This window comes from Lissotriton vulgaris, chromosome 9, assembly GCF_964263255.1.
Source record: "Lissotriton vulgaris chromosome 9, aLisVul1.2, whole genome shotgun sequence".
NCBI lineage: Eukaryota > Metazoa > Chordata > Amphibia > Caudata > Salamandridae > Lissotriton > Lissotriton vulgaris.
Genome location: NC_141697.1, coordinates 237,552,510 through 237,624,598, shown reverse-complemented (window position 1 = coordinate 237,624,598; position 72,089 = coordinate 237,552,510).

Below are 72,089 nucleotides of genomic sequence, written 5' to 3'. Positions count from 1 at the left end.
ACAGATACAAGAGGCGAGGTAACACCACCATTTTAATAAGAGACGCTCTGCCCGCCATAGACAATGGTAAAGACATCCATCTCGTGACGCTATCCGCCAAGTTAGTTATAGCGACACCGTAATTAAGCCGTAGCGTCTCCTCCTTGAGCAAAGACACAACAATACCCAGATATCGCAGTTCCGAGTCACACCACTCTAGGGGGTAGTCAAGCGGGAAACGGTGGACCGCCGCAGTAAGAGGAAAGAATTGGGATTTCTGCCAATTGATATGAACCCCAGATATGCCGCCAAAGACAACAAACTCCCGTAACAACGCATTAAGATTCGACTGCGGGTCTTTCACGTACAGGGTAACATCATCAGCGTACAGGGAGATGCCAATCTGCCGCTGAAGGCAGTTAAACGCGCTCCGTTGATGCAATTGCCGAATTCTACATGCGAGAGGCTCTATAGCAATGGCGAACAATAGGGGGGATAGTGGACACCCCTGTCTAGTCCCTCTCGTGATTGGGAAAGGGGAGGACAACACGCCATTTACAACCACTCTGGCCATAGGGTCAGTGTAGAGTAGTTTAACCCATGAGATAAATATTCTGGGAAAGCCCATCCTGCACAGGACGTCAATTAAGTAACCCCATTCCACCGAGTCGAAAGCTTTAGTCGCGTCTAGAAAAATCGCAGCCACCGGGAGCTCCGGGGAGATGGTCGGAATCAAGGAGAATAATGTACGAAGATTATGGGAGGTCGCCCGTCCAGGCACAAAACCTGACTGGTCAGGCAATACTATGATGGGCATAAGTTCAGAGAGACGCACCGCCAGTACTTTGGCCAGTATTTTAACATCACAGTTGAGCAATGAAAGAGGCCTATAGGAGCCTACATCAAGGGGATCCTTGCCGGGTTTGAGCAAAGAGGTGATAGCAACTTCCCTCATAGACCCTGGTAGGCGCCCCACTTCAAGGGAGTCTTCGAAAACCTCCAGCAGAACCGGAGCCATAATATCCACGTAGCATTTATAAAATTCGGCGGGGAGACCATCCAGGCCCGTAGCCTTGCCATTATTAAGAGACATGATGGCACTCCTGACCTCGTCGACCTCAAGGGGCCTACCCAGAAAAGCCCTATGATCATCCGAAAGCCAGCAGAGCGACAACTCATCTAAAAACCCCCCATATCTCACATCTCCGGAGTGCTGGGAGGTGTATAAGTGTGTGTAGTGTTGCAGAAATGTGTCCCGGATAGTCGCCGTGTCCGTGCATCGAGTGCCATCAGCCAAGACCAGTTCCAATACATCCGAGCTATGCCTCTGATGTCTCGTAAGTGCAGCCAGGACCTTCCCCGGTCTCTCCCCTTCGCAATATCGTCTAGCCACCCAGTATTTGCCCCTATGCTTCGCTTCCCTGGCCGCTTCCTCCTCGTACTCAGAGAGTTTACTTCTAAACTGATGCATGAGATCAGAGTCAGGGCCGGCAAGTAGGCTACGCTCAAGGCGTCGTAGGTCGGCTTCCAAATCAGCAAGCGTTCGAACAATGGTCCTGAGTACCCCACAACTCTTGGAGATGGTGACCCCTCGAATCGTAACTTTGAATGCCTCCCATATTACCTCTACACTATCCACAGACCCCCTATTTCTCGGAAAGAAGGCCTCTATCTCCTCACCCAGCTCCGCCTTAAAGATGGGGTCCAGGAGGGCCGAAGGGAAGAGCCTCCAAGGCGGGCGCGGTCGGTGCAGTCCAGGCACCGATACCACAACCCGAACCGGACAGTGGTCAGAGAAAGTCCTGGGGAGGTGTGTCACCCCGTGCAATCCAGCCACCAGTCCCCTGGAAAGGAATATATAATCCAGCCTCGCCCAGGTATGAGCCTGTGTCGTGAAATGCGTGCCCTCCTTAACAGCGGGATGTACATAGCGCCAGCTGTCCACCAGCCCTGCCTCCTCAACAATGCCCCGCATGACATCCCTGGCCTGTACATTGTACTGATGACTCCCCTCCGACCTGTCCTCAAGAGCCACCATTGCCAGATTAAAATCCCCCCCCCACACAATATGAGAAGCATCCACAGCAAGTACATGACCCCACAGTGCAAGAAAGAAAGCAGGAGTATCAACATTCGGTGCATAGCAATTCACAAAAAGTACAGTGATCTGCCCAATCCTCCCCCACAACAGCACATATCTCCCGTCAGAGTCTAAGTGCGATCCCAATTCCTGGAAGGCAAGAGATTTTTTAACCAAAATTGCAACCCCCCTCGCATAAGAGGAGTATGACGAGAATTTCCGCACAGTGGCCCATCTCCCACCAAACGAACATGCCGGCGAGCGGCGCAAATGTGTTTCCTGCAGAAGTGCCACCTGAATGGCATGTCGGTCCAGATACTGCAACACATTACGACATTTCCTGGCATCATTTAGCCCACGTACATTCCAAGAAAGAATCGATATCTTATCCAAAACTTCGGCCGACATCACTCATTAGGAATACATGCCAAGGAGCCCCGCAATCCAGCAACAGGTACACCACACAAGCCCGAATAGGAAGCTGTAGTCGCCACACCCACACTCCACCTAGTAACACGAAAAACACAGTCATCCATGCCGTCTTCAAACTTCAAACCCAACCCCCCCCACCCAGAACCGGGCAGAGCATAACCGTGCAACAGGCACGCAGCACCACACAAGAACATCACAATCACAACACATCCAGCAAGCGAACGCGAAAGTACCAAAGTGTCCCCACCCCCCACCGCCCACCTGACCAAACCCAACCCGTCAGGACCCTCTACCACCCCCCCTCCCCACACCCCAGGCATCCATCCATCCGTCCAAGACAGCAGTCGCACAACAAAGTAAAATATGAACATAGTAGGGGAATTCCCGTTGGGGGTGCCTACCAGAGGTGCACTTCACCACCCCCACACACCATGCCGCCACTCCAGCCAAGTAGGCAAAGATACAAGGCAGGCACAGTGCTAGGGTGGGTGCCCGGAGCAATGAATAGAAAAGAAAAAACCAGCCATCGCCACCCCAACAGCCACACCGTACAGCCCCCCGGAGCTGTCCGGAGGTCCGCCCGTCCACATACAAGAGCAACCGCAACGGAAAGTCAGCAAACAGCTGCAAGTGTGGCATTAGCAATACAAGGCGTTTAACACAGACATCATGCCCTCAAAAAAAAAACCTGGTCAGGAGTCCTCCGCCTCATCCGCCGATTGGCGATCATTCTGTCCCTGTCCATCCTGGCGGTCAGCAGCCGCCCGCTCCCTCCTCAGCCGCTTCACAAAGTCTTCCGCCTGTTGCGGATTTGTGAAAAAAGTCTGTTTCGCCTGATGAGTGATCCTCAGTTTTGCAGGGTAGAGCAAGGCGTAGTCCACCTGGAGGTCCCGAAGCTTCTTCTTGACCGCCAAGAATTTCCGCCGTTGTTCCTGCACCATCGGAGTGAAGTCCGGGTATATGGTGAAGTTTACACCCTCGAAGGAGAGTGAGCGGGAAGTGCGAGCCGCTTGAAGAGCCACATCCCGGTCCCGATAGTTCAGGAGGCGAGCAATGATAGGGCGCGGGGCCGCACCCGGTGCCGGGCGCGGTCCAAGCGAGCGGTGTGCCCGTTCCACAATAAACTGGGTAGAAAAGGCTTCCGCCCCGACTGCTCCAACCAAAAGCCTCTCCACATACGTTTCCATCTTTCCAACATTCGTCGTCTCCGGCACACCTACTACGCGAATGTTGTTGCGCCGACTTCTCGCCTCCAACTCCTCGTTCTTGGCAGCTATCACTCGTAGGATATTGTCCATCCTCGCCAACTGAGTGGTATGAGTGGCCGAGGTGTCGTCGTGATCCGAGATTCGCTGCTCCGCCGCAGTCAGGCGCTCCTCATGGACATCAAGTTTCTGTACCACCGCGTCCATGCGGGAGGAAAGTTTGTCCACTTTGTCCACTATGGTGGCGAAGCCCTGCCGCATCTCCTGCATCATCTGCTGGAAATCAGGGGTGGCCGGTTGCGAGACAGCGTCAGTGGCCGGCGGAGGAGGAGATCGTGAGGTCCCAGCCTCTTGCGCCATGCGGGCGCCCCTTCTGGAAGCTGCCGAGTCAAAGGAGAGCTTGGGTTGCTTATTATCAGGTTTGCCCATGGCGTCACACACACCACAGGCACCGATGGCGTGAATAGGGAGGCGAAAGGATCGACCCTTGAAAGTAAGTCCACGGTCAATTCAGCAATGCACACAGCAAAGGAAGCTGAACAAGCAATGTTAACAGTAGGCGGCACACCTCCGCACAGAACCACCAGCCCCCTTGCGTAGATAACAGCAAAGCAAAGTCCTGGATTAGGGCGCAGTAGTACTAAATCCACGCAGTGGCACCAGCACCCCTCGAGAAGCACAGCATACTGCCGCCGCCGGGCAGGTAGGTCATACTGTTGGCAGGCAAAGGGAGTCCGAGAGGACACAGTAATGGCCCACCACAGCTCAGCACAGAACCGTTAGAAAGGCAGTGCACAGGAATCAGCCTCCAAATGTTTCCCCAGGGAGCAGAGCAGCTCAAGAATAGCGCGGCACACACAGACACAGCAGGGGGGGTACCAGAGGCGAGGGCAGTTAGACGGGCCCACCAGATCAAGCACGGTGATCTCCAGTGGTCAGCAACTGCTGAGAGGATAATGGCGCCAATCAGGGGAAAAAACGGCCCTCCAGCAGCGCGACCAACCAGCACCTCCACAAGCCGCCACAGTCACAGTCGAGCCCCAGAAGTATCCAGCAGGGGATAGGTGGCCAGGTGATTACGGTAGACGGGGGCACGAGCAGGCATGTATGCCCCGCCACTCCCTACCGTGCAATGTCCGGATCCAAAAACCGGAGGCAGATCGGCTCCCCTGCCGCAGCTCCGCAACAGCAGATCAGCGTGATTCCCACGGCGCTGCACAGACCCAGTCGCCGGGCACCGGAGGCAGATCGGCTCCCCCCGCCGCCGCTCCCGAGCAGCAGATCAGAGTGATCCCCACGGTGCTGCGCAGTCCCAGTCGCCGGGTCCAGGCGGGAACCCCGGAGAGTCCCCGAGGGGGGAGGGGATGTGGCCTCCACCCCACGAGTGAGGCAGCGGTGTAGAGTGAGCTGAGCAGCCGGGCCGCAGAGCGCCGGCCCTCCAGGACGTCCAGCGGTGAATCTTCCGAGCCCCGTATCAGTGGGCAGGAACCTCCGACCAACGCGGAAAACGGATCGAGTGTGGTCCACGGTCCGACAGGCAGGATGCAGGGGTCAGAGTAGCGAATGGTGGCTTCTAACAAGGATGAGTGACCGGATTAAGGCTCCGGGCTGCAGGAGCCTCACGGCAGTGCGGCCATGCTGCAGTGCGCCCTCTAGCGCCCCCCAACTCAGTCCAAATTCTTCAGTGTAGGCCACCACCCTGCATCCTCGGTATCCGGACACTTCCTCCGATGCGGCCATCCATCACCCTTCCGGTCTGGTCTGGTCTGGTCTGGTTCCATCATCCAAAAATAATAAACTAAAATAAAAACATGAAAGTAAAAAACTAAAACAAGAAAGGAAGTGGAAGGGGGAGGGACCCACGCACAACCACAACTCAGCAATCCTAGGAACAAGAGAACAAGTATCATTATTCTTGCAAAATAAAATTTTCCATTTAAAAAGCACCCCGGGTGCCTTTCATTATTGAAAAGAAAATATCCTAATTAATTAAAAACATTCAAAATTTAACTTTTAATAACATTTCGCAGGGCCTAACATACCCTAATCCTCTCTAACCCAGCCCCTCCCTTCAGAGCAGGAGCCAGGCTACAGTGTGAAGCTACTTGAATCAGTGCCAGATGATGAGCTCACAGCAGGAGCAGGGCACTGCAAGCCTCCCATTTCCCTGGTCAGAGAAGCCCGCCCAGGCCCACTACGACTAACTAACTCCAAGGGAAGAGCCAGGTCACCCCGCCCTTAAATAAACAAGCCGTTCGCGGAAGAAAATTGGATTGTAGCCAATCATAACGAACAGGGACGTGATCGGAACCTGCAGAATGAAGGAAAAAAAACTCGTCTGCACAAACCAGCTGGTCTGCCAAGGTCGACAAACAAATTCCTTTGCCTGTTCTCAGGCCTGATTGTGCTAACCAACGAAAGCTAGCATTTAAAAAAAAAAAAAAAAAAAAAAAAGACTTTTGTCTAAGTAATTCAGCTAAAGGCAAGACATTTAAAATATGGGCACTTATTTAGAAAGTGGCAACTAAGTTTTGCACACAAGATTATACATTCTAAATTTGAAAAAAAAAAACGAATTAACATGGTCCATTGTCAGCTGCTGAAAGACAAATAATTTGTAAAACAACATAAAATGCAGATACATTTCAACATTGTATTTAATTTAACCAGGGGCATTATATCATTTTACATTACAGTGTAATTTAACATGCAAGCCATTCAAGCCAGCCTAATAAAAGGGCCACATTCATACACTAAGAAACAGCCAATTATTTTCTAACTGAGTTGGTGAACTTAATAAAAAAGGTTTTGCTGACACATTTATAAAAGAATACATTTTAATTTACATTTGGGAAAATAATAATGTTACATTTTAACATTTTTTTTTTTTTTCAAAGGCACATGGTTGCCTTTCACTAATTAAAAGCACATGTTACCATGCACTGTCGGGCAAGATTGATTATTCTCAACCTGTGATCATTGCAACCAGCACATTCCTATCTAGATGGAAACCCCTCAAAGAAATAATTAATGAAAACAGCCCGTAGCATGCATTCTAACGAGCCATCTTTTTAACATTTCACTCATTTTCTCTCTCCGTGCAAACCCTTTATCTCAATCCGACTGGTTGATTTATAACCACATCAGTTCCAAGGCAAACCCACACAAATTCGTAGACGCATTTCAAAAAGAATGTGAAATGAACAGAACCCTTCGCAAAGCACAAGATGTTACCTTTCCGTCAAGAAATTGACAAAGCACATAGGCAGACCAAGGAATCAAAAAAAAAGTCAAAATCAAACCATCAAATAATCCACTGACATTTATAGTCAGGTCAGATAACCATGCATGTTGACAGCATGTAAAAAATAAAGACTGCCATCTCAACTCAAGATATTAACCCTTTGGTAGCTCAAGCACAATCATTCCCCAATGTCCATGGATACATGGGAAAGTCATGAGCACATTTCTTCACGTTTACGAATGACACGTACACATATTTTCAAAACGTTATCCCCAAGCACCCGAGAGAGAGATCCAGCTCTCTCCTGCCTAACGTAATGATAACATGCCCTGTCCAAGCCATGACCACATGGCGCTATTCACAAGCCATATTTACAAGACAAGCTTTTCACAAACAATATATCCAAGGCGCAATGCACAAGGAACACATCAGATCAACATAAGAACATGCACCTCACAAGCCACATTAAAATGGCGCTATTCACAAGTCATATTTACAAGGAGCTATATACAAAGAACTCCACAGATCATATTACAATGAACACATTTCACATTGCACAGCATAAGCAGATGCAGCAAGCAATTCAATGGGCAATTTAAAAGCATTTTTATTTTACACACATTTATACAATTGGACCATCACAAAGATGTAACTGGCTTCCTCATGTAATGCCATCCTTCAACCCTGACAGTTTAAACACCAAGATGAAAACCATTCCTTCCACCCTGAATAAGCCAAATGCCATGATGTAATGCAATCTCCTCACGCTGCAACTGTTCAAGCCCATAGGTCTAACAGGCTGCATAAACTGCAACATTACGCCAGATGGAACCGGCGTTCAGGGCACTCCCTCAGAAAACATGGGAAACTCTCTAAGCACATGGCCAGGACACACAGGATAGGTAAACAGTTCGTGACGCCAGATGTAATGGCTGGATTTTCTGAGTAGGTGGGATCAGCCCCTAGGGGCCCCTCCAACCCAGCCAGAACGTACTCACCTTCCCTCCTCAGGACTAACTATCCAGGCACCTGGTACCTACCTGAGGATGGGGAACTCGCAATATACAAGCTCATATTATTAAAAACACCACTAAATCTATAGGGGTACTAAGAATACTCACTGATTACTAGGGATATCCATACCCTACACCACACTTATTCACATCAGTTGGTCTCGCGGCCACCCTGACCCAGACCGTTCTACCCTAGGGCAGATATGACACACAATCCGGTGCGTCTACACACGGGCCTGCAGAACCCAATGCTCCCTTTTCCAAAGTGTTTGCAATCCTGCAAAACTACACACTAGTTCGACCTCCTAGTGCTCTCATTTATTCAAGCCACAATCTAGTGGGTATACACACTGATCTCCTACTCAGTGCTCTCATTAACGCCGCATATCAACGACGACCACATTCCTATGAACACCTATATATATATATATATAGTGGGAAGTCTCTTCACTAAGGGTCTGCTACTACAATATTAGGAGTTAGCCAATTAATCTCATATATCTCCTACTCTTGACATCATAGGTCCACTCACTCCCTATTTATGTGATCACCACTTACCTGATTGGGATTACTCATCCATTCACGTACCTAGTAACTACCTAGGAGATACATTTACCTTCAGTGAACAAGAATAGTAGATACACACTAGTTTGTTATAAACTGGGGGGTTATTTTATTACAACAATATAAACATTTACACAGATCTGACAAAGACTATAGGTAGAACACTCCGCTGAAAGAGAAAAGATTAAACATAACAGGAACACTCCGCTGAAAGAGAAAGGATTTAAACATACAATAGCCTAGGGAATAAGGACAAGATTAAGATGCAAGTGTAAAGTAAACTAATGTGATGAAAACAATATCACCTGATTAGTGTGAAGTCTTGTTCTAGCTGTCATCTGGGTTCCTCTCTCGTCTGTGCCTTGGCTCATCTCAGACTCTCTCTCTCTCCTGCACTCTTGGGTACACCTCTGCGCTGATCACTCTGTCTCTGGACTCCTCTCCCCCACACGAACTGTCTCCACCTTCCATCTTCAATCTTAATGGTTCCTGCCGCTCTGATCACCGTTCATTCCACTAGCTTATTCACTCTGTCTCTGCGCCAATGTCCAATTAACTCCATCTGCTCCCATAGGTTAGTCCACGATCTCTCCTCCGTCTCTTCTAAAAGGCATTACTTCAGACTCCAGCTATTCACACCTCCTCCTGATAAGCAACTGCTTCTGACTGCTTCCTTCAGTTCCAGCTCACTATTCAACTCAGCTCTTCTCCAGCTTGAACCCTCTCTCTCTGCCAACTCCACTCCACTGCTTTCCACTCCTCCACCTTAACACGACCCTCTGGCTTCGCCACCTTCACTCGACTCCCTCTCTGCTTGACTCCCTCTGCTCGACTCACTGGCTCCGCCTCTGCACTTCACTGATATAGAATGCTGTTTCCTCATGGAAAGTTCCAGCCAGCAGCTTCCTCCCACCAATCCCATGCACCAGGCTCCTTGCGCTAGACGCTCCCACAGTGACCAGTCTGCTTGTTTCGTCTAGAGACCTGAGCCCGGGAACAATTCCTGATTAGATTCAGCTCTGGCTGGTTCTCTCCGGTCCGCTTAGGGCGAACAACAGTTATAACTATAAACTTTGCCTTTGCCCTGAAAAGCCTCTCAGCTTCATCAAGATGGAGTCCCTCTAGCTCTAGGCCTGTAGGCCTGAAAGGGGTGAAATGCTCCTTAGCTCGGTCAGAATACCTACATAAACCATACCAATGTGTCTAATATGTCAAAGCCAATAGGCAATAGACAGGTTAAAGTCAAGAATAAAGGCATATCAAGCAGCTATCCTCTTCTAGGTCTGGAAAAAGGGCTTAAAAGGGCCAACACAGGCTAAGAATACCTATACTAGATGCAAGCAAGATTAATGATCTATATCACTGCTAAATAAAGCCAAAAACTCTGCCATTACAGGCGCGACCCCCAGGGGGGTCGTGGAATCCTTGCAAGGGGGTCACAGATTCTGTCAGAGTGCAGTTCCTGGCTTGGGCTGATTGAGGATGCTCACGGTGGAGGCCTAATTCACACTGAGGTGTGAAAAACATCAAAGCCTCATTAACAAGTAAAAGGTCTTTTAAAGACCTGTCAAGTACTCAGGTGTGGCTGTGTGTGTGTGTCCCTGAAGCCATTTCGAGCTGGGGGAGGAGGGGAAGTGGGGGGGGGGTGCGGAGGGGGTCTGGGGGAGCAGGCTATAGTGTAGTCCTTTGAGGTCAATGGATATTGCGCGCCTGGAGCTGTGGGTCCCGTGACACGTCCCCCAGAAGGAAGAAGACAGAGAGATACTGACCCCCCTCCCCCCCCATGAGAGAGGCACAGAAAAGGTGGGTGGATGAATGATGAGTGGATGGATGGATGTAAGGATGAAGGATGGATGGATGTGTGAAAAGGTGGGTGGATGAATGATGAATGGATGGATGAAAGGGTGGATGGATGGATGAAAAGATGGATGGATGAAAGGGTGGATGGATGGAAGGATGAAAGGGTAGATGGATGAAGGATGTATGGATGGATAAAAGGTTGCATGGATGAATGATGGATGGATGGATGTGTGAAAAGATGGGTATATGAATGATGGGTGAATGGATGGATGAAAGGGTGGATGGATGAAGGATGGATGTATGGATAGAAGGATGAAAGGGTGGATGGGCGAAGGATAGATGCATGAAGGATAGATGTATGGATGTAAGGATGAAAGGGTGGACGGATGAAGGATGGATGGATGGATGGATGAAAGAGTGGATGGATGGAAGGATGAAAGGGTGGACGGATGAAAGATGGATGGATGGATAAAAGGTTGCATGGATACATGATGCATGGATGGATGTGTGAAAAGGTGGGGGGATGAATGATGGGTGGATGGATGGATGAAAGGGTGGGTGGATGGATGAAGGATGGATGCATGGATGGGAGGATGAAAGGGTGGATGGATGTATGGATGGATAAAAGGTTGCATGGATGAATGATGGATGGATGTGTGTAAAGGTGGGTGGATGAATGATGGGTGGATGGATGGAAGGGTGGATGAGTAAAGGATGGATGTATGGATGGAAAGATGAAAGGGTGAATGGATGAAGGATGATGGAAGGATGAAAGGATGGATGGATGTGTGAAAGTGTGGATGGATGAATGATGGATGGATGTGATGAGGTCTAACAGGCGCATTTATGGTTGTCAAAAGATGATGATGAGGAGTACCAGTTTCTAGAAACTTTTGTCGGAAGGGGGTCCTTACCCCTAAAAAGGTTTTACAAGGGGGTCTCTGCATCAAAAAGTTTGAAGACCTCTGGTGTAGTGTGTCCTGGGTTTATAATCTGTTCATTTGTAAATAAGTCTCTTCCTGTTCATTTAGGCCCTGGTTTACAGTCTCTAGGATATGGATCCAACGGCACTCTTTGAAATTGAGTGAGGAGTCCATATTACCCCCTCTCTGATGTAGTTGTATTTTTTCTACTACCCACCACTCAAGCTGTTCATGTGTGTGGCTAAAGCTATTGTAATGTTCCACTAATGGTGCACCTTGTACCTTATATCTGAGTCTGCTCTGATGCGGTAGAAACCAGTTTTTTTACTTTTTGGGTAGTTTGACCAATATACATCATCTGGCAAGGACATCTGATGGCATAAATTACATTTTGGCTGTTACAGTTCGTAAATTTGTCAAGGGCATAGGTCTTTACCCTATGGGTGAAGGAGTTTCCAGTTTTAGTGTATTTACAGACCTTACAGTTTCCACATCTTTGATGCCCTGTTATAGGTGGTAAACCAAGCTGTGTTCTGATATCTATTGGTCTGGGGGTCTCTAGATAGTAGGAGACCACATGATCTTTGATATTCTTTGCTCTTTTGAAAGAGCACATGGGAGCTTGTGGCATGCCGATCTCAGGTCCTACTAGGTTCCAGTATTTCTTTATCACTTTATTTATTTTGTGGCTCCTTGTGGTGAAGGTAGTTACACAGACTAATCTGTTTATTTCTTTAGTTTTGTCCTGTACTTCTAGTATTGTCTCCCGTGGTCTATACCAGGCTCTTTTTCGCGCCCTCTTGAGAAGGCCTTTGGAATAGCCTCTGTCTCGTAACTTTAGAATGCTCATAGCTGCCTACCACCCTAAAGTTATTTCTATGCACTACATTACATGAGTATGAAATAGCTAGGTTGCCTCTAGTGTTTCTTAGGGCCCGGTGAACTGCATTCCTATTTGCAATGGATCAGCTGTGGCTATCAGACTTGAGCCGGGAGACAGTGTTCTCTTAGAAGGGAAACACATGATGGATCAACTCCTGGCATAAAATGGATTCTCTAAAAGTCTTAATTTTAATGGTTAATTTAATGAGTTTATATATGATTGACCATTGACTTTTGGCCTACATTGCAAAGTCTAGTGGGACGTTCCAAAGTCCGAGATGCAACCGGCTTAAACCAGCAAGATGAAAATACTTCAACTTGGACTTCATGTTTACCTTACATGTCTACTGGCAAACCTTGAAACGCAGATATTGGGTAGTTTTTCGCAGATTTGCGTCACCTGATATTATGACTAATTATTGTTTAGCTATAATGACACTTTCACAAATTCTGCGAAAGAAAATAACATGCTGAATGTGGACCAAAAGCAGACAGGCTAACTTACTGTTTGAAAAAGTGGAGTCTGACTTTGTGAGCTCACGACAAAACCAAGTAAAAAGGCAAACAGATGATCAGTCAGCGATTGTTCCATCTTGGTTAGAATTGATTCTAAGAAACAAAGGTACATAGGATCTGCTCTTTACATGAGTTTAAATTCAGTCAGGATTCGTTTTTGGATTTTGGTTAAGTTTGTTGGTTGTTTTGCAGCTGTTTCTTGTAGGAATACATTAAGGACTTCAAGTAAGTTTTGGTTTGAGGTGGTATGTTGCACAGGTGCTGGTGACTGGGCATGATTAACTGATGTGTATAGAGTAGAATTTCTTAATTTTTTCAAATGAATTTGGTCTCATGATATATTTTCTTTTGCAGCTATACCCCTGAAGAAGAGACCAAGGTCTCGAAATGCATTGGGTGTGAAGTTAATAATGTACATTGTGATATTGGTTGTAACATATGAAAGTGTTTAAATGTTATTGAAAAGTATTTTGGATGCAAAATTCTTGAAATAATTTTGTGGAAACATAAAAGTTTATTTTGAATGAACAAATGAGAAAATGAATTGAACGTTTTTTTTGCCAGAAATAATCCATGTGTTGATGCGTGTTGTTGTCCCAGTCGCCCTTGTGGGGCTGGGCCTCTAAGGTTCATTTTACGCAATAGCCAATCAAACAGTCCAAAGGTTTAAGGAAGGGAAGGTGATTCCTCCACCCCAGTTAAACAAGTCATACCTTTGTTGTGAGGCAGCAGGCTAGCAGGTTTGTGGTGGCTGTAAACAAAAAGGAATGCTTAGAAAGGGGAATAGCATACCCCTTAGTGTAAGAGTTCTACCTCTGTTTGGGTTGTCATATGTTTCAAATGCTGCACCAAGCTGAGGAGATGCTTTGTGTCTGGCGAGGCTCAAAAAAATCTGGCAAGTGCAGTCCAGATGACATCAGTTCAGTATCGGAAAACAAAGAGTCTAGCTCAATATTGTGTAGGGGTGGAAGACAGCAAGTGTAGTTGCCTCTTAGAAGTTCAGTACGACCATGTGAAACGTAGATCCTTAGCACAGTGAACACTTCTATAGGTAGTGTAAGAGTGTATTTTGCCTGGCAATGCATCTAGGGTACTGAATTATCAATATTGTAACTTGGACAAGAGGTTAAAGAGTATATTATCTGAGTCTAGAATAGACGGTGCTAAACCGTAGAAATACAGCTCAAGAGGTGTGAATGCACCGAAGTCGTTGATCATTCTGATACCTTCTGAGCGATACGGAGCATGATCTCATATATTTGGCAGAGACACCCACAGATTGTTATAGTTGGAGCCACTATTGTGGGTCACTAATCTTAAGACCCGTTTGTAGTATCCTGCATTTACACTGTAAGGTGTTTTTACCTCCCTTGCTCAGCCAGCGCCTGTGCTCTGACTCATTACAATGTTGGAGTCAGATGACGCCTCGGAATGTTGGGACTGAGAGAGGCAGAGTGACAGTTGGTCATGAGCAGAGCAGCTGACAGGCTGCTCCTGGTGGGGTTCTGATTTACCACTTATCTACATGATGTCCTGAACCTTATGTTGTATATTTATCTTTCCTCTATTTCCATGCTCTACCATAGTTCTTACCTGTGTCACTCATTCCAGAATGTAGATGGCTCTGCCTCCTCCTAGTGTTCTAGGTGGTGACAGTTTGTGCCTGGCCAGCTTGTGTTGAGGTTGCTCTACGCCTTTCTCTTGCAATAAACCTCTTGTGGTACACCTGTGGTCTCCAGCTATTTATTACAATTTTGGCGACGTTTATTTGCTGGCCAGTACCTGTGAAGACCTCATCTTGATGCCTGATTCATTCACGATTCTGTACCAGAAAGTGAGTTACAGCGGCGGAGCACCCTCGACAAGAAACGAACCTGCGGCGTGCTGGTTTCATCAATTTCTCCTTGGTCCGCTTCAATTTCGAAGACAGACGTCCATCTGTGGAAATTGTGAGTAATTTTTGAGATTGGATTGCATCGAGGAGCGGAGCTCGAGCGCAACCAGCGCTGACGTCATTGCCGGCTGATCGGCGAGGAAGCGCGAGCTTCATTGTTGCCTAGGAGACGTCTCTATCTCGCTCTGACAACCCTGTTGTCTACCGTTACCTGGGAGACGCCTCCTTGCTTTATTTTCTCGACGCGCACTTCCTTGTGCGTTCCAAGCCTCGTTTTGGTGCAATTCTAGCCTCGTTTTCAGCGGCGGCCATTTCTAACCTCAAGTGTTTGCTCTCCAAGCCTCGACTTCAATCGGCGGCCATTTTGAGTCATCCTAACGCGGATCCAACGCGGATTTTCTCGTTTCAAATCTAAAACTCTTGCCTATTCCTGTCGCAGCGCTCAGACATTGTTTTGGAGATTTTTTGAATGTAAAGAGGTATGTTACTATTATAATTTTAAACTTAACCTGTTGTGCTAAATTTTTGTTTTCTTCACTTTTGACTCTGCCAACTTGGTAAATATGGCACAACAATTTATGGTTACTTTACCCCCTCAATTCTTACCCGAGCCTGGGGTTCCAGACATACCTTGGGAGGACTGGTACATAATGTTTGACAATTACCTGGAAGCGCTGGATGGACAGGAATTTTCTGCAAAAAGGAAAAAGGCTATCCTTTTGAGTACTCTGGGCAAGGAAGGGCAGAGGGTTTTTAGATTTCTACCGATCACACTTGGAGCTAGTGGACAAGACATTGATGAATTTAAAGAAGCGGTTGATCGTTTGGAGATCAGATTCGCAAAGGAGGAGAATCGGATTATGAACCGCTATAAATTCTATACACAACGCCAAAAAGACTCAGAAACAATAGATGATTTCGTGGCCAGACTTAGGGAGCTGTCTATAAAGTGCAAGTTCGGTTCTATGAACGATGAGCTCATAAGAGACCAATTGGTAGTCCAGTGCTCAAGTAAAAAAATCCAAGAGAGGCTATGGGCTGCTAAGAACCCGACCTTGAAAGATGCTATCGATCTGGCCAAAGTGATTGAGGAGTCTAGTAAATGCATGAAGGTCCTGGATTCACACAAACCTTCTCCTCATCAAGAAGTCTCTGTTGTTACTGACAAAGGTGGTGTTGCGGAGTGTGAACACTGCTCTGGAGACAATGTTGCTGTAGTGAAAAACAGACCCAGACCTTCTGCCAAGAAAACCTCAGTGAGCAAAGTCTGCAACAGGTGTGGCAGTAGTAGTCACTCTTCCGACGCAAGGTTTTGCTTTGCCTCAAACAAAGAGTGTTTGAAGTGCGGGAAAGTTGGACACTTCTCCAAAATGTGCAAGGCCAAAGCCAGACAGAGAGTGAATATTGTTGATGACTACGTTGATGATTCTGGAGTTGAGCCCGATAGACTCCTGGTCATTGATGATGTGGATGTCATCTGTGATGATCCAAGACAAACCAGACCCAAAGCCATTTTCATGATTGACTCCCACGAGGTTTTGTTGATGGTTGACACTGGTTCTCGTCATACCATTATACCTAAGTCTACCTTTGATGCCTTTTGGGAGGGGGTGAATTTACGTCCAAGTGATATTTCCCCTAAGGGTTTCAATGGCCAGAAAATTGAAATCCTTGGTTTCTTTGAATCTGAGATTACCTTTGAGAAGAGGTCTATCTTTGGGAAGGTTTATGTTTCTATTGATGGCCCTCCCATCTTAGGGTGGGTACATCAATATGACCTCTACATCGTTATCAATCCTAGGGCAAAGAATCAAATAATGGTGGTAGATGATGACTCTATTGAGTTTATTCTTTCTGAATTTGGGTCTGTCTTCAGGGAGGAGTTGGGTGAGCTTCGGGGGTATGCCCATCTTATAAAACTGAAGAAAGATAGTTTGCCTGTGCAACATCGTGTAAGGAGGATTCCCATTTCTATCCGCAATGAAGTGAAACTCCTAATTGAAGAGATGCTCCAATCCGGGGTAATTGAACCCACAGAAGCATCAGCATGGGTTTCGCCCGTCGTGATTTCTAAAAAATCAGACGGAAAATTGAGATTCTGTGTGGACCTCAGGTCCTTAAACAAGTGTGTCGTTGCAGACACCTTTCCCTTACCCAACATTACGGAGATGGTCTCCACTCTTCAGGGGGCGAGATACTTCTCCAAACTCGACCTGAAGAGTGCCTACCATCAGGTTAAGCTCCATGAGTCCTCGAAGCATCTTACGGCCTTTATCACCCCGAAGGGGATTTTCCAATTTACCCGTCTCCCCTTTGGGTTGATTTCGGCGGCGAGTGTCTTCCAAAGGTTGGTCAGCGAAATTTTCAAGGGGCTCAAAAACGTGGTGTTTTTCAAGATGACATCTTGGTCTTTGGTGACTCTGTGGCAGACCATAACCTCGTTCTTAGGAATGTCTTACACAGAATCTGGGACACTGGCCTTACATTACGTAAGGAGAAGTGTTCTTTTCTTGTGGAGAACATTGAGTACTTGGGACATGAAATCTCTGTCAATGGAGTCAGACCAAAGAAGAATCTTCTTGATGCGATACGCCTAGCTCCTTGCCCGTCTGACAAGGACCAGTTGCGGTCATTCATGGGCTTAATCGAATACTACTCCAAGTTTGTGGAGAAATTCTCAGAGAAGACCTTGCCTTTGAGGGCTTTGTTGAAGAAGGGTTGCAAATTTTCCTGGGGTCCTGAATTGGAAGCGTATTTCAATGGGATCAAGGAAGCCATCTGCAATGCTAAGGTGCTGGCACCATTTGATACTGCAAAATCCTCAACTCTCTTGGTAGATGCCAGTGCCCATGGTCTTGGTGCAGTTTTGCTTCAGTCTCACAAGGACGGTGACAGGCCGGTTGCTTTTGCCTCACGTACTCTTTCCAAATGTGAACAGAATTATTCTGTTATCGAGAAAGAGGCTTTGGCTGCTGCGTGGGGTGCCCATCACTTTCGACCTTATCTATGGGGCATTCGATTCAATCTTAAGACTGACCACAAACCCCTCATACGCATTCTTTCTCCCGGGGGTGGGGCATTTGGTTCCCCAAGGTTGGCAAGGTTGGCCTCCAAACTCCAGGAATATCATTTTGACATTTCCCACATCTCTGGGTGGAGAAATTTCCAGGCCGACTGCCTGTCTAGGTTGGCTGTTCCGCCTGGTGCTGATGTTGGATTCAGTCTAGAGGGTCTCGATGAGAATGTTGCCTGGATTGATGATGTTCTTCTGCTAACTGAAGGCTACTTTTCTCGCTCTGAGTGGGTCGAAGCTATGTCCAGGGACAACGTCTTACAGGAAGTCATCCAGTTGATACGGTTGGGTTCCCGCAGGGAGAGTTGTCTCCATGTTTCTGTTCGCCCCTTCCTTAAGGTCATTGATGATCTGTCTGTTTGCAATGACAATGTTGTTATGCGTGGCGACAAATTTGTGCCTCCTGTTGACTTGAGACCCAAACTCATTTCTTTAGCCCATGAGGGTCATCTTGGCCAAACCCTGACGCAACAGCGTCTCAAGTTGAATTTCTGGTGGCCCGGTATGGACTCCATGGTTTCTTCCTGGGTTGAGGACTGTTATACTTGCAAGGTGGGTGAGAAGAGACTTAAGGTTTTTGCGGGATCTGAGATGGGTGTGCTGCAGTTCCCTGAAATTCCGTGGCACACTATCTGTCTGGACTTCATAGGTCCCATGGCTGAGCTACCTCTTTCCCAGAGGTTTGCTGTCGTAATCGTGGATTGCCATTCAAAATGGTTGTCTGTGGAGTTTCTTAAGGATATCACCACGTCCACTACTATTAAACATCTTAGTTCCGTGTTTTTTAGGGAAGGTTTTCCTAGCGTTCTTATAACTGACAATGGTACACAGTTGGTCTCGCATGAGATGCAAGCCTTTTTGTCTGATTATGGCATTTCTCACCATAGGACTTCCCTCTACAACCCCCAGGGGAATGGTCTTTGTGAACGCCTTAATAGGTTGGTGAAAGGTACCGTTCAAATGGCCCTCTCCAGTGGTTCGTCTGTCTCTTCCCTTGTTAGTGAAATGGTCTATGCGTATTGCACCACTCTTCACGGTTCTCATCTCAAATCCCCTTTTGAGATGATGAGGGGTAGGGTTCCCAGCACCAAACTCATTCCATCTTGGCTCAAGGACTTGGTCTGTCAGTCCCTCTTGGGTGATGTGTCCAGAGTGCTACCTAAGTCTCTTTGTAAGAGTCCTGTGGCCTTACCTGTTAAGAGTGTCTCTAGTAAGAGTTCTGTGAGTCTGTCCTCTAAGGGCCTTTCATGCAAGCCTGTTGTTAGTGGTAAGTCTTCTGCTAAAGTTGTCTCCTGTAATCTCGCAAAAGGTGACCTGGTCAAGGTAAAGTCTGGTCGTGTTTCAGGTGGTTTGTCAAAATTCCGTGGTCCTTTTCTTGTAAAAATGGTCTACCCTCACTATGTTGTCCTCTCAAATGGGGAAAAATGGAATGTAAGGAGGGTTGCCCTCTATCAGAAAGCTGGTGTCTGTCCTAGTCCTGCTTCCTCTCCCTCCGTGCCTGCCCGGGATCTCTCCTCTTCAGGGTTCATGTTTATTCCCTCTCAGGTTCCGGATCCGGCTCTTGCTGTGCCTGCCCCTGTAGATGCCTTGGTGAGGGGCGATGGTGGAGGGGATGCTCCTGACCCTGTTGTTGCTGTTCCCAACCCTATTGCTGATTCCAGTTCCTCTTTACCTGCCCCCAGACCTCAGAGGTGCCATAGACCCCCTTCTTATTTGAATGATTTCTGTTGCGATTAGGTTTTTTTTTAGAGGGGTGACGTGTGTCCCTTTCAATGCCTAATTTCATTTATCCCAACTGATGTTTGCAATGCCTATTTACTGATGTTTGCAATGCCTATTTTATTCACCTCAACTGTTGTTTGCAACTTTATCATCATTTTTGCTAATCCTCTTAGGTCTTGAGTTAAGTTTTCTTTCCATGACTTTCCCACCTTTTTGTCTTAAGTTTCCTTTTATCTTATGTTTTATTCTACGAGAGGAGATGTGTTGTATATTTATCTTTCCTCTATTTCCATGCTCTACCATAGTTCTTACCTGTGTCACTCATTCCAGAATGTACATGGCTCTGCCTCCTCCTAGTGTTCTAGGTGGTGACAGTTTGTGCCTGGCCAGCTTGTGTTGAGGTTGCTCTACGCCTTTCTCTTGCAATAAACCTCTTGTGGTACACTTGTGGTCTCCAGCTATTTACTACACCTTACTACTTGTTAACTACTTGAATAAAGCATTTTGAATTACTACCTTCTGCATGGACCTTCTACACTAGACCGTTGTTGTTATTTTTGCCAGTGAAAGCGACTGAGTTCTTGAGATTGCGGTTCGATTTTTTGGCTTTCCAATGACTGTCCATGTTATGTCATGCTCTTGGTAGCCTGACTGTAAAAAATGTGTTGTCATCCTTGTCATGGAGCATTAACACCTTACAATACACCTATGTTCCATGATACAGGTTTACATTTTTTGTGTGATCATCCCAATTTACCATTGTGTGCAATGGCATGTAATAAGATAGATCACCCCTTTCTATTGCAATTTGTGTGTTGGTGTAGTTCTCATGGTGTCGGACCTAGATTACGATGAGTGCCATGTTCTTTGAATCCACAGATGACATAAGAACCGCATGGAGCATGTCCAGTGACTCAGGGGAGGGACCAAAGAATTGATTGTGAGTGAGTAGTGGTCAATGTTTGTGCAGGATGGATAAATACATTCCAGAGTATGTGCCATGATACATTGGAAATAGTAGGAGTAACATACGTAACATAACATGCCTACTAAACAATACACAAAGGAGTATGCAAAAGCTGTGGTAAGAGCTTGACTTTCCTTCTGTCTAGCCGTTAGCATCTGTAAATCAATATACAGAATCACATTCTTTCATTTGAGATGGTGTTGCACCAGTGACAACTACTTAGAGAGTTACATATACTTCGGTTATGAATCAAAATCTGAACAGAAGGTGATGTTTTGAGTGATATGGCAGTTGCTGGCAGTTACCAACAGGATAGATTTCATGGTGTAGGTGATCAGGAGGTTGTGAACCAACATGTGGCCCATCATCGCAACAGAACACAGCCTTGTCTTTTGGATAGGATTTTTTTTCCATTGTCCATCTACATAGAAAGTGCCATCACTGCATTTCCCACCATCCATCTGCACAGGAAGTGGCATCACTCGATTTTCCATCATCCCTTTGCACAGGAAATGACATCACTGGTTTCTCGATAAAGTGTTTTTAAAGGGAAACAACCTTTACAACAACATCTGAACCATGCATGCTTTAAAACGTAGGCTTTACAACTCATGATTCTTTGCCACACAGACTTTTACAATGAATCTGCCTTTACCATGCATGCCTTTTATATCGAAAATGTAACAATTTTGTAGGCAAAGTTTCGGGGTGATCCGGCAAGCTGGGGCCGAGACAAAGTGGGCAGGGGGCATAAAAAATGTGTTTCCTATGTTAATTTCCATTGAGATTTTAGACACAACTACAGGCCGAACTACTGGACAGAATTACACCAAATTTGGCATAAAGCTAGATTTTGGTCCAGAAAGAGAGCTTTATGTGAGTTAGAGTAAATCCAATAAGTAGTTTTTAAAATATGAAAGAAAATATATTTTGTATATCTAGAGCTACGGAACTTTTATTAATCCAACAGATCTCATGCTGAGATCTGATTGGGTGCCAACTCTTCAACCAGGAAATGTTGGCAGCCTTTTTGGGACTCGGGCCCAAGCAAAAAATACAAAAATAGAAAAGAAAGATAAGAGAAATACATGTAAAATGTGCCCGTGGCTCACAGTACAATAAACATATGCCCATATGCAGTTATAGGCTCATCCAATTGAAAGCATGGGAAGTGAAGTGAATACAAAAGTGTCTTGATGTAACAATGATAGCATCCATTCCAAGTGCATTTCCAGAATTTTCAAAACAAATATGTACAAATATATCATTTGATCACATTCTTGAAATGTAAGTAAAGAAACATATTTTGTCAATCTCCATTGAAGGAATATAAAAGGAGAGGAGGGAAAATTTTGAACCAAATGGTAGGACTGAACATCACAGTGCCAGATCTCTCATTCCCTCTTGAATAAAAAAAACCAAAGTTTTAAACGCTCTACTAGACTGCATATTACTCTCACCCAATGTGAAAAAACTCACACGTATAGAAAACATGATATATAACCTCCATTAAAGTTCGCTGCTTCTGGAAACATACAAGGTGTTAGAAGTTTCCTAATGTTAAATCAACTCAATTAACAAAGAGTGTTACTTTGACTTACGAAAACACGCAGAGGGAGAGTAATCTAAAAGGTATCATAATCCAAAGGAGAAGGCCACACAGTTCTAGAACAATTCTCATGGAGATCCAAAATCCAAAATATAAGATTGTAAGCCGAGTGAGACTACACGGTCACATCAAGACTTAAATCAGATCTAGACCAGGAAAGGTTGTTTTAACACATCAGCCAATGTGAAAATGCAGTTCCTCATCCCGATTGTGGCGTCCCGGGGACATGCTCCCAAGCAGAATAATATTTTCCGGTTCCAAAAGTTTGAGCCTCTTCTCCCTGTCTCCTCGTGCACTTTTCTTGAACCTGTCAATTCCCAATAATAATAACAAATGAACATTCAGATTATGCTCTCTTAGCAGGGCTTGGCCACTGGCTAGCGCACATCAAGATTTTCTATAGCTCTGCAATGCTCCACAATTCTCTTTTTCACCGATCAGATCATACTGCCAACATACATGTGAACGAAATGGCATTGTACAACATAAACACAATGATCACTTCCACACGTGATTAACTTGTTAATGCTGCATGTCTCACCTGTGGGCAGTGTGTATGCTTTGTGATTGCTGCTCCCTTTAAGGGCCTTGCACTTACCACAATTGTAAAACCATTGCTGTTTGTGTAACCACCCTCCCCTGCTTTCACATGTTTTATTGTAGCTGTGTACTAGACTGTCCCGCAGAGATTCGAATGTGCGATATGTGACCAAAGGATGGGGCGTATTTTGTTCCCTGTAAAAGGATCAGCTCTAACCAATGCTCTAACCAATGCTAGTTCCTATTGAGAATCATTTTGACTACAGTGGATTCACTATTGTAGGTAGTGATAAGTCTGACTGTATGAAGGTCCTGCTCCTCTCTCTTTCTCTTGACAAGTAAGCTCTATCGCCTCACTAGTACAGCCTTGTCCATCGTTGTTCTAGGAACTTGGTGGGGGTAACCTCTAGGTCCAGATGTACAAAGCTATCCATTTGTATTTCTTAAATATCAATTCCATAGGAATCGCAAATTAAGAAATACAAATAGGAAATGCCAATGCATTCCCACCTATGGGCAAAATAAGAAATTCTTTCCATTTCCTAAATTGTGATTCCCTAATAGGGAATTTCAATTTAAGAAATACAAAGCCAAGGGTCTGGAGGAACCCCAAATATTCTAGTGCACATGTAAGTGCACATATGCCCTAGTGACATATGTGCGCTTCATATCAAATTAAGAAATGCATTTTTTTAATTTGTACATGGTTATCATTGACTTCAAGTTGATGGTAATTGCCTTGCCCAATTGCCTGATTTGCCTTTAAAAAATGCAATGTACATGTGCTTTAGGAATTGCACATAGGGATTACCTATTTGTGATTCCTAAAGAAGATGTACAAAGCATTCTACCAAGTAGAAATCACAAATTGTGACCTTTTTTGGCCCTTTGTATATCTGAAAAGGCCATTTAGCATTTTTAGCAGTCTGAATCAGCAAATTGGCCCCTTAAGAAATGCCGAATGGCTTTCTACATCTGAGCAATTTCCATCAGGGGATGCTCCACTTCATCTTCTGTGGTTGGTGACTATTAGCGTGGAGAATACTGTTCCCCGCAATGCTCTTCTGATATAGGCTGGTTTGTATCCTCCCATTGGCTATCTTGATGGAAACATCAAGAAAGTGCATCTCTGTGCAGTGGGGGGAGGGGTCAAAACAAATGTGTTTCCTATGTTTATTCCCATAAAGATTTTAGACACAACTGCATCCCAAACTGCAGAACAAAAGTACACCAAATTTGGCAGAAAGCTAAATTGTGATCCAAAAAACCTGCTGCTTATGATTTGGTGTAAAGCTGTTCAATAGTTTTTGAGATATGAAGGCAAAAACAAATTTGTATATCTAGATCATGCTTAGATCTGATTGGCTGCCAATACTTCAACCAGGAAGACTTGGCAACATTTTGGGACTCAGACTCAGCCGAGCTCCTACTCACTCTAGAACAGCTGGTGCAGAGTTCCCTTTGCACACATGATTTACATGCCGCAAGCGAAATGGCGCACTCAAACTCAGTTCCACTATGGCTAAGGGAGCTCTGTTAATGATTATGGAGAAATTCATGTTCCATCATCTACATAGTATCTAACTGAACCTAAAAATTTCCCACCACTCACATTGGTAATCGTTTCGCAAGACAACAGCCATCTCGTTTTCTAAATTGTATCACACTTCCTTACAACTGATGTCCCCTGGTGTGGGAAGGGCAGAGCTTCATAGGTACGGAAACAAGGTATCTCTATCGCGGATAAAGCTTGGTAGTGATACTACTGTAGTACGCAGACTAAACGTTTGTCCAGTAACCACAGTCATAAACTGCTGCATTACAAGTACCTCCCGCCAACTACGTTCTTCCAGCCAAGCCCTCGCCACTGTACCTCGCATCAACAAGACCACCATGGGAGGCAGATCCTTCTCATACCTGGCTGCTAAAACATGGAACTCACTCCCCGCTTACCTTCGCCTTACCCAGAACCACCTAGCATTTAGAAAGCAACTTAAAACGTGGATATTTGACAAGTAATCCTCCTCCCCTTTCTAAGCGCCTTGAAACCCTCTGGGTATGTAGTGCGCTATATAAATTCTCTGACTTGACTTGACTTGACAGGGCTTATACCTCTGAGACTCTGGCAACATTTGATCCCTCTAAAAGGTCCAAGCTACCATCTCCCTTGTTCTGTCCAAACTCGATTACGCCAATAGCCTCAACCACGGATCACCTTTAACAACCATGAAAAGACTACAATGGATTCAGAACTCGGCTTCCAGACTACTCTTGCATATCAAACTGCGAGACCACATCTCCCCTGCCTTGAAAGCCCTGCATTGGTTACCGGGTTGCCAGAAGATCTACGTTCAAGCTGCTTTGCTTCACCCACATAGCGATACATGGAATGGGACCACTCTTCATCAGGAATAAAATCACCAACCATATTCCACAAAGGAACCTCTGCTCAAGAGTGGCACCTTGCTTCTAAATCCCAAGATACACGAAAGAAACATGGATGGCACATACTTCTCTATTCAAGCAGCCAAACTATGGAATTCTTTACCCCCAACATAAGATCCACTGACAACCACCTTATCTTCAGAAAACTACACAAGAATTTGCTCTTCCCAACATAAGCACCATCTGCAAACAGAAATATGCAACATATCCCTATGTATATAAGCATTTATTTGTACTATGGATATGTACCTCTATATATGTATTGCTTTGTATAAACATGTAGTTTTTGTTTAAAAAATGTTAAAGTACAACAACACTTGAGAACCAGAGTTTAGCTAATGCATCTTTAATCTACATATACTTACTTCCTTTATGCATCTATATACCTCCCATGTCCCTGGATCTATGGATTCATTACCTTTATCCTAAAAAAGCATATTCAATGTACACTCCTATTTATTATCCTATACCTCTATCAATATCTTTAATCTACATATACTTACTTCCTTTATGCAACTATATACTTTCCATTTACTTATGGATCTATATATTTATTACTTTCTTCTAATTCGGCATATTCAATGCACTGCCCTATTTATCACCCTATACCAATACTATGACCCCCAAAATAACCCTTTCTAAACTCTCCCCTACTCTACCCCTCCTCTGACACCTCTTTTACTATACTGATCCCCCAAAACAAGCCTTTCTAAACTCTTCCCTCCAACTCCTCCACATCCCTATTTACTCATCCCAAGCCTCCTCCCACTGCTATGACCTCCCCAAAAAAATAAAATAATCCTTCACTCTTCTATCCCTCCACTATCCTTTTCAAACAAAATAACAGACTAACATGTCCACTTCTCCAATTTCATAATTCACTATACTAATTCACTGCTAACCCTTTATGAGTTCCAGAGTAGCGTGCTATTCTCTGAAAAGGCGCTTCAACATCTCATCAAGTTGTAGCAAGCACTATATAAATGGAAAACCTTTGCCCTCTTCTATCCCTCCGCTCACCTTTTTTATCCAATTAACTGAATGACATATCCACCACTCAAATTACTTTCATATCTCACTACACTAATTTCATCACTGATCCTGAGCGGAGTAGCGTGCTACTTGCCAAAAATTAGCATTTTAAGACCCCATCAGGGGTAACAAGTGCTATATAAATGCAAACCTTTTTCCCTCTTCTATCCCTCCACTATCCTTCTCAATCCAAATAACTGACTAACCTATCCACCACTCAAATTACTTATATTTTCAAATGTAACTATACTAATTCAACACTAATCCTTTATGAGTTCTGGAGTAGTGTGCCACTCGCTGGAAAAGCGCTTTGGTGACTTGTCTGGGGTAGTAAGCGCAATATAAATGCAATTACAATACAATACAATCGCACTGCTGCCCTAAATGCCAGTCGGACCATGCAGATTTTCTCCACTTATTATGGACCTGTGGGGTGATAGCATCCTTTTTGGGGGACATCTATTCCACTTTGTCTCTCATGATTTGAATGACCTCATGCACTGGATCCCATAGTGGCTTTACTGGAGTATGTTTGGCCATTACCACTAGGATTATGTCATTGTACTGCTATTGCCTTACGTCTAGCCAAATGCAAACCTCACCTCACTGGGTTGCTCACCCTCCCCCAAGGGTGGCAGTCTGGGTAGAAGACCTGTCCAGTTGTGATATTAACTCTGAATTGTATGCTTCCTTGCAGCCAATTACTTCCAGGCCCAAGGATATCTGGCAACTACTGCACAACTATTTGTTATCCATGGATTGTTCTACAGGCGAGGAAATGGCAGGTTAAATGCTTCTTATTTATCAAATGCTGTATAAGGCACTCTCTTGATTTATTTATTTTTATTTATTTATACAATTTCTAAAGCGCACAAATACCTTCCGGTGTCTCGGCGCTAGAGTTCGTTAAGATTGCAGAGAGCTCCTACATAGCTTACTGGTTGAAAAGCCATGTTTTGATGTGCTTCCGAAATATGAGTAGGGAGGAGCTTGATCTAATATTAAGAGGGAGCTCATTCCACAATTTAGAAGCAGCAATTGTGAAGCGCTTATCGCCCCATGTTGCTTTCTTAGTGCGTGGAATATGGAGTAGCTGGGATGCCTCAGAGCGTAGAGAACGCTTGGGTTTGTATGGAGTAATGGATTTTTTTAAAAAGTCTGGTCCGGTGTTGTTCAGTGTTTTATAAATGATGCACAAGGCCTTGAACTTTGTACGGCTTCTCACTGGTAGCCAATGAAGTTGGCGAATGATGGGCGATATGGATGAGAATTTAGGTGTGCCAGTTAAAATTCTTGCTGCAGCATTTTGCACTAATTGTAATTTATTCATGACTTGTTCCTGTGCATTCAGCCATAGTGCGTTACAGTAATCAATCTTTGAAAGGACTAGTGTAGACATTAGGGTTTTGCCTGAGTTAGGAGGAAGAAAAGGAAGAAGCTTTTTTACCATTCTCAGAGTGTAAAAGGACGCCGAGACCACTGCATTAGCATGGCTATAGAAAGTAAGCTTATTGTCGAGTAGAACTCCGAGGTTCCTGACTTTTTGCACAGGGTGAGGAGGATCTGTTCTGCAATGCCCGATGCACAATCTGCTTTTGAAGTGTAATGTATCTGTCCACAATTTCTCCTTCTTGGTCTTTTATTTACGTATCATTTTCTTTTCTGGTAACTTTGCTGTGCCACACATGTATTATTGTTTTATATTTTAGTTTTCTAGCTGCATTGTATGTATTTGTTGTATAGATCGATAAATACATAAAAAACATAGTTCAGAAATAACATTAAAAAAGCCATAGAAATTCACTGAGAAATCTGAAGGTTACAGGGATGTTACAGTTAGGAAATCAAATTAAGCAACCTTTGAAATTCACAGAAAAATCGAAGTTTACAGGGACAGTATAGTTAGGCTCAGAGTTTAGACGCACAAAACCATAGAACAATTTTCTTGTTATGAATAGTTACCTGAGATGACTTTAACTTATGCCCCGCAATGAACTGCTTATGATCCCACATATATCACTCATGGCAAAGTCAGGGACATCACTGATGACATCTCAAATGACATCTCTGATGACATCATGCAGTGAGTGTAAGTCCTTCATAAACATTTCTGAGACTTAAAAATATATACTAAGCTGCTGCATAAGTTAAATTACAATTGTTTCTTTCCTACTAATCAGTGATGCTATTTCTAATATATGTCGTCTGAGTGACTGTGTGACTTTATCATATGTGAGTGGGAGACCGAGTGGCTGTATCGATGTGTGAGTGGGTATGTGAGTAGCTTTATGGAGCTGTTAGTGGGTATGTGAGTGTCTGTATAGGTTTGTCAGTGAATATGTGAGTGATTGTATAGGACTGGTAGCGGGTGCATGAGTGGTTGTATGGTTTGTAAGTGTTTATATGGGTATGTGTGAGTGGTTGTATGGGTGTGTGAGTGGTAGTGTGAGTATGTGAGTAGATGCCTACGTAGTTGTGTGAGTGGGTGCATGAGTGGTTCTACGGTTTTGTGAGTGAGCAGCAATGGGACCAGATAAGATCCTGATTAAGGTTCTACAAAAAAACGCTGACGATTGAGGTAAATTCTTAGCCTCACTCCTCCAACATTGCCTGAAAAGTGGGAAAATACCAGAATCTTGGCGGGGGAGTATGGTGGTTCCTCTCCTAAAAAAAGGCGCAAGAACAAATCCTGCAAACTATATACAAATAGTACTGTTCGATGCCACCGGTAAGATCTCCATAGCTTGCGTTTTGGAACACTTAAAAGACTGGGCTTTTTTGAGAAAAGCGATCCCTATATGTCAGGCTGGGTTTCGCCCAAAGCATTCTACATTGGACAATATTGCTGTGTTCCAAACAGTGCATGATAAGTTTGGTACGTTAAATGCTCAAATTCTACATTGTGCTTTTATAGATTTTTCGACTGCTTTCTGCGACTGTGTAAATAGACCGACTCTATGGAGAAAATTGGCGAATGTGGGGATTCCTAAAGAGCTCTTAACAATAATAATCTCCCTTCACACATCAACATGGTGCAGAAAAGAGGTAAATTACAGGGGAAAACATGGCGGCCAGCTAGCGGGCGGGTCGCAGGAGTCCGGAACCAGAGGAGCATTCTTTTTCAAAATGAGGTGAAACTAAGCAACGTAATAGTAGAAAATAGGAGAGGTGGAAAAAAAGCAGAGTATGGATGAGTAATGTTTAACCGAGTCACACCCGGTGGGCTTTCCTAAGGTAAACACTTTTGAAGGGGCAACCGGCAGCTCGGGACTGTGACCACGGCGTCTGCCGGAGTTATTTGTAATGCGCCGTGGAAATCTCCCTTGCTGGTGTAGTAGGTCGTAGGTAGTGACGGGGCAGGGGACAACAAGAAGAAATACAGGGAGAAAAACTTTACCTGGTTTGCCTCCGAGCGGCTTTCTTTTTCCCGGGGCGGTATCTCTCTGTTCGCAGCGGCAGTACGACGGGGGGTCAGGCGTTGATGTGTGCAGCGCTGGAGCTCCGCAGAGGAAGACGCAGCACCTCCCGAATCTCCTTCTAGGGGAGGGGGGTTGGAGACGGGCAGAGCAGCACCAGTACTATTCCCCCAGAGCCTAGTCTTTGGATAGAAGACCAAACAGGGATACAGAGAGCTGCAATTGCAATTGCAAGTAAATCTGCTCCGGCTCCTGCACCAGCATTCACCATAAGTCAGAATAAACGAGCTACACTTCTGAATAAGGTAGGGGTTTTGGGTTGTGTTTCTCCTGGTGATTCCCTTGCCCTATTCACCCCGATTTGACCTGCATGAGTTCTAAACCTAATAGAGGTAGAAGAAAGGGGTTGGTGAGTGCTAAGGAGAGTCCAGGTTTGCCCAGATACACGCTGAGGTGTGCTCAAGCGGCCAATATTGAGGTAGTAGAAGCAGTGTTAGCCTCAAGTAAAGCAGATTCCGGAACGAAAGCAGAAGGAGTTCAGGGGATAAGAGGCAACCAACAATCAGCTAAGACAACAAGGGAATGGGTGGTCAAGGGAACAGAGACAGAGACAACAGCACAGAATAAATCAATAAGGAACAGATCAAGTGTTGAGCGTAAAATTAAGGTTACACCCTCGTTAAGAACTTACTTCAACATTTTACCGAAGACTATTATTCTAAGTGACAGTCTCCATCCAAGGATGGATCAGTGTCCACTTGAAAGTAGGGATAACTTGATGTCTCAGCCCTCTGCCTCTTCCTCTCACTCTGTCTCTACCTCAGCCCCTACTACTGTTTCCAATCAGGCCCCAAGTATGGGAGATTGGTCCAAAGATGTTTCTCCAAATCGCTATCAGGTTTTGACCATAGAATCTGCTCCCGATGAGGAGCTCCTAGGCCTGGGCCCGGATAATGACCCTGCAACTCACGTGGAAGAGGATACAGCTATCAAGCCAAACAGTACAGAGCAGTGTTCCCCTCTAGAGAACTCTTCCGAAAGATTATATGTCTATTGTTATTCTCCTTACAACTCTTACGACTAAAATCAAAAATTGTTTCGAAATCTCAGAGTGTAACCAGAAAGACATCAGAGGTGTTTGTGACAATTTGGAGAAAAAATGTGATGACCTAAGTTCAAGAACTGTGATCCTGGAAGGGAAAGTAAAGATTCTTAAAGAAACAGTAGAAGGTAATGCAGCTGAACTAGAGGTCCTAAAAAAGAGATATAGAGAACAACAGGAGAGGTTAGAAAGGTTAGAACATTTTCAGAGAAGAAATAATCTGAAGTTTTTAAAGATACCAGAAGGTAAAGAAGGAGAGGACATGAAATCCTTTATTGTTCACTTGATTAAAAAAGAGCTACTGATCGAGGAATCCTTGGAGGAGATAAGCAAAGATACACAGAGAATACACAGGGATCCCGATAGGCCTAACCCAAATAGAGCTAAACCCAGGAGGATTCTGGTAATTTTCTTGATGTACTCCCTTAAGGAGAAGATTCTGTCTCATGCCCTGTCAAAAAAGGGGATAGAGATAGATGGAGTTAAATTTGAAATCAGATCTGATATTTCGAACGAAACTTCTAATAGGCAATGGGAGCTAGGCAAGAGAATTGAACCTCATACGAAGCTTTGTGCGTCTGTGCAGCTAAAATTTCCAGCGATGTTAAAGATAATGTTAAACAACAAGATGCACTCTTTCTGTTTCGTTGAAGAAGTGGATAGGTTCTTGGAGGGTATGCAGTCATGGTCCCTGTACAGAGCATATTTCTTGAAAGGAAAAAAAAAAAAAAAAAGAAAGAGTGACTCTTTGTATAGCTTCATTTTAAGTCTCCTTTTCTTTCCTTCTCTTACTTTGATATAGTGTTTTGTTTTGATGTACATCTGTTGCAACTCTGGGGGAAGGGTTCCTATAGGGCTTCCTATGTTGGAAAGTCAGGAGAGGATTTTCCTGGGGGGTGGGAGGTCTTCGTGTAGTGGGCACAGGGTGGGGAGCATCGTGGGAAAAAAATTAAAAAATTCCTCATTTGCCATATTAATGTTTCAGTTCCAAGCCAGCGTTTGATTCAGCATGACATTTCCAGATTTTGTCCAAGAAAGTAGTTAATGAGATAAGAATAATTTCTTGGAAAGTGAACGGGTTGCAGGTTAGGGCAAGACGAGACAGAATACTGTTTTATTTGAGGGACTGTCTGGAACAAATTATTATTTTGCAGGAGACCCACTTGACAGAGATTGAGAGTCAAAACATTTTTAAAGTTAAAAAATGGATCTCCAGTGCACTTGTTACAAGCAGGTGGCGGTAACTAAGGAGGTTGCAAGTTTGATAAAAAAAGGGACGGATATCACGGTAGAGGGTTAGGTGTCATCTATCTCGGGAAGGTGGCTGGTAGCCAAGTTAAGGATTTATGGGCATAAGTTTACATTAGTAGGCTATTATGGCCCAAATCAAGATGATGCAGGTCCCCTTAAAGATTTATATGCAGAGTTATTTAACTTTCCTGATCCGGTCATCATGGCAGGGGATTTTAATGCTGTGATTGATCATAAGTTGGATAGATCATCAAACAGTAGAGCAGCAGTGAATCCGAAAATGTCGGCACTGGTACACCATGTGATTAAACAATTGGGCCTATGTGATATTTGGCGACAGAGAGCGGGCCCATGTAGAACTTATACATTCCAAAATAAGAAATGCAGGCATCATTCCAGGATCGATTATTTTCTAATTGATAATAGGTTAAAGGACCTGGTTTTAGACATCCAACATATAGGGTACACCTTTTAGATCATTCAGCTATAGTGCTATGTATAAAACTGGTCCAGGAAAGACCTCAGTCTAGATGGACATTGGATCGTTCTTTCTTGCTTGACCCACAGGCTATTAGTATATTGAAACTAGAGACATTGGAGTTTTTTGATAATAATCGGGGCTCCTCTTCGCTGGGAATAGTCTGGAACTCTTACAAGGCCTATCTGAGAGGCAGACTAGGCTCTCTGACAGCAGCTAGAAGAAGATCATACCATCAGAAGATTCTAGGTTTAGAGGAACGAATCCGGTTGCTGGAGACTAGTCTGATTTCTACAGACGCTCAGGGACAACAGGATCCCAGGCTATCTGAGATCGAGTCATTAAAAACAACTTTGTCTGCCACTATTCAAGCAAGGGTTAGGGAGAGATGGGAAACAAGTTGCTTCGAGCATTTTGAGTATGGGGAGGGAGCTAGCAAGCTATTAGCCTGGAAAGTTAAGAGAGATCGGGTTGGAAACACAATCAAAGAGATCAGGTGTGAACAAACTGGGGCTTTATTATCGGATAACCAGGCTATTGAAGCAGCATTTTATAAGCACTATGCAGATGTTTATAAGGAGGATTTAGAGGTCACCCCGGAAGAAGTGCTTAGTTGGCTGGCACAAGACTCGTATGAGCAGCTTCCATCGGAGAAGACTAGCTATCTGAATGAAGAGATTAGCACAGTGGAACTACTGAAAGCAATAGATGACAGGAAGAATGGAAAGGCCCCGGGACTGGATGGTCTCCCTCACAAAGTTTATAGGGCCCTGGTGGATACCCTGGTACCAATTCTGCTATACATGTTTAATGTCATCTTTATGTCTAGTGTGGGTTTTCTGTATTCTTGGAAAGAGGCCACCATAACTTTAATCTTGAAACCTGGTAAATGCCCCAAAAATTGTGATTCATATAGGCCAGTGTCACTTTTGAAATGCGACTATAAGCTATTTGCAAAGATCATAGCAGAAAGGATAAATAGGGTTATTCCCTTGGTTGTGCATGAAGATCAAAATGGCTTTATCCAAGGGAGAATGCTTAAAGAATTGACATTTAATCTTATTGGGGCAATAGATCTGGCCACTACGTATAGTCTTCCTTTGGCGGTAATGGCACTGGATGCTGCCAAAGCTTTTGACTGTGTTAACTGGGTCTTTTTAAAAACAGTAGTCAAATCTCTTAACTTGGGCCCGAATATATGTAAAATGCTGGAGGGTACATATATGCTGCGCCTCTTGCTAGGGTTTTAGTTAATGGAGCCCTGACAGAACCAGTTCAGATATCAAGGGGAACAAGACAGGGCTGTCCTCTGTCCCCCCTTTTATTCGATCTGTATATAGAGCCACTAGCCAGACGGCTTAGGGGTTATGCTGGAATTCGAGCTTTCAATTATAATGGCTGGAGCAAAAAGATTGGTCTATATGCAGACGATCTCTTGATCTTTACTAGTGAGGTTCATAGTGCACTTGAGGCTGTTTTAACAACTACTACTGATTTTGGGAAAATCTCAGGGTATAAGATTAACAAGGAAAAAAATGAGATTATGACTTGGAATCTAACGGCAGATGGAATAAGATGCACTAAGGAGATGAGATAGCTAGGGATGAGGATTACACAGGATATCGCTAAACTCACTGAAGTAAATTTTGAGAGAGTTAAGAAGGAAGTGGCCATCCTGTTGAAGTACTGGCCGCATCTCCCTCTGACCCTGTTTGGTCGAGTTAATCTTATAAAAATAGTAATCCTGTCAAATTTTACGTTTCATTTCGAGTCTATTCCCCTCCCCTTCTCTAAAGCTTGGTTTTTGAAACTTCAGGCCCAGATTAGCTCCATCATCTGTGCCAAGAATTTCTTGGAAGAAGTTGAGAAGGAGGTTTGAAAAAGGTGGCCTAGCGTTACCCAATTTGCTGCTGTACTCCTGGTCTTTTATGTTCAAGTCAAGTCAAAAAATATAAAATCATAAAAGCCACAGTTAAAAAAAGAGAAACAGTCAAATCCATACATATTTTCCTTTACAATTCATCAGTCCCAAAAAGTTGCACATCTGTAATTTAAAAAGGATACACCATTTCCGAGCTATATACAAGTTATTATATTTCTTTTCCTCAATATACTCTTTAAAAGACCGGTCATAATCAAGGTACAATACTCATCATTCAATTGCTGTAAAAACAAATAAGCTGGACGATATTGCCGCCATAAGCCCTGCTTCAAATATTGTTTTATCCACTTTATGCGTTCTTGAGTATAGTAAATACAAAATAATACTGTGTGGATTGTTGTTTGCTGGGAGGCATTGTCACACGGGCAGAGTACCAGTTCCCTCGAACAGTCGTTTTTCTTTGGGAAGGTCACCAGACGATGAAATGATTCAAATCTGAACCTTGTTAAAATGTACCTGTCAAAACCTTTCAAACAATAACATAGGTAAGGTTGAATCCTGTAACAGGTCAAAGTCATCTGATGCTGGATGACAGCTCTTTTGTCAATCTCCCCAATTAATCTTAACAGCTCAAAGTGACTCATACATATTAGTTTCAGTGCCTTTCTTGATATGGCGCAAACCACCTCAGGATTTTCATAGGACTCCGGTCTATTGAGATCATTAAAAAGCTTTCTTATATAGTTTAGCCAAGGGATGTTTCTTGACTGGTCCAAATTCATTACATCCCTAATGATTTCCTATTTAGGCCCAATGCCTGTGTGGACCAGACTCTATGCCATAATAGAACTGGCTGCAGTTTAACAAGATCAGTAATATACTCGATGCCCAATTCTGCGTGACAGTTAAAAACAGACGTCCTATGTGTGACACCAAGAATGTATCTAAGGAAGGAGTTTTGAACGATTCAAATAGACGCCACATTGGTAAAACCCCAGATGCCCGCCCCGTACATTGCAATACTCCTGCACTTTGCTATATATATTTTTAATAATATATCCAGAGGTCTTTTACCTAACTTATAGGCTAAGTTCATTAGTGCCGTAGTAGATCTTTTAAATAAAAGGGTCCTACTTCTGATTGCCGGGGCCCAAGAACCTGCTCCCTCTAGGAGAACGTCTAAATATGAGAAAGTTTTAGTGAATTCGATGGTTACGTCGCCCACTGTCAGGTTCTTTGCTTTACGCTGATCTTTCCCGCACACCATGACAAAGGTTTTCTTAGCGTTGAGTTTTAGGCCCCTCACAATCAATCAATCATTCAATCATGACACTTGTATAGTGCGCTACTCACCCGGAAGGGTCTCAAGGCGCTTGGGGGAGGGGGGCCGCTACTGCTCGAACAGCCAGGTCTTGAGTTGTCTCCTGCAGGCGAGGTGGTCCTGGGTCAGCCGAAGGTGGATGGAGAGGGAGTTCCATGTCTTGGCCGCCAGGTAGGAGAAGAATCTGCCTCCGGCGGTGGCTCTTCGGATGCGTGGTACGGCGGCCAGGGCGAGGCTAGCGGAGCGTAGCTGGTGGGTGGGCGTGTGGAAGGTCAGGCGGTCATTGAGGTACTTGGGGCCCAGGTTGTGGAGAGACTTGTGTGTGTGGGTGAGGAGCCTGAACGTGATCCTCTTGCTGACGGGGAGCCAGTGCAGGTTCCTCAGGTGGCCGGAGATGTGGCTGCGTCGAGGGATGTCTAGGATGAGTCGGGCGGAGGCGTTCTGGATGCGTTGTAGTCTTTTCTGTAGCTTGGCTGTGATTCCGGCGTAGAGGGTGTTTCCGTAGATCCATTCGTCTCGAGGAAGGCAGCAAGCTGTCTGTTGGCGATCTTCTCGATGACTTTGGCAGGAAAAGGGAGGAGCGAAATAGGGCGGAAGTTCTTGAGGTCGGTGGGGTCCGCTGTTGGTTTCTTCTGTAGGGCGCTGAGCTCGGCATGCTTCCAGCTCTCCGGGAAGGTGGTGGTGTCGAAGGAGGTGTTGATGATGTCTCGGAGTTGGGTGCGATGGTGGAGTCGGCCTTGTTGAAGACGTGGTGGGGGCAGGGGTCAGTCGGAGATCCGGAGTGGATGGTGTTCATCGTGCGGGCTGTGTCTTCGGTGGTCACTGCGGTCCAGGTGGCAGTGGGGTGCGTTGGTTCGACGGTTGGGGGCGAGGATGGTGTGCCGAAGCTGTTGTGGATGTCGGCAATCTTGAGGTGGAAGAACGAGGCGAGGGAGTTGCAGAGATCTTGTGAGGAGGTGATGTCGTTGTTGCCGGTGCTGGGGTTGGAGAACTCCTTGATGATGCTGAAGAGTTCTTTGCTGTCGTGGGCGTTGTTTCCAGTCGATCCTTCAGTGATTTCTTCTTGGTGGTGCGGATGAGCTGGTGGTGCTTGCGGGTCGCGTGTTTGAGGGCGGTCATTTTGTCAGTGGTCCGGTCGAGGAGCCAGGCTTTCTCGAGGGTGCGGCAGGTCTTCTTGGAGTCCTTGAGTTCGTCGGTGAACCAGGGGGCCTTCTTGCTTCTGGGTTTGCTGGGAGGGTTCTTCAGAGGTGCGAGGTCGTCGGCGCAGGCGATCAGCCACTGCATGAAGTTGCGGGCTGCTTCGTTGGGGTCCGGTGTGCTGGCAGGTGGGTTTTGGCTGAGGGAGGCGGTGAGCTGGTCGGCGGTGATCTTGCTCCAGCTTCTGTGAGGAACCTGTTGCGGGTGGTGGTTTTTCTGATGCTGAAGTGGACGCAGCTGTGGTCGGTCCAATGAAGTCCGGTGGAGTGGCTGAAGGCGATGTGCTTGCTGGATGAGAAGACGGGGTCAAGCGTTTAGCCGGCGTAGTGGGTGGAGGTGTTGACAAGTTGCTTGAGTCCGAGGTTGGCGAGGTTGTCCAGCAGGGTGACGGTGTTGCGGTCCTTGTTGTTCTCCAGGTGGAAGTTGAGGTCCCCTAGGAGGATGTATTCGGCAGAGGGGAGGGCATGTGGGCTGATGAAGTCTGTGATGTCTTAGCTGAATTGTGTGCGTAGTCCCGGGGGTCTGTAGATTAGGGTGCCTCTGAGGGTCGTCTTTGGGTCTATGTGAATCTGGAAGTGGAGGTGTTCGGCGGCGGTGTAGGTGTCGTCGGCGTTGGTCGTGATGCGGATGGTGTTCTTGTGGACGATGGCGATGCCTCCTCCGGTCTGGTTGATGCGGTCCCTCCTGATGATCTTGTATCCATCCGGGATGGCAAAGGTGATGTTGGGGGCTGAGGAGGCGTTCATCCATGTTTCAGTGAGGAAGGCGACGTCTGGAGATGTTGTGTCGAGCAGGTTCCAGAGTTCGACGGCGTGTCTGTGGACGGAGCGGGTGTTGAGCAGGATGCACTTGAGGTCGCTGCTGGGGTTTGGCTTGGCGGCCGCGGTGCATGTTCGGAGGCAGGTGAACTTGCAGGTTGTGCAGGTGAAGGGTCCGTGGAAGCGTTTCGGGGCGGCCCGGCAGCAGGCGGGGTCCGGCCGGTATTAAGTGCGTTGAGGGCGGCGGTGTCGTAGGTCTGTCGGGTCATCTTGAGTCGGTGGGGGCCAGGAGTCCAGGTGCTGGGTGCGGTCCAGGCGCGGACGGGCGCAGACGGGCTTACCTTTGTTGCGCCTTCGACGCACAATCGGCGCGCCCGCTGCGCGTGACCGCTGGGCGTCAGCACGGTCGCCATTTATGGTGAAGTGGGAGTGAGGGAGGAGCAGCTGGGAGGCGGGAGCGGGGAGGGCACAGAAGGAAAAGGGGGCATGGCCGCTAGCACGGCGGCGGGAAGCGGGGAGCAGGACGGGCGGCACAGGGGGGCAGAGAGACATAACAACAGCGCAGACAATAACAAAAGGGCAAAAACAGAAAATGGGAAACAAAACAGTATTTACAAGGTGCATAAACTCAATGTATGTGGTGAGTGCTCGCTCGATGCCTATTTTTGTTCTGGCCATTAACCGCATCATCCACGTAGAGAAGGGAGACGACCTGCTTGTTGTTGTGTCTTGGGCAGTCAATGACATTGGCCCTCAGTTCTTCCTCCAAAGAGTTAGTATATATGGAAAAGAGGAATGGGGCCAAGACGCAGCCTTGCCTGACTCCCTTCTCTACACGGAATGGATTAGTGCACTCCCCCTTAGGGCCATATCTCACTTTGGCTGAGGCTCCTGAGTACAATTGTCTTAGAAATTGCACTATAGCTGGCTCAACCTGTATATCCTCCAGGGTACTCCACAACTTATTATGTTCCACTTAATCAAAAGCAGCCGGGAGGTCTGAGAAAATTACATACAGCCGTCCCTTTTTTGCTTGAGTGTACTTCCCTTGGAGTAATACAAAATGTAAAACCTGTTCCACAGTGCACATCCCTTCCCTGAACCCGTATTGAACCGGGCTCAGAATACTATTTTCTTCAGCCCAGGACTGGAGTTTATTTATTATCACCATTCCTGCCACTTTCATTAATGAGTCCAAAAGTGAAATTGGTCTGTAACTAGATAGATTTTGCCGGTCCCCTTTTTTTATAAATGGGGACGATTATTGATTCAGACCAAGATCTTATTAATCCTTCCAAACAGCAGCCCTCTAATACTCGCATTAATGTGGAGCCCACAGATCTATATTGAATTTAAATAGATCAATTGGGATCCCGTAGGGGCCTGGGGCCTTGTAACCCTTGCTTTGGTTAATTGCCAGCAATACTTCCCCCTGTGTAATCTCAATTGCAATTGACAGATTCGCGATATTACATCCTTCCGCCTCCTCCCTCTCGGGAGGGGATATTTCGCCATTCTTCTCCTGCTCATAGACTTTTGAGAAGAATTCGATCCAGGTAATTTCATCAATGGCAATTTCCAGCCTTGCACTTTCTTTGTTTGCCAGAAAAGGGGCATTCACGGCCTGCCAAAATAAGCAAGAATCTCCACACTGGGCGGCCTGATACAGATTAGCCCACGCCTGCTCCTTGATTTCCTTTTTTCGATTTTTTCTCGCTAAATTATAGGCCTTCCTACATGATCTAACTTCATCCCCATCCCTAGTTAAAGTGCTTAGTGCAGCCTTAAGAAGTTTATATGTTTTGGTGCATTAGCTATCAAACTATCCATCCCCTTTCACTTGCTTCCTGTTTCCAGGGGTAGTAATAATCTTTTGGATGATTTGGGTAATCTGCATAAAGGCTTTTAATACATTAATGTTAGAAGTATCCTCATTTAAGCACATCATAATAGGTGTTAAGGCCTTAGTGACGATGTTTTTATTGGTGAGTAGAGGGTTTTTCGCCCCCCATCTTACTGAAAAAACATTCTGGCGAGACAATACCAGATCTTGGACCCATATCAAACGTTCTATTGTAGACCCAGTATTATGTCCATACACCAATATGTCCAAACAGAGGGGTAGATGGTCACTTAATCCAAACGGGTGAATCCTAAATTTTTTCACCATATTAGCATAACGCACTGGCATAATAATCAAATCAATCACAGTTCTAAAGTCCCGTTCAATGTAAGTGGGGTCAAAATTGGTAATTGGGGAACACATTGTATTTATAAATTCAAGGTCAAACATTGCCATAACTTCATTGAGTTTCTCTCCCCTAGCCGTTGTACAAAATGTTTGTTGGGACCCAATTCGTCCTTACAGTTCTTTCCTGGGACGCATGCATTCAAATTGCAGGTACTAATATCAAAGTCCCCCACCCCATACCACGATTACATCCTTTACAATACTATTCGCTTGGGCAGTTAAATCCTCGCGGAAATTTGTTAACACGTTCATGTACTTATCATTATCAATATTGTTATAAAAATTAAGAATTAATAACTTGGTATGTGGTGACAGATCAATAGATACCATTTGGTAATAGGGGTTATTCTTTGTCATTTTAGTACTCTGTACCGTCAACATGTTTGACACATAAATACATATACCTCCCTTATTTCTCCCATGGATGGACTGTAATGCAGGTACATGAAAGGTTTTATACCCATCCAGGTGCTGCTCCAATAATAACCATGTCTCTTGCAAGCATAAGATATCGTGTTTTCGGACAAAATCTCCCCATACACTATTTGTGATTTTTGACTTAATGCCAAAAATATTCCATGATAGGATTTTTATTACTCCCAGGTTTGATATTTGGGTGGACAATATATCAGGTTTATTCCCAACGTGTTTCCTCTTCATTTCTGCCCAGAGAATGCTATCGACTGGTGTTTTATCTACAGTAGGCTTATTAGGAAAAGACTCTGCTCCATTTAGATTAAGTTCACACCTGATTGCACCTCGGTTGATAACTTGTAAAGGATCAATTTTCCTATTGACACTTTGTTTATCTATATGGAGCTGCGTCTGAAGGGGGGCTGAGTTCCGAAAGCATGAAACACATGTCTTGATCAGGATCTCGTAAGGGTCATTACTTTTGTACTGATTGATAGCTATGTCCCCTCCTGGGTTACAACTACATTTCCCCTTGCAGTGATCATCAAGTCAATCCACGTCCCCCATACACTGCAATGAATCAAACCTGTTTTTAACTGGGACATTATACATCTGGTTATGTACATAATGACGGCTTTCCAGGTATTGCTTGCCCATGTGAGAATTTTTCCTCCCGGCCAATAAAAGAAGCCTAGGGGAAGGACATTTATACATTCCTGGTTCAGATCATTAAGACTGGTACGGGTCAAAACTTCACGAACCAGGGCTGGAGAACCTAATGTTAGTACTACACAGTCCCCCCTCAGTGTCTTTCTGCCCATACCCACCCAGGAGACTCGTCTCAACATTTTAAATGCCCCAAACATTTCCTTTGTTAGGCCGCTCTTATTGCCCAAATAATAAATGGTCTTGTTCCGTAGCATGACCCATGATTCTTTATCAGGCTCCTTTAGCGCTGGGACATTTGCTAAAATGATGGTATAAGGAACCGCGGCAGGGGGGAGATTTAGAGTGTTAGATTCTCCGTGGGCACTCTGCTTATTCAGTTCTGCACAGGTTTGTGTACTCCCTGGTTGCAATGCCCGTTATTCCTTAGATGAATGTCCTCCCTTCTTATGTGAGTGGCATTTCTATGGTCATTATTATAGTCATTTAGTACATTAGGGTACAGTTTGCGTGATGGTCTTACTAATGTTCTAACTAATTATTATATTGTTCTTCATCCCATCTATCGCAGGGGCTCTAGGGGCTAATTCACTCACTTTACTCAGAATGATCATTTGATTTAACTCGATCTGTGTTAGCTTATTCTCTATGGGGTCTATAAGGGCCCTCATCCAAAGGTTGAGGTCCGCAAAGAGGCTCTCAATTTCCCTCGCACCATTAGCAGTTCTTTGGCTCTTGATATTATTTTTACCATTATTATTGATTTTCGCCTGGTTTGTCTTATTCTTTGCCGTGTTGCCCCCTGTAACCGAAGCTGTCTTTTTTCGCATTGGGTCTGTTACCATAGTCGGGGTTTTTCCAGGGGGAATATGAACCAGGGGTGGAAGACTTATAGGCAAAACTTTCTTAGCCTTAGTACAAACTTTCTTTGGAGGTGGGAGCGACATCACGTCCGAATCATCTGTCGAGATGTCGTCTCTACCCACAAAGACACAACCAATACTTACATCCAGTAATATTTTAGGGGATCTGAGCAGCTCCGGGGACAAGTCCCTTACGGGGCTTGGTGCCTTACTGCATTCCTCAGATTTTAAAACCTCCTTATCCTTGATCAGGGCGTCTTCCACACTGGATATTTGCTTTTCGATCGCCCCTACTGCCCCAGTTAAGTATTTCATTAAAGACATACTATCTGATTTCAGGTCTAAGGGGGCTTTACCTGAGGTCGATTTATTCAGCTTCCTTTTCCCCATGTTGTTGTATGTTTTACTCTTCAACAGATCATAAATGCCAGGCCTATGTTAATAGTATGGTGATAGTGATAGTGATGTTAACACAATTACTCGCAATTAATGCTAACAAAATGTACTATTGGAGATTTAGTTCAATTAAGAAAATGTACTCAGTCCCACGTATAGCAGAGAGGTATAACCAGAATTCACATGGGGGTGTTATTAGTTCCTTGTTATTACAGGAGAATAAGCTATCAATCTTACTTGGATGTCCTGCGTCGATCTCTGAATAAAAAACCAAGAAAGTGAGCCCGGCCCGGCCTCCTCCGGCCTTTGACGGGCGCGGATGAGTCCGCCATTGGCCCGGGCTGAACCTGGGCAGCGCCCGGGTACGCCCGCGCGCGTCCTGCGCTGCGGGTGTCCACGGGGCTTCTTAAGCGCCTCCTGATGCTTGCACGAAGACGAGCTTCCCTAGCGCTACCAGGAACTCTGAGGGTGGTAGTCTCCCTCCGGTGACCAGCGTGGGTGGTGCAGCCAAAAAGCGGCGACAGGTATGGCAGCAGTCCCCCTCCTTTGTCCTGTCTGCGGTAGGGTATGCGGCGTCCCAAGTGGTACACAACGGGTGGAAAATGAGCAGAGGCATCCTTGTCTAAGTATTTAGGAATCTGCTGTCTCCACGCGACGAGGCTGACTGTTTCTAGGGTGCTCTTGTATGTTAAAAAATGGAAGAATGTTTCTGCTTACACCATCCAATTCAGAAGTAGGCAGGCTGTTCGAGGTCCAGTTGAGAAGCCACAACTTAACGGAAGGAGGTTTTATGTTCAAGTATGCCGACTCAAAGTACTTTAAAAAAGTAAGGCTAAAAATCTTAAGATTCATGGCTGAGACATGGTATAGAGTTAGGAGAACTGTGAAGTTGCAATATTTTAGCCATTACGCTCCTATCTGGGATTCTTCGGGGTCCCCTGAATAGGCCAAAAATGCGTTGGCCTCACCCTTGAGGGAAGCAGGCATAGCAGTTTGGAATCACCTTCCACATGAGAATCAACTGATCTCTTGGGAGGAACGCAACCAGATATCAGATCAAAGATTATCGAGATTTAAATATCTCCAAGTCCTGAGCTGGTTTCAATCCTCTAGTACAAAGGTTGGAGGTTATAATGAATTTGTGGAAAAAGTAATCTCCAGGCAGTCTCCAGTCAAGGAAATCGCACTTTGGTACTGGTCTATGGTGGACATGGAGGATGGGAACTTCAACCTCCGGGATGAACTTTGGGGCAGATGCCTGCTGTCAACTACGCTTGAAGTTCAATGGCAAGTATTTATGCGTTCCTTATACAAAATAGCAAAACCTGCATACCTTAGAAGGAACCATCTCTTCACCGTTCGGGGGGGCTTATTGGTGTCCCAGGAGGTTATCGAAGTTCAGCCGAGGAGGAGATGTGGCGTGCCTAAAATGCAGAAGCATGAAGGACGATTATCTCCATATGTTTTTACTTTGTCAAAAGATCTAGCCCTTTTTAATGGCCGTGAGTAAAGCGCTGTCTGATTCTTTGATGATTCAAGTTGAGGAAAGCGCTTTGCTAGTTATTTTTGTATTGATGGACTCTGAAAGTGTAAGAAATAAGAATCACCTAAATTTAGTATTTTAAACTATTTTATTGGCCCGCAGAGAGATTTGTAAATTGTGGGTATCATTGATTCCATCAAGTTATGAAGACTGGGTATCTTCTGTAAAAAATGTGGTAAAGTTAGATAGCACAATTAATGACCGCAGCAGGCAGGAATTTTGGGCACCTGTTTTGAATTGGTGAAAATATTGTTATGTTAGACCAGGGGTCCTATGTTAAAGCCTTTTTCCGCCTCGGCTGATAGCACCTTTTTTCCATGGTGGTAGATTTCTCTCCACGGGGTATAGGTGTGTACAGGGTTCGGCAGGGTGTGAGCTATTGATCCAGGACGCTCTACAGCTACCCCTTTGTCGGTAACTCATGTCAGCAAATGAGGTTATGGACATTTCAGCTGGTGATAAAAGCAAAATGGTACAACAGAGGCAAATGAGGAAAAAACAAACAAAAACAAAACAAAACAGTGCAGAGTCCAAATGGAGATATAAAAAGGTCTAACCAAACCTATCCCTTCACGGAACGGGCTGAAACAGAGAAGCTTATTAGCTCCCCTATTATTCTCCATCTATATTAGCGATCTACCAGGGCGACTTTCTCTGATTAAAAATTACCCTCCTAAATTAGCACGAGTTGACATACTGAGTTTAATGTATGCCGACGATATCGGTATACTTGATCATACCCCGATAGGTTTGCAAAGAACCCTGAATGAATTAAATCTTTACGCAATCGAAAGCTTTCTGGTGCCAAACATCACTAAAACTAAAGCACTCCCTTTCAGTGGCAGAAGGAAGGTCTTACCTTATACATGGTTGTTAAGAGGTGAACCGATCGAGACAGTAAAAGAGTATGTTTATCTGGGCCGTATTTTTACTTCTAACTTACAAGATACAGCCCACCTCCAACCCTTAAGTTGGAAGGCAGAATCCCACTTTGGCGCTTTACAGAGACTGTATCTCTCTACGGGAAATAGACATTTCACACCAATGCTGGAGGTTTATGCTATGAAAATTCCCTCCAATTCTATCATATGCCATGTAATTTACACAAATTAAAACCTGGCAATCTATAAAAGTGAAGGAAGGAACCATATTCGGAAAATTGGTAAAAGTGTTGCATTCGGTACTAGTCCAAGCACTACGTCTCGAGCTATCGGTAACAGGAATCCCTGCTAGAGTAATTGCAAATATCATCAGGTGGGATTACAACTTATTACATGCAGCACCAGACACCCTAAGGGATCTGTTGAAACTGTAGACTTTTAGAGAGGAAGCGTCTGGGTATCCTTTTAAAAGGAATTTGAGAAAAGCCTTTGAGGTTTCTCAATGCACTGTCACACTTTTACAGGAGTGGTCTCCAGCACACTCGAAATTGTTTTTAAAACATTTGGCCCCTAGAATTAGCTATGAATTGGATAAAGAGCATTGCATTCAATTGAATCATTATAAAGTGTTTGCAGAAAACATAACATTTAAACCTATTCTCCCTATTTACGTTTTCAACTAGAGCACGGGGTAAGGCGATGTAGACCTACATTTACGTTTGGGTATACTCCCTTTAGCAACGTTCTTAGCTAGCTGGGAAGGACAAATAATCCCAGAGGCATATGTGAGTTATGCAAAGATAGCCAACAAGATTTGCTTCATGTTTTACTAATCTGCCCTAATGCAAGTATAGTAGCAGCACAACGTTGTTATATAATTCCAATTCGATTAAAGTATAATGCTCTCTCGGCCAAGATTTAATTATGTTGTGCAACTCTCCAGTCAATGGATGTGTATGACATAACCTGTAATAAGTTTTCTTAAAGTTTTCTGAAGCTGTTTTAAAGTTAAAACGCATAATCAGAAGTGTTTATCTTATCTTTATAGACTGTTGTATGGGTAGGCGATAGAACAATGTTACTGCTGCATTTCATAGTGTGTTTTAAAAGCAAAATGTTGTACAGGTAGGCGATAGAATATTGTTACTGCTCCATTTTATAGTGTACAATTATATATTTGTATTTGTTGATCTCAGTTGAGGTCTGAATCAAATAAAAACAATTATTGAAATTTACTGAGTGGGTGTGTCAGTGATTCTTTGGTTTGGGAGTGGTTGTGCTGGTGTGTGGTTATATGGGTGTGTAAATTCGAATTCGAATTTTATTTGAACAATTGCTTGGTTACTTTAAACCCTTACAATATTTACAGAATATATATTTACATAGTAAATTAAGATCTCAGTAAAATCTTCATTTATCAAGTGTAACATATTAAAAGATCTAGTAGTTTCAATTTAAAATTGAAAAAGCTGGTACGCGGACAAATTTCAATTTGAGTATATGCCCGTAGATTAAAATTCGCCCTAACGGCCTACCAATTTAATATTGCCATTTTAAGTAATTTATATATACATAAAAACATAATGAGGCGGAGTTCGAAAATATAATCTGTAATATCCAACTATTTCTAATGGAAGGAGGGAACGTAGGTCATGAAAATTAAAATGTGTTGGTTGTCCTTAGGGGGGTTCAGTTAAAGTCAATAGTTCAACCACTAGTAATGTTATGTTGCTTTTACTTGTTTGGTAAACAGTTTTATTGCTTCTAGGTAAAAAACACTGAGTGATTTTCATGTTCTTTAAGTCTTTGCTCCACTTTCAGTAGAAATTCGACAAAACGGCAATTTAGTTGAGTGTCCCCTGGATCGAAGCAGGCTAAAATAGCCTGTCTTCTTGTTTGTCTTTCTCTTTGGTTCAAAGCTTTTGTTAACAGTTGTTTTCTTTCTTACCGTACAATGTTGCAGGAAAAGACCAAATGGAAAAGATCCTCCTTACTGCTCCCACAGAGTTGACAAGCGACGGGTAGACAGGGAGCCATATGTTTTTTGGCTGGTAGTAACCACAGCCGATATCTTACAAACTGCTACTTATTAAAAACCGGATAGCCGGTAGCAAAGTAGTCTTGTGCTGAGACAGACTTATAATTGTTTAGTGTCATCCACCCATGTGCCCTTTGAGCTAGTGTGGCTTTATCTTCTGTTTCTGTTTGAATTTTAAGAGACTTCTTTACTAAGCATTTAAAGGCCTCTTGGTCAATTGACATTTCCCAAAGCTGGACAAGACCTGTATGCTTAAGAGACTTTTGCAGATACTCTCTGCCTGGTGATATATGACGATTCTGTAGCTCATTCCACAGCATATAATTGAATGTGTTAAATTCAGCTTTCCAAATTTTATTCCAGCATGTTATATATGAGCAGTGCCTGGCTAGTGATTGCTTGACGAGTCCGAATTCAAGCCTTATCTGGGCAGGGGAGGTATAGCTTGGTAAAGAAAATATAATCCTATAGGCTTGGGAAACTACGTTGTCCAACGTGGTTGCATCCTGCCCTCTCAAAGCCTCACTTCCATATGTAAATGTTGGAAGGAATTTTGCTCTTATGACTTCCAGTAGGGGTGACAGTACCGGTCCAGCGACCTTTTTCTTCAAAGTTTTAAAAGTTGTAGCTAAAACCAGGCCTTTCTTTTTGATTGCCTCCTTCTGTTCAGAAAAGTTCCCCTTTTTGTCTGTGATCACTCCGAGATATTTGAATTTGGCTGTATTTTTCAACTGCTCTTTATCCATAAACCAAGATTGTGCTTGTGTCTTCTTAACGTTATAACACATTGTTTTCGGTTTTCCCTTAATTAATCTGCAGGTCATTGGTTTGCAAGTAAGTAGACATTGTATCAAGAAGTCGTTGGAGCCCCACCCGTGTGCGACTCACCAGTACCACGTTGTTGGCGTAGAGAAAAGATCATATTGACTTTACCGCTAGTTTTGGGGAATGTGGGTTGCATGATTGCAGCATTTCCGTCAGATCCGCCAGAAAAAGGTTAAATAAGGTTGGTGCCAAAACAGAGCCTTGTTTTAGACCTCGGGTAGTTTGAATTTTCCGAGAAAGATGTGTGACAGCTCCTATTTTTACTTGAACCCATGTATCAGGGTGGAACATTATTAACATTTGTAAAATATTCTGTGGTATACCCTGGTTTGCTACTTTCTGCCATAATTTCCCAAGGATGACACAATCATAGGCAGATTTAAAGTCAATAAAACACAAATATAAAGGAAATTTTGATGCACGAGCCGCATCCATGAGTAAAGAAATTGCCAAAATGTTTGTGGTTGTACCGGTCGATTTTATGAACCCAGTCTGATTGTACGGATTTATGTTATTGATAGATGACCATGATGTCAACTCCTCCAGGTCAGTTCCGGCGAAGTATTTAGCCTCAACCTCCATCAATGTTATGAGCCGATAGTTTCCCGGAAGTGATCTACTCCCTCCTTTGAATGAGTTATAATTGACCCCTTCCAAGACTCAGGAATAGTTTGTATACTCCTAACTTCAGTAACTACTAGTGCCAGAATTTCAGCCCAAAGGTCCAGCTTATGTTTGAAGACCGCAGGAGATACACAATTTGGGCTGTGGGCCCCTTCTTTCCGTCCTTTCGTTATCTCTTTTTTGATCCTTTCTATGTTTGACTCCAATGAGCCCCTATTCCGCGTTTTTGAGGGAATTACCGGAAGACTCATCGTGAGTTTTCTTCAGATGGATCATTGAAGTAAGTTCTTAAATATTGGACCCACGGTGCCTCTGAAATATGAAAATTCATTCTTCTGCTGTCTGGGTTTCGGAGTTGATTTAATGTGGACCAAAATCTAGTGCCATTTTTACGTTTTGTATCAAAAAGTAATTTGGCCAATAGATCATTGTCTTTGTCGCTTTGAATTCTCCATTTTAGCTTTTTGATTTGTTTTTTATTTGACATCAGCGTTGCAAATGCAGTTAAATCACCGAGCTTACTCCTAAGCCTTCTCAGTGCTTTGTTCATTTTAGATTTATATTCCCGAAATCTGTTTTCATGATTTGCAGTAGCGGCTACTGAAATTATTTTTATTGTTACCTTTGGGTTATACTGGTTTAGAATGTTTTTCGTAAATTATACATATAAGTCGCTCCCACGTGTTAACTGCAGTACTTTCGTTGCTTGAAATTTCCTGGAGCGTATCCATTACAGTTTCATGCAATTGGTCAAGCCCTACCGTTGAGCTCTTAATACTTCTGCAGTTTATCAGATATGTTTGGTCAGTTATTTCCTTTATATGCGTTGAACGAGTAATACATGGGGAAAGTTTAGCTTCTTGCGGCAGACGATCACTACCAGTTCTTTCCTTTATTAGAAATGAGCGAATGTGTTGAAATAACCCCAGGGAGACAAATATATAGTCCACATATGAGCTGGAATTACTTGAATAGTATGTAGCATTAGGTGGGTTATCTGTTTGAAACCTTCCGTTTAAGGCCCTGAGGGATAGATGTTCAAGATCCTTCAGAAGTTGGTAACCCGTTTTTGTCCATTTCCCTAATGTGTTACTGCTCTGGACCGGTATTTCCCAACAGGATACTAGGTCGTCTGGCACATTAGGTATAGGTTGAGATCCCCAGATACTATAAAGTGAGTCGCACTCTCTATTTCCAGCAATCTCGTTAGTTTATGCACTAACTTTTTACTACTGTCAACTTTATTTTTAGGGTGGATATAGGTGTTGATCATAATGACTTCTGTCTCAATATTTTGGATATTTATTTGGTTGCGTTCATTCCCGAGTCCTTTTTGTCCAAAGATGTTCCTAGGATTCCACTAGCTATCGTGATCAAGGTAGCCAGCCCCCCTGAAGGATGCTCATGTTTTGCATGTTTTATGGCATGTATGAAAAAGCCTGTATACCCTTGTATGAAGACGGGTTCCACTAACCAAATTTCCTGAAGGAAAATGATATCAAAGGACGCTAGATAAGTATTTAACTCTGGATCAGCTAGTTTGGAATTTAGGCCATTTATATTCCAAGAGCACATGCATAGGGGTCTCGCTTTGTGCCTTTTTTTATTAATTCCGCCTGGATTTTGTCATGGTAAAATATAAATGAGTGTTATTGTTCTTACTATATCTCGAATGGCATCTTGCGGTTTTGCTTGGGCAGCACTTTCTAGAACTCTGTTTGAGCTGTTTGCAAAGCACACTATGTCTGTGGAGCCCTTTGCTCCCTTCAGTACAGAGGTGGTTTGTTCTTTCCTCATGTCTGGTAACCCTTTTTGTCCTTGTAGGAGTAGAGGCAGTGGATATCCTGTCGGTTGTCCAGGGATAGCCTTTATTCTCCCTTTTTTGAGTGCTATGCCTTCCGCAAAAATTCTGCTTGCAAATTCAAGTTTGCAACTTGAGGACCACATGGTCTTGGTTACTTCACCCCCGGGAGCCGCGTCCGAGTTCTCAAATTGTATTTCATCCAAGTTTTTTGATGTAATATTACTTAGACTTGGAATAGCTGCAAACAGTCTTAGAATGTTTCCCCTATTTAGGATATCATGACTGCCTCTGGATACGTATTCAGGGATCAAGATTAGAACTGGGGCTTTACTCGAATCCATTTCTTCTTCAGCTCAAAGATTATCTAAGTTGGAACTTATTTTGATGTAATAAAATGTTTTGGGAACGTTTATTCGCGAACTCCAGCTAGACGCCGTAGTGCTCATAGATATGGAGCTGGAAGTTGTTTTGATGTAGTCTGATACCTTAGGAATATATTCTTGCTGGTTCATGGTAGGTGCTGTAATGCTCATAGGATCTCAGAAGGAAATAACATATTGAACATTGGTGGAAGGCATCAGAACTGGATCCACAATTAGATTTGTAATCAAGGATTTTTCTGTCTGTGTAGAGACGTTATTTCAGATTTTTACAATAGGTACTTTGTCCCTTGAGCTATTTCTATCACTTGAATCTCTGTCTGTAGAGGATACGGTTCTTTTATCTAAAGTTACCTCAGTTTGAGTTGTTATGGGCTTAGAGGCACTTACTTGCTGTATTTGATGAGTATCATAAAGTGCCCTATGAATACTGGCTACTGTTTGGATTTTAGTGGTCACAGTAGGTTGTTTACCTGACTTCTCGCAATTCAGTTCTAAATGGCGTGATGATCCCTTTTCCTCCTCTCCTTGTATTAACTCAGTTGTTTTGTGCTCCACGTTGACATCTGGCCTTTTTACGGTCTCAAATAAGGGATAGAGTTGCATCTGGCCCGTGGCTTTTTTATTCTGTCCTTTTCTTTTTTGTGCGCGTCTATGTTTGGCGTTTCCTAGTTTTGTATCTAGCCCACTTTCCACTATGTTGGGGGGTCGACATACTGGCTGCCCTTCTTTAATACCATTTCCCTTTGGGAAGTCCGTATTAGATACCAGTTGTATACTTGAATTATTCATTTGATTGCTAGTATCGGGGGTTTCCTCCACCATATGCTTGGGACAAGAAGAGTCCTTTGATCTTGTTGTCTGGTTGGCCGGCCTTCCAGGTTGAGTGCATTGTTTCACATTTGTTAATAGATCATTTAAGATTAAGGGGACCGATGCCAGTTTGTCGACAATTTTAGAGCAAGAACACTCTATTTGAGTGTAGGAGGAGTTGTCCTGCACCCTTTTTTATAAGGCAATTTAGGGGCATATTATCAAGGGGGTTTATCTCCGCTTTTTTGGCTTTAAAAGCCAAGAAAGCGGAGATAAAATTATCTCCCTATTACCAAGCTGTCGCTAACACCAGTTAGTGACAGCTAAAAGGAGATAGCGACCATCTTGGGCCCTGCTTTGCATGTCAGTGATATTTATCACTAATGACATGCAAAGTGGGCGTGCCAAGATGTTAGAGACTGGAAACAGTCCCTAACATCGCTATCTCCTATTACCAACTTTTGGAGATATTCTCGCTAAGCGCGAATATCTCCAAAAGCTAACACCTGCCCTGAGCAGTTCTTAGCCATGTTATCCAATGGGAGGTGGATAACATGGCTAAGAGCATTTGCTCGATAATGCATGAATATCGCTGACTTTTCAGCGATATTCATGCATTGCGGCCGTTTTTTATCGCATTTGCGATAAACCTTGCTAATAGCAAGGTTTATCTGCGATAAAAATCGCCGATGTGCGGCGATAATTTTTGTCTCTAAACAAGTTAGAGACAAAAATTATCGCTAGTTGTTGGTAATATGCCCCCTAGTTCTCCAAGCTTACCATCGATCCCTACTATGTTCACTGCCATAGTATTCAGTAACGGAAGTTGGATATCCATCTTTTTAGACTGCAGTTGTAGTGCGTCCTTTGATAACTGGGTCATACTCAGGAGGGTTTGCCAAGCAGAAAACGTTGGAGTAATTTGTGATTCAATTGAATTTATTTCCCTCTTACCAAGTTCACAAGTACGAGTTGGTGACTTGTGAGTGTCGTGCATATAGGCTGCAAGAATGTCATCCCATTCTGGGGTCTTTAAATACGAGAGTGGCTCGCTATCTTTTCCTTCGTGGGGCTCTGAGAATACTGACTGTAAAGTATTATCTTGCAGAAGATTTGATTTTGGAGTGCTATTAGGAATCCTTGGGTTACTGGAGGGTGTAGGACTTCTCACAATCGATTTATTTTGTGAGACAATGAAGTGCATGCTGTTACTAGCCTTGGAGCAAAGAATGCTCTCATTTAGGTCCTCAGAGCCTGGTTGCAGATGTTCTGTGTTGGATTCTGATGGATTTAAGTATTGAGAAGGATTTGTTGAAGGCCCCGTTACCCACTTTGTATGTAAATTTGAGGGAGAAGATTGTATTATTGGGTGCTGGAGATCACAGCAAATAGGTACGAGAGACAATCCCCACTTAATTGATGCAGTAGACAGTAATGGTGTTTGCAGACATATAAGATTATCGTAAGTTGACAACAGCGCTGGGCCGACATCTTTTAAAAAGGCGAATTTTGTATAAATTTTGGGTTGAATGACACAAGTTGTGTGCCTAGGGTCCGAAAGATTTCCCTGTGAACTCTTTCTTCTGAGTGGGTCCCCTTGGATTGAAAGATCAATTAAAGGGCCTTAGTTAGGCTGTAATTTTACATTTTCTTGACGTTTGGTGGCTTTGTTTTCGTTTCGCTTCTCCTGGATGCCCATTTCTTTTTTACCAGTAGCTGACCTGTTCTTTTTCCCCAATGATACTGGTTCACCACTGATACAAAATACAAGATTATAATCCAAGCTGATGATAATACACTCTCCGATGGGGAGGGCTAGCTCTTTGTGCCCCTCTCCACTATTAACACTACTGCAAGAGGTCTGCGAGGGGTCTGATGGGGGTCTGATAGGCACACCTGCCGTGATTGGAGCTGGAGATGGTGCTGCTGTTGGTCCTGCTGGTCCTTCTCCCAGCTTCTACAGCGTGCTCTCTCTGCCCCTCTCCACTATTAGCACTGCTAAAAGGGGTCTAATGGGGGTCTGATAAGCACACTCACTGTGATTGGTGCTGGAGCTGATGTCGCTGTTGGTCCTGCTGGTCCTTCTCACAGCTTCTACAGCTTCCGGCTGGTTACAGCAGCTTTTGATGCACCAGAACAGGACGAATTGAGCAAGATGGTCAGGTGGAGCAGAATTAAGGCAAGCCAGGACCGGACAGCACCACACCACAGCTGTGCCCACCTCCCTGCAGTTTGCAGGCCTGATAGTCTGCAGTCATTCTCGTGCCGGCTCATAGGCGGCGGTGGGTGGCGGCGGGTAGCAGGCTGCACTGAAGCGCCAGCACAGCGTGGGTAACGGGCAGTGCACCACCAGACCTCTTAGCCCGCCTGCATCCTTCCCTCCTCAGCGCCACAGGCTTTGCCGCTGCTCACAGCACACTGCTGCTCAAGACGCTGCTCAAACTTGCAGTTTGTCAGCCCACAGACCCCCAGGTACTCCTCAGCTACTCCAGCGCTAGATCCATGCACCTTGCCGCTCACAATGGCAGCATTAACAGGAGCACCTGGGGGCAACACTCGGCCGCTCTCTGTCGCTCCTGACTGCCCAGACCCCCGTACGGGCAAAACATCGGCAAAATCAGCGGGAGTGGGAGCTGGGAGCCAGGTGCCACGAGGCAGCAATTTGGCATTTTACTAGCTTGCACACTCGGCGCTCTCCAATCGTGAAAACGCAGAAACTGGAATCAGGGGTCAGAGGAGAAGGAATGAACTATATATGGGTGTGTGAGTGATTGTATGTGTCTGTGAGTGGGTTGTGAGAGTTTTTGAGGATTTGTGAGTGGGTGTGTGAATGGTTGTGTGAGTGGGTATGTGAGTGTGTGAGTGGCTGTATGAGTGGTTGTATAGGTCTCTAAGTGGGTATGTGAGTAGTTGTGTGGGTATGTGACAGGGTGTATTAGTGGCTATATGGGTCTGTGTGTGGGTGTGTGAGTGGCTGTATGGGTGTGTGCGGGGTTGTGTGAGTAGCTGTATGTGTCTGTGACTGAGTGTGTGAGTGGTTGCATAAGTCTGTGAGTGGGTGTGTGAGTGTCTGTATTGATATATGAGTTGGTGGTTGAGTAGTTTTGAGGGTATGTGAGAGAATGTGTGAGTGGGCTTGTGAGTTGGTGAGTAGGTGTGAGAGTGTCTGAGTGGGTTTGTGACTGTCTGAATGGATTACGTGAATGGGTATCAGATTGGGTCTCCGAGTAGGTGCATTAGTGTTTGATCCGGTCTGCGAGTGGGTTTGAGAGTGTTTGAGTATGTCTGCCAGTGAGTATATCAGTGTCTGAGTGGGACTGTGAGTGAGTTTGTAAGTTGGTGTGTGAGTGTCTGTAAGACTATCAGACTGAGTCTCTGAGTGGGTGCGTGAGTGTATGATTGGCTCTGTGAGAGGGTGTGAAAGTATCTGAGTGGGTCTGTGAGTGGGTGTCTGAGTAGGCATGCCAATGGGTGTGTGAGTATCTGAATGGGTCTGTGAGTGGGTGCATGAGTGTCTGAGCGAGTCTGCCAATGGGTGCATGAGTGTCTGAGTTTGTCTGTGAGTGGGTGTGTCAGTGTCTTAGTGGTTCGGCCAGTGAGTGTCTGAGTAGATCTGTGAGCAGATGTGAGACTGTCTGAGTGGGTCTAGGAGCAGGTGTATGAGTGTCTGAGTGGGCCTGTGAGTGGGTATGTTAGCGTTTGGGTCAGATTGTGAATGGGTGTGAGAGTGTCTGACTTGGTCTGTGAGTAGGTGTGTGAGTGTTTGAGTAGATCTATAAGTGGGCGTGAGAGTGTCTGCACTAGTCTCTGAGTGGATGCATTAGTGTCTGAGTGGGTCTTTAAGACAGTGTGAAAGGGTCTGAGTGGGTCAGGCAATGGGTACGGAGTGTGTGTCAAGACCACTCATCTGAAGCTCCATGTCCTCCTTTCTGGAGATGCTAGAACCTAATACCTCCTGGAACCCTTCTTAGCTACAATGTGTTTCCTTCAGGTGTATACACTGAGCTGTGAATGGCAGGAAGGGGAGGAGGTTGGGATGAGACACTGGAGAGCTGGGAAACCTCTTCATAACTGGTATATTGGCTGGAAGTAAATGAGACGTGCGCTCAAACTGGGTTTAAAGTGGATTATTTGATTTGAGGCATTCTACAAGAAAAACGGATTGATCACTTTATGTTTAGTTATCATTCACTAATGTGGAATAATTCTAACATGTTTTAATAAGGGTTTGCTCATGCCTAGCAGAGTTCTTACTTTACTTCTTTAATGTGAGGGAACAAGGCGTTGGATCATATTCACTCTTGCGTAGTATATGGCCACTCATTCATAATACTGTTGCATAATACTGCAGCAAAATAACAATAAACATTACTGAACAAGAAAGTGCACTCAAAGTACTAGTAAATAATATTTGTGCCTAACATGAGTAATGGGTGTTTCCCTGTTAGTCAATTTGTACAGGCATTTAAGGTTTATAATAATTGTTGACATGTGCCCTGATCATCTGCTCTGATCACCTGCTTTCAGTACACAGTATGACCTGCCCTGCACTCATGTGCTTTCAGTACACAGTACAATATGCCATTACAATATGATGTGCATAGGAATATCAAATAAAATAATTAACTGAATGTGTCCTGCCACACACATATGTCTCACGCTATATACTACATACACCGTACTACACTTACTAGTGCTCTGAGTCCTGATTTGTCGGGGTCCGGAGTTCTGGAATCGTTACAGTTACCCCTCTCAAAGAACACCCCACTGTGCGTGGTTTATCTGGTTGACTTACATGGAACTGTCTTTTGTAACTAAGGGGCATGTATATCTGAAGCTGGTTCCCAAGAATTTTCAGTAGCATCATATCCTTTCCAAGCAATTACATACTGTAGGTGTCCTCGGATGCATTTTGAATCAAGTATGCATTGAACCTCAAATTCTAAAAGCCCATTGACCAATAGAGGAAGTGGTGGTGTATCTGAGCGCGTATCCGGGTGATATGGTTTTAGAAGGGATACATGAAATGCCACTGGATTCACTATCTGTGTGATGCTAAAGGGGCCAATGAACCTGAGTATGACTTTACGTGGTCCTTCAATTTGGAAGTTTTTTGTTGACAACCATACTTGGTCTCCTATGTTATATTTGGTGTGGGTTCTCTTTTTTTATCTGCATTTATTTTCATGATTGTTTTGTATTTTTGTAGGGCTGATTTAGCTTGTTTCTGAACTGCCAATAACCGATGTAAACGCTCAGTGACCGCAGGTACTGGTGGAGGTTGTATTGTAATTGGGAGATGTCTGGGATGGTAACCTGTAAGAAAGTAGAATGGACTACAATGGATTCCTGTATGTTCACTGTTATTATACACAAACTCTGCTATGGGCAATGCTACATTCCATTCACTTGTATCTGTGGACAAAAGACATCTGAGTATTTGCTCCAGGGTTCAATTAACCCTTTCTGTTGGACCATGGACTTATTGGGTGATAAGCTGATGACAATGCTATTTTTTGTCCTAAGGATTTGTATAAGACCTTCCAGAAATGTGCAGTAAATTGACTTTCCCTATCTGATATCATTTCAGAAAGTAAGCCATGTAACCGTACGACGTTCTGAAGAACTATTTTACTTAATTCTACAGCTGATGGCACTTTAGGCAAGGAAATAAAGTGAACCATTTTTGATAATAGATCCACTATAACACAAACAGTAGTGAAACCACCAGTGGGTGGTAAAGTTTAAATACAATCTATACTAAATGTATGCCATGAATTAGATGGTGTTGGAAGAGGACATAATAATCCAGTTGGAGCAAGGTGCATGCTTTTTTGGAAGGCACAGATTGGACATTTTTTAACATATTCTTTGATGTCTTTATGCATGGAATCCCACCAAAACTGTTTCTCACAATATGCCCGGATGCCCAGCTAAAGGGGAATTATGCACCCAGCCTAGGACTTGTTCTCTTAAGCCCTTACTTGGCAAGAAGAGACAGGAGTTATGTTACAATAGTCCATCCTATATCGTGTTGTTAGGGTCAGAAAGCCATTCTTTAATGTTTGTTTCTTGACTTTGTGAGAAAAGAGTGGTGTCAAAATCAGCTTCATTTTGTGTAAGTGCTATCACTTTTTCAGGAGCAATATTGTTAGAAAGTATACCGTCTGTTTATTCGGAAGAATATTCTAATCATGATCACACATCTAATTGATTTTGTTTTTTTCTAGGACAGTATGTGCTTATAAAGTCATATTCACTAAAGAAATTAAGCCATCTCATTTGATATGGTGTCAAGGTTTTCACTGTACCAAAATCCTGTAAATTGTTATGGTCTGTATAGATGGTTACTGGGTGTTAGGCTGCCATTAGATGATGTCTCCATTCTTCAAACACTAAGTTAATAGCAAGAAGCTCTCTCTCAGCTATTGTATAATTTTGTTCAGCTGGAAGCATTTTTTTAGAATAGAAGGCAAAGGGATGCAATTGTCCATCTTCTGGGTGTTGTTGGAATAAGACACCTCCAAGATCAACTAATGAAGCATCTGCTTCAACAAAAAATGGCTGATCCGGGTCCAGGATGTTTTAAAATTGGGGCTGAAGTGACCTTTTCTTTCAAGGTTTGAAATGCTTGTGAAACAGCTTCAGATCAGGTTAAGGGCTGTCCCTTTTACAAACTTGTGATTATAGCAACAATTTCAGAAAAGTTTTGAATGAACCGCCTATAGAAGTTGGTGATCCTAAATCTCGTTGTATGCCTTTTACATTGGTGGGATCTGGCCAATTCATGATGGCTTCTATTTTGGCAGGATCCATGGAAATTTCAGTTGGAGAAAGATGATTCCCTAGGAAGTGTACGGTTTGTGTATGAAATTTACATTTTTCTAATTTAGCAAACACATGATTTTCTCGTAGTCGTTGTAGGACAGATCCTATCTGTTGAACATGATCTGTGTTATTTTTTGAATAAACAAGAATGCCATCAATATAGGAGACCACACAGATGTCCAAAAACTCTATCAAAACTTCGTTAATGAAGTATTGGAAAGATGCCCGGGCATTACACAAGCCAAAGGGCATGAGGGTGTACTCAAATAGACCAAATTCTGTTCTGGAAGCTGCCTTCCACTCCTCACCCTCTAGTATAAGATGGTGTGCTCCCCAGAGGTCCAACTTTGTGTAAACGTATGAATGACCGAGCTGATCCAATAAAACCGGGATCAATGGTAATGGATATTTATTTTTAATCGTGGCTTTATTAAGACTACGATAGACTATACATGCTCTTAAATCTCCTCTCCAATTTGGGATGAAGAAAAGAGGAGAAGACACTGGTGAAGTAGAGTGTCTTATAAAACCACTTGCTATTAGTTCTTCTCAATATTGTCACATGTATTATGTTTCTGTTTCTGTAAGCGCATAGATTGTGCTACACTGCAGAGGGGCTCCAGGAATAAGGTCTATACAACAATCATAGATGCTGTGTGGTGGTAAGGATGTGGCCTATACTGGACCAAAGACATCTTTAAAACCCAAATATTGGAGGGAATTACTGGTACAGTGTCAGAAGTGGCGGAACAATGGAATGGAGCAGCCCACTCTGTTTCAGAGTTGTGACAGCAATGAGTTTGACAATGAACACCAACTAGAGTAACTATTCTCTATTCCCAATCTATTTTAGGGGTATGTGTGGTTAACCAAGGTACTCCTAGTATTACGCCTAAGGTTGGGGTATCAATAAGAGAAAAAGATAGGCGTTCAGTATGTCCATTGGAAAATACTAAAGTTAGTGGAACTGTCTGATACTTGATGAGGCCTGAAGACAACGTAGAGCCATCCACAGTTCGTACCGGCTCTGGCTCATCTTTTAAGATTTTAGAGATCCCCAGAGAACTAGCCAAACTAAGATCAAAAAAGTTGCCAGTAGCATCAGAATTACTTAACAATTGGTAATGCATCTCCTTGTTGAGTTGTTAGTATGAGTGAAACCTGAATGGTGAAATGTCGGGGAATTCTGGAAACAGTATTTGCTAAATATTGGGCGATCTTGGGGATAACCTCTCTCGACTCGATGACCTCCAATACAGTCGAGAGTTCTAATTTCCCAAAGAGGAATCAGGGATGTTGGTACTAGCCACTGTCTTTTTAGATTTTGGTTTAGTAGGACATTCTTTAGCAAAATGCCCTGAATTCCCACAATATAAGCATAACTGTAATTTTCTTCCTCTCTCTTTTTCCTCAGTTGTTAAAGGCCCTTTAATTCCACCTATTTGCTTGGGTTCCACTTCTGATAGTTAGGAATCTGGTTCCTTACAATCTAGTCTTAGTGAAAATGGTTTAGGATCTGTTCTTGGTCTTTCACCCCTTCGCTCTCCTAATCTATGGTCCAATTTTACCACTAAATCTGCAAATTTAGAGTAATCTTTCAGCAAATCTACTATGTGAGATAGGGCATCTTTCAGACTGTCATTAAATCCACGATAAAAAGGAGAGGTTATTTTTTCATTGGGCCATTGAGTTTCAGTGAGGAGTCGATTAAAAGTAGTAACATATGTCAAAAAGTCCTCGTTCGCTTGTTTAAGATTTAATAATTCATAATCGCTAGCGTGCATGATGACATTCTTAGCGAATAGACGAGTCATGGCTGATTTGAAGGATGGCCATTTATAAATTTTTAATTTACAGAACACAGCCCCTGAGGAAGGAACCCCCGTTCCGAAATGCATTGGGCCAGATACTTATTATGGTTCAGTAGCAATATTATGATTATAGAAGAATTCAATGAGGAAATCTGTATGAGTAAAAATAATATGGACAATTAGTGCGAATAATGAAAACAGCATTTGAATGTCATATGATTATGAATATGCATGTGTAAAAGTCATAAAATTATGTTTTGAAACAAAAAGTAAATACCAGTACACAACAAACTGATGCTGTGGTACAATGAGTATGATTTGAAATTGATTAATGTTTGAAATTCTGTGAACATTCAGTTCATTAGGAACAGTGCACACTAGAGTAGGTTAATCCTGTTCCGGGTCAAACAAGACGTTGGACCACATTCACTGTTGAGTAGTGTTTGGCCATTCATTCATAATACTGATGCATAATACTGCTGCAAAATAACAATACTGCACAAGAAAGCACACACTAAGTACTGGTAAAGAATAATCCTTTCCGTTCTAACACTTACACAACATAAATAAAAATGTTCAAATTAGAATTCTGATGAAATGTCAGCAAGGGGCACATAGGGTTCAAGGATTCCTTAGGGGCAGATTAGGATTGCAGTGAATCCGCATCCTCTGGGCCGGCGGAAGCCACCGCCGGCCCGTAGGATGTGGATTCACCGCTGCAGTGAGAGAAAATACCCCCGCCAGATTAGGATGGCAGGGGGGTCGGGAAGACCGTCCGCAGCTTTTCCGCCGCGGTCCCGTGGCGGAAAAGCTCTAATATGGTGGCGGTGTCTATCAGACACCGCCAGCCATATTAGGATGCATGGGGAAACATGCTTTTTCACGGCGGCTTTTCCGCCGTCGAAAAGCATGTGGTCTTTTCTGTTTGGGGGCCCGTTGCTGGCCCCCAGGGTGTCAGGGGGTGGGGGGTGCACATGGGGGGTACCTATGGTACCCCCCCTGCATTTGCTTGCACATAGCGGCAGGCACCGCGCGGTACCTGCTGCTTTGTGCATGCAAATGCACTGCATGTATTTTTAGCATTGCGGCGGGTGCTGCTTCAGGCAGCACCCGCCGCAATGTTAAAAATACAGGATGTGACTGCCAGGGTGGCGGTCACATCCTGATTCGCACGGAGAGACCGCCGCTGCCCCTGCGGACGGTCCCTCCACCTCTGTGGTGGCGGACAGACGCAGGTCCGTCCGCCATCTTAATGACCCCCTATAGTTTGTAAGGGAAAGTCACCAAGGCAAACTATAGGAGATTTGTCTGTCCTGAGATGAGGCTTATAAGATTGCTCCACAAAACAAACAACAAATTGTTCCGATGTTGAAAAGTCAAAAAAGTGTTTGTTCTCTATACTTGAATCCAAAAAGAAAATCAATACCTTTTCTCTTTTACTTTGCGCTATCAGAAGCGACTTTTAAGCAATGGCTCATGGGTTTTTGTTTTGTCTTTTTCTTTTGCAGGTCCGAGTCAGGAACCAGAAGACTGGAAGTGAAAGAAGAGCGGAGTGCCCAGAGAGCAACAGCCACGGAAGGCGGGCAGTCTGCTGTGCGAGGAGGAAGATGCAGAATCCTGAAGATGCATCGCTGGAGCTCAGGTAAGCGAAGTACAGACGAGGCAAGCGCTGCTCTCAAAGAGAAGCACGGAATTATAGCCTGCTGTACCGACAGCCCACGTGTATGCATATTGCGCACATCGGTTATTTTATTTGACAGTTGGACTCGTGTTAAAAAACGGACTCATGCCTGATACGAGTAATGCGTGTATCTCTGATAGTCAATTCATGCAGTTATTTAAGTTTTCCAGTCATTGCCACATGCCCTGATCATCTATTCTGATCACCTGCTTCTTTCAATACACAGTATCACCTGCTCTGCACTCATGTGCTTTTAGTACACAGTACAATATGCCAATACAATGTGACATGCATTAGAATATAAAATAAAATAATTAACTGAATGTGTCCTGTCACCTACATATGTCTCATGCTATGTCCAACATATGCCTTCATACGCTTACTAGTGTTCAGAGGCCTGATTACTCGGGGTCGTGCGTGCTGAAATCATTACATTGACTGAGTGGGCCTGTGATTAGGAGTGAGACTGTCTGAGTGGGTTTGTGAGTCAGAGCATTAGTAACTGAGTGGGTCTGTGAGTGAGTATAAGAGTGTCTAAATGGGTATGTGAGTGGATGTTTGAGTGGCTGTGTGGGTCTGTGAGTGGGTGTGACAGTGTCTGAGTGGATATGTGAGTGGGTACATGAGTTTCTGAGTGGGTCAGTGAGTGTGTGTGAAAGTGCCTGACTGGGTCTGTGAGTGGGCGTAAGAGTGTCTGAGTTAGTACGTGAGTGGGTGTTTGAGTGTACAAGTGGGTGTGTCACTGGGTGTATGTGTTCGAAAGGCTCTGTGAGTGAGTGTAGGATATCTGAGTGAATCCACCAGTGGGTTTGACAGTGTCTGAGTGGGTCTGTGAGTGGGTGTGACAGTGTCTGAGTGGGTCTGTGGATGGGTGTAAAAGTGTCTGAGTAGGTCTGTGAGTAAGTGCCTGAGTGTGTCAGTGAGTGGGTGTGACTGTATCTGAGTGGGTCTGTCAGTGGGTATAGGAGTATCTGGGTTGGTCTATAACTGGGTGTGATAGTGTCTGTGTCCATCTGTGAGTGGGTGCAGGGTGGGTCAGTGACTGGGGTGAGAGTTTCTGAGTAGGTCTGTGAGTGGGTGTAAGAGTCTCTAAGTGGGTCTGTGAGTGGCTTGACAGTGTCTGAGTATTGGTGTGCATGTCTGATTGGGTCAGTGACTGGGTGTGAGAGTGTCTAAGTGGGTCTGTGAGTGGGTGTATGACTGTTTGAGTGGATCTGTGAGTTGGTGTGACAGTGTCTGAGTGGGTGTGTGAGTATCTGAGTGGATCTCTGAGTGGGTGTGTAAGTGTGTGAGTAGGTCAGTAAGTGGGTGTGAGAATATATGAGAGGGTCTGAGTGGGAATACAAGTGGGTCTGTTAGTAGGCATGAGTGTCCTGGTGGGTCTGTGAGTGGGTGTGAGAGGGACTAATTGAGTCTACCAGTGGGTGTGTGAGTGTCTGAATGAGCCAGTGAGTAGGTGTGAGAGTGTCTCAGTGGGTCTGTGAATGGGTATATGAGTGTGCAAGAGAGAGTGTGTGTAAGCAGAATTTCAGAATCTGCTGCAGTTTTACATGGGGGTCCGTGCTGAGCAATGAGACAGATTTGATAACCCTCAAGCATGGTAAAAATGGTTTGGGGCATTTTCCAAACCATCAGGGTTTTCTCACAGATGCCTGTTTTGCACTCATTTGTAACGCCGGGCATAGTGGGCTTAGCGGGGCTACACAGATGTCCACGGAGTTGCAAACAATCTCTGTGGTACTCCGCTATGCTACGCCACCCACCTCCAGCCCCCCATATTAACAATTAATTCCACATGACTTAAAATTAAATCAAAACCACTTACCTGGCATGCAATGTCCCCGGGCCGCCCTCCTCCTTTTCCTCACCGTCTGGGTAATTCTTTGAGAGAACAGCGCATGCGCACACATATGCAATTTTCGCAAAGAATTATCCAGACGGCGAGGAAAGCCAGGTCAATTGGATAAAGAGAGGGTTTGAAAGAGGCAGATGTTTGGTAACAGTCGGGAATGTGGGTTGGTATATTAATTTTAGCAAAATCTAGGGGTGGAAATGGATTGGTTTGGCATTGAGGGGATGAAGTTAATTTTGAGTCTGATTTGTGTTAAAGTTCTACGAGTGAAGGGGTTTCGTGTTTGCACAGTTACATATATGCAAGAGTGGAAAGATGATGAATTTTTACATGTTATGCAAAGGACAATGTAGTAACTGTGTATTTTTGTCTAAAATTGTTAATTTGCAGTTACCCCTGATGTATAAGCCCGAAATGCATTTGGTTTTTATAAAGAAATGCTGTCTGGAACAAATCTTGCGTTTTGATTGTGTTCTTGAAGAGGTCCGGATGGGCACATCTTGAATATGTGAAGCATTCAAAATACACGACACCGCATATGTGGATTAAAAAAGAAAAGCATCAAGACTTAAGACTACAGTGTGGAGCAATATGGATTTTAATGGAGTAAACTAAATGTGGAAACTATAAACAGGATTATATATCCATTATTGCAGTGCGACTGGGAGTGGAGCGCAATTACGCTCCCAACAGTTTAGTTTAATCACAGTGTGCCATAGGGCAAGGCTCACGTCCAGTTCGCACGCAACTTGCTGACGATCGTTTGAATATAAAGTAAAAGCAATGGTGTGCATACCACCCTCCTGTGTACATGTTATTTTTGTATGCAATATGGAAAATTGGCTCATATTACAATGTAATATATGTTGTTGCAATGAGTTGTTTGTTCCTATTTTGTTGATACTATTTTGATATTTTTATGTGATTTATCTAAAAGTAACACATTTATGGAGAAATCAAATTAGATATAAAGTTCTGCTGAATAAGGTGAGGCATCAACTAATTATAAGTTGAAGCTTATGAGATCCTTAATAGTCCGGCTGTAAATGAGTACTAATAAGCAATTGTGGTATTTTATTCTGTGCACAAGAATAGAATGCATAAATTCCAGGTTGGGGTTGAGTCTCTCGTTGAGAAGCCTAGCTCAGAGAGTATGTTAGTCACATCGCAAGGTACTACATTCTTTTCAGTGGTGAATTTGATTCTCTACTCGTATTCTGGTAGACAGAAACAAACTTTATTTGTTTCGATTTGTGAGCATTTTGCATTGTCTTTAAGGTTTTGTTTTGAATTTAATTTGGGTTGTGATTTATTACATGCATTGTGAAAGTTTGGTTGAACTAACAATGAGTGCGTTAATTCTAAAATCGAAGCAATCGTTCGAAGGTGGGACGTTCCAGAGGCCGCTCCTCCACAATGGGGGTGGAGCGTCACCCCACTGCCTGGCTCAGAGCCAGAAAATGTAAAATAAAACAATGTTCTTGCATCGTTTTATTTTGCATTTGCCAGCTCTGAGCCATCAGTGTTGGAAGGCGCTGGGCCTAGGCATGGGAGGGGGGAGTAGAATTGGTATGTGCACTCCACTCCCTACGTGTGCATATGTGTTTTGGCCAGCCGTCTCGGGCCCACCAAAACACACATGCGTACTTAGGTTTTCTCCAGCCCAGCTGCATTGAGCAGCCAGGCTGGAGGAACTCCCAGGAACTCCCTGGTCTGAGCAGGATGTCTTTCCTGCCTGCTCAGACCAATCCCTGAGCTGTGACTAGGTGGGAGTCTGCCCCAGGGGCACTGGAGAGGCAGTGAACCCGACGCGATGCTGGAGGTGGCTGGCGGCAAAAGGTACATATTTTCTTTTTAAATAATGCGTTTCTAAACCCCTATCTGCATTGCCCCTCCAGTACGGCCCCAGCCGCCCCACCACCCTTTGTTTATGGCAGCCGCTGCTGGAATGTTCCACCCCAATTGGAAGTGCTGCATATGAGTTTTGCGAACTTTATTTCACAAATTATCACCATTTTTTACAAAGGGTATCCTTAACATTCCAAATACTTGTTTTCAAATTGTCAATGCCTCTCTCACTCAAGTCATCTTCCCAGAAGGTTCCAAGACTGATCAGATCCTCACACTTCAGAAGAATCCTACACTGGACCCTGATGACTTCATCAACTATCTCAAGCACTCACCCACCATTCATCTGCAGCATTACTGGAAAAGCAGTATGTGTTCAACTCCAAGATCACATCACTCCTAACAATCTCCTGCATGACTTCCGGTCCGGCTTCAGCTCATGCTGCGGCACGGAGACTACCACCTTGCTCATCGTAAACGATGTCCTCTTGACCACAGATGAAGATGAACCCTTGCCACCTAACATTTCTGGACATTTCAACTGCTTTACCATCTCACCCACATATACACCCTCAAGCCGCAAATGGGATTCACTGGGAATACCCTTCACTGGTTCTCTACCCACCTTTTCAACTGACACCCTTTTGTTCACATGGGCACCTCAAGGTAATAACATCTCTATCACATGTGGAAAACCTAAGGGTTCCATTTCTGTTGCCTATAAACGTCAACGGTTACATGGAGCTGCTTGGTGATCTACTCACAGATAATGGCATTAAGATTCACCAAAATGCTGATGATACACAACTCTACTTGAAAGTCTCCTGTGCTTCAGACATCCTCTACACAAACACTACTTGCACCTCATTCAGCCAGAGACACCCAGAGCCTACCTGAAGCTCATCCCAACTAAGACAGAATTCCTATTATTTGTATAGAACAGAAAACAAGGTTCAGTACAAACATACCTCAATGAAATGAACCTTGATGTCTTCGAACCTCAACTCTCACTGAATGCCAAATCCCTTGGGGTCACCCTGGACACCAACTTTTCCCTCAAATAAATACAAATAAAGAAGGCCTGGTACCATCACTCTCTTGTAAAAAAAAACAAATTGTTTCTTTCAGAAAGGGACTTCAGAACTGCTGTTCAAGGCCTTGTATGCTTGCATCTAGATGGTGATAATACCATATTCCATGGATTTCGGGACTCCACACTAGCACTGATGAGGGGAATCCTATGTGTTGCAGCATGTCTCCTTCAGGGCCTAAAGAAATATGATCACATCATCCCGATTATCATAGGACCCAATGGCTCCCTTTGGCAGCCCCCGCCATTTTCGGAACCAGCAGCATCCTTTACAAAGCCATTACAACCATTAAGCCATTACAATCAGCACCCTCGTTTATCTTGCAGACAAGCCCATCATTTCTGTTGGTTCTCGTCATATCTGCAGCCAGGACACCATCAGCCAAAGAAGCCTAAGAAATTAAAACAAGACCACAAGCCTTTTCCATCTATGGACTCATGATCTGAAACAACAGCACCATACCAATCAGGCCTGCCTCAACACTGCTCCAATTTAGGAAAGAGATGAAGACTCATCTCTTTAAAGAACACCAAATAATACTGCATTATTAGTCCACAACTCAGCTCCTAATCCTGTTACTCACAGACTATGGCAATGTACGGAACTCCACTCCTTTTTGGCTAATTTAGCGCTAAATAAATATTATATGCGTGTGTGTGGTTATATACATACACTGTTGTAAATTAGGAGGAATAGTGACACGCTGGTCTCGATACCTGCATACTGATGACATTTTGTAGACATTTTGCTTTCCCCACAGATGCCAAAAAAGGGGGAGTAACCAAGATCCCAGGCATCTTCTTGTCACCCGGGGTCAGGAATGCTGCGGGAGGAAGTTAGGCAGATCCTGTAGAGGCCGTTTCTATGCCATGCGGTTCCTAATCCCATTTTAGTGAATTAATGTCTTTTTAAAAAATATTTTTTTTATAAATTTGTTTTATGCATGATAACAATAGTTATGACAAATCATACATCAAATTCTGTTAAATTATCTTGACCATGCCTCTAGACAAAAGACAGTAGGACTTATAAGCAAAACATATGTCACTGGTTAACTGAACAAGGTCAACATACAGACAAGAAAAATCAAAGACAAAGAAAAATCATTATTCCCCAATCCATTTGGTTACTGGTGCCCACAACTTCTTACCCATTTCTTGTTTCCTACGACCTTTGAGTCTATACACTGCTAAATCCATACTGTATATAGCCAAAAGTCTAGCTCTCCAATTAATAAACGTGGGAGGGTCGGGACTGATCCATTGAGATGAAATATTGGCTCTTGGTATAGCCATTGCCATGAAAACTAGACCTGTATCCGACCTAGTCCATCCCGTCAAATTCTGAGTCTGATCCATCCTCAGGATCGCTAAACCAGATGTTATTGATAGTGACTTGCCGAGGATCTGGGTCAGGAAAGACTCAATGTCCTGTAGGTATTTTGCCGACTTAGGACAGCTAAAAAACATGTGGATGGTATCGGCTGATAAGAGCCCACACCTACTACATAACTTCCGCCGTGACCCAGACCATTTAGCAATTATCCCCCGGGTGTAATATAGATCAAAGATAGACATGTAATGTTGTGCTCTCAGACTGCCAGTTATTAAAATCTGATTAGCTTATTCAATAGAGCCTTCCAAATCCGTGCTGCCCTGTACCAATTTACTATCCCATCTGAGGCTCTGAGTGGCTAGGTCGTCAGGAAGAATAGAAAGTAAGGTTTGATAGATTTTCCCAAGTCTGGATTTAGATGCTAAAATGTACACCAGCAGAATCTTAACTTAATTACCCATCCCCTGTGTCATCGTTTTAGTCAGGAAACCTCTAATTTGTAAGAACTTAAAAATGTGTCTTGTGGAAAGTCCATATTTTTCTTGCAGTTCAGAAAAAGAGTTAATTTGGTAAGTACTAAAGAAGTCTTCCAAAACCTTAACTCCGAGAGCATCCCACCCTGTGGCTATTTGGCCCTGAAAAATCGGCGGCAGCAGCCCATATGAAAGCAAGCGGGTGTATGCATTTAAATTCGAAAATCCCTAACTGTCTCCTAATTTTTTTCCATATTAAGAATGCTGATTGAATTATTTTAAACGTTGTTTTCTTGTAATAACTCGGTTCGATGATTCTGACTAAGCAATTTGAAGCTTACTCCCCTAATAAAAGCTCATATATTGTAGGTTTAACTGGTTCAGGAACTAACACCTTACTTTTGGCCAGCAGTGTCCCCATGTGCTGTAACAATGCTATCCAATGGTAAAGCCTGAGAGACGGAAGTCCCCAGCCCCCCCTCAATCTTGGAAGGATTAGCCATTTAGCTGCCCTTCTGGCTTTGTGATGACTCCAAAAGAATCTGATACAGACTCCTTTGGCTCTCGCAATACAAGAAGCTGGAAATTCAAGAGGTATTGTCCGGAACAGATATAGGAATTTTGGGAAAATTATCATCTTTATAATATTACAGCGCCCGTGTAGTGAAAAGTGAAGGTGGTCTAATCTTGAAAGTGCCTGATCGGTGCTTTTTACAATAGGTAATATATTCAACTCAGGAATCTGCCCAACCGCGACCGTAATCTTTATACCCAAATAAGTTGCTGCTGGTACTGTTGGGATCTCCTGTGGTCTTGAAGTATCGGAAGGTATGACCTGAGTTTTATCTGCATTTAATTTGTAGCCTGATACAAGACCAAGTTGTTTCGCAATATCATAAACCGCAGGCAAGGCGGATCTTATATTTGTTGTAAAAATAGCTACTTCGTCAGCATATGCTAACGTTTTATACGAGATCCCATTTACCATAAAAGCCTCAATCCATTGATCAGCGTCCTGCTTAGTGAACAACAGATCAATATACACGGCAAATAGTAATGGTGAGCAGGGACACCCCTGATGAGTTCCTCTGCTGATAGATAATACATTGGATTCTTGCCCAGAAATCCAAACACAGGCTTTAGGTGAAACGTATAGAGCCTGTACAGCTGTAACAAATTCTGGTGGGAATCCTTTAGTTCTCAACATCAGCCAAAGAAACCCCCAGGAGACCCTGTCGATGGCTTTCTCCGCATCCAACAGGATCATCCCCAGGGGTACCTTTGAGGCCTGGGCGCAATTGAACAAGGCTATTGCCCGCCGGACATGGTCCAATGTATCCCAACCAGGGATAGAGCCATGTTGACGGATGTAAACCAAGGGAGCAATGACCCTTCCCAGCCTCAAAGCTACTATTTTGGAATAGAGCTTGCTATCAGCGCATATTAAATAAATAGGGCGATATGAAGAGGGGCTGAGTTCCGGCTTGTCCTTTTAAAAAAAAACTACGATAGTTGTTCTATGTCAGAAGTCAGGAGTCTGGCCAATCTGGGCTTTTAAGAATAAAATCTGAAGTTCCCCAAGAAGAACTTATCTGAAAGTACAATAAAATTCCAGGGGCAAAGTGTTAGGGCCAGCAGCCTTACCTGCCGCAGACAAAATTATTGCAGATTCAATTTCTTCCCTTGAAATCGGAGCAGAAAGCATATCCCTCTGTTTAGGGGTAATCTGAGCGGTACTATAATCAGACAGTAAGTACTCACCTGAGGTAACTGAACCCTCCTTTTCTGTGGCATAAGTCCCCTGGTAAAACTCCTGAAAGGCCTCCAGGACTTTGCTGGGAGATCCTGAATCTGTCCCCCTGAGTTTTTTAGGCGACATATTCTATTTGAAACTGCTCTTTGCTGAATCCGTTTAGCTAGTAGTCTGTCAGTGTTCTCTCTATATTCATATATATAAGCCCTATGCTGCTTAAACCTTATGGAGAAATCCCCGCCAAGATGTTGATGTATTTTAGTTATTGCTGTTGCTATCTTTTTTTGACATTCCTCACTCTTCTGCAGCTCCCCAATTACCTGGATAAGCTATTTCTCAGCCTCCCTGAGCTGATCTATCCAACTGTTAACCTTCTTTCTTTTTTAGCTTCCTCTGCTGATGCAAGTAAAAGCTCAGAGTTTCGCCCCTCACTGTCACTTTAAAGGCATCCCAGACTATTAGCTCAGATGCAGTCCCCCTGTTCCTCCTGAAAAATTCCACAATCCACTTTGAGATATATAGGCAGTATTCTAAATTGAGTAGTAGCTTTCTGTCAAAAGTCCACGTTGTCATTACTTGTGCAAATTTTTGATTGGGAGTTGGATCGCTAAAGCGTTATGATCAGATATAAGTCTTAGGAAGAGCTCACAAGTGACCCTTCTTGCTATTGTATTGGTGACAAAAAAGTAGTCTAAACGTACACATTTTTTGTTGGGAGCCGAAAAGAAGGTATATCCGAATTCCGTTTGACGCTGACTATGCCAAATATCAGTTAATCAGTGTTCCTTGCATAACCCCTGTAAAGCCTTGAAAGTCTTAACCTTCCGTCCGGAATTGAATGCATTACTTTGGAGATTGAAGCTGGCATTCAGATGGATGTTAAAATTCCCACAAAACACTATCAAGGGAGACCACAGAGCTACCTCACTGTTTAAGTGATCAAGACAAGTGGGGTTGTCTAAAGTGGAACCATAGACGGAGCATATAGTGTACAATGTCCCCCTAATACCTACTTCTATAATTAGCCATCTCCCTAAGTTGTCTTCCTTAACTCAATTACAAGTTAAAAGCCCATGCCTTGCCATTATAGCTACTCCTCGAATGTTGATATCTTGACAAGTGCAAGCAAGGAGATCGAGCCCCAAATCTTTTAACCACATTCAGTTATACCAACAGATATGGGTCTCCTGAATACATAATACATCGAACCTCATCTACCTAATAAGTTTCGCCAATATGCCCCTCTTTTTCCTATCATTGAGGCCACAGCTATTTAAAGAACAAATTCTGATGTTTTTATTACTACCTGCCATACCAAGGAGTTACTTCTAGCAACCAAAAAGACACTGAGATTCTACCAATAACTTTCCTACAGAAAAAGGAGAACTTAATAAGATGTTGAATCTTGTCACAGTTACTATATTTGTCATAACTACACAATTGAACAAGTGCTAGAGTGCCCCCCACCCTTGGCCCCCCTCACCATCCTCTGCCCACCCCCCTGAGACCCTCCCCAGTAGAAACCCTCCCCCTCCAACCTCTCCCTGTTTACGTCCACCCAACACCCCCCCCCAGCACACGAGGCATGGGGACCTACTGTCCCTAGTGATGCTGAGCTAACCCAATCCATACTTCGGACAGTGAGACATTTGATCCTAGTCTGTGTGCCTTTCATTAATAAAATAAAATGAACGGTTTGAACACCCAAATAATAAAATAAAGTTGTGTATAAGGATGAGAAAAAAAGAGATAGGCATAAAAAAGGAGAAACCGATTAAAGTCTTGAAGACTAAAGCTCCCAGAAGTTATTTCACAACTGAACTCTCATTCAATTATGCTAACATAATTTTAAGATATATTTATTGACAATAGAAATTCTTTAGCCTGGATTTCTGACTGAAAGTACTGCGTGTGCCCCTGAGAGACCATCTTCAATTTGGATGGATTAATAGGAAATGCCTGAGGCCCTTTTGCCTCAAATTCAGATATTAGTTGACGAAGAAGCCAGCGCTTTTCGACCGTCTTCTGACAAAAGTCAGGACGAACGAAATAATCACAACCCTTCCTGGTTCTTTTGTGATCAGGTCTATCAAGGTCATATAGGGAATCCCTGGCTAAGAAATTATTTCAAGAGATCATAATAGCATATGGGCGGTTGTCAGATTGTCCTGCTGCTCTCCGTTGGTGTATGCCCTTTGAATTTGCATCTTCCTGTCCCATTGCGGTAAATCCGGAAAAGCCTCTTCTCTCTATCACAAACTGGCGGCGGATATCAGGCCCTTCTTTGCCCTCGGGGATGCCCAGTATTCGCAAGTTATTTCGTCTTGCGTGATTTTCTTAATCGGTCAGTTTCAACAGTGTATCACCCCTTAACATTTGCATTGACTCAGTCTTCTTTTTCTGCGAGTTTATTTCATCCTCCAATTGAGATATCTAGGATTCTGCCTCCAGGATTCTAGTTGCAAAGTCTGCACAAGTCTTGGCAATTCTTCAAATTGAATTTTGCAGCTTTCTGCAGGCCCTTCGAGTCCACAAGCTCTCAGCCCTAGTTTCCTCCCGATGGGTCATGATCACTTGATAAATCTTAGCCAATG